The sequence below is a fragment of the Geospiza fortis genome, unplaced genomic scaffold (genome assembly GCF_000277835.1).
Source record: "Geospiza fortis unplaced genomic scaffold, GeoFor_1.0 scaffold195, whole genome shotgun sequence".
NCBI lineage: Eukaryota > Metazoa > Chordata > Aves > Passeriformes > Thraupidae > Geospiza > Geospiza fortis.
The window spans coordinates 4,280,124-4,352,212 of NW_005054324.1; positions in this window are offsets into that span (position 1 = coordinate 4,280,124).

Here is a 72,089-nt window from a genome sequence, read left to right on the forward strand (position 1 = left end):
TCAGTTTAGGCACAGCTAGAAATCCCACACCCTACAATGTCAAGAACCCTAAAGCAGCACAAGAGTAACAGTGATACAGACAAGTTTCACTTCTTTTTTTCCTTCTCCAAGTGCAGGAACAGTTCTAACTGTCACCCAGGGTTATAAAGGACCGCCAGGTGCCAACCATCTGTTTTACTTCCAGCACATTTTATTTATGAATTTTTTTCCTGCTAGCGATGTAATTTCCCCCATATTTCTTCTCCATTTGCATTGTGTACTGTAGGAGGCAATCATGAACATAAAATTTTAGTTAAATGATATTAAAAAAAACCTCAAAGTCAAGTTTTTTAAAAATGCACTATAAAACTTCTACATTTATTGCAGAGAGCAGTGACACATACATAATTTGTTCCTGAATAAGCTATTTTGTAAGATGCTGTTTTTTCAGTCACCTGAGCAGCATGTTAAATTGAATGCCTCTGTTCTTCCTTTAGGACAGGGTGTACACAGCAGCTGTCACAAGACTTTCGAGCAGATGATGGAACATATACAAGAATTGTGTATGGTGACCCCAAAATTTTCAAGTTTCTGAAACAGAACAGACTGTAGTTTTGACTCATGTCCCCAGCAGGCCTCTTCTGCCTCTGGCTGTGCCCCAGCCTCGTCAGCATCATGCACACTGTGATCCTGCAAGGGCCAGCACAGCAAACACGGCCTAACTCAGACCACAATGTCTTCACTTGCAAGCCTGTAAGGGAGTGGGGTCTGGGAGAAGGGCTGGCTTCTGGCTGTTTTCTGCACTGTGGTTTCCAGGCCAGTTCATGCCTTGGAGTCAGTGAGTGTCCATCTATACAGTACACCTGTGCAGCATTTGTTCCTATGGATTTCTCTTACACAAATGCCCTCAAAGAGCAGGACACATTTGTACATTTCCCTTCAAGGATCCCAGGGTACACTGACCAGAGCCTTAGAATATCTTCATTATATGTTTATGCTTGGGACCGAAGAAACAGACATACTGTTTTATGGGGAGTGCTTGTGAATCCAGTCTAGAGCCAGAGGTCAACACCACAGAGTGGTTAGTGGAGGACAAGGTATTGAAATCAAGTGAGTGTGAGGTGTCCTTACATCCTCCTTACCTCTGGAGAAGGATGGTTTTAAGATCTGTGGGGCAATGAATAAGAACATCATGTGACGTCAAATGTGTTATGATCAAATTTTATCCCTGGCAAGAGATGGTGTTGCGCTATGCAAATCAAATGATTCATGTCATCATGGACTACCCATCACTAGTAAATTAAAAGAACACAGGCTCTCAGAAGATACAGTCATCTAGAAGCCTCAGGGCATAGGGTAGGGTAAGCTACTTTTGTTTTCCTCCACTGCAGAAGAAATGAGAGATCTCTGAGGAGTCATACTCTGTTCCCTCAGCAGATACAAGGACTCCATGACAGACTGCAGACCGGATTCTGTTGTGTTTTCAGCTTTAAGCAGAAGCCTTTCCAGATTACTTGTAACACACTGACAATGGTGTTACCCTCAAAAGCAGCAAGCTCTGCCTTTTTCAGTTGGTCCCCTGCCAAGACAGGCATTTTCTCCTGCAACTCAGACAAGTGACCTGGCAGTTGTCGATTCTGGCTTTAACCCTTTTCAGGAGCTGCTGTTTATTTCCATTCTCTCTACACTTTGTTTCCTGGTAAAATGGGCATAATCCAAAGTGTCTTCTCAGTGCTAAAATCATCTTGACAGAAAGCATCATATCCCATTTCTTGAGGACACTGTCTTCATTGCAGCATCACATACAGGACCCCAGGAATAAAAGGGAATCTGGAACTGAGCTAGCAAGAAAAGCTGAAGAGGAAATGCAGTCCAAGTTTCATGGGCAATGTGAGGAAACATGAGTTTGTGGTGTGCTATCATCAGGGGTAGTCCCTTCACCATGCCCCAGTTCTGCAAAGAGCTGTGGCAGAGCCAAGCAGCAGACAGTGGCAGCCCTTGAGTGCTGCATGCTTGGACAGCATCCAAGCCCCTCATTTATCCCAACCTTTTCTCTATCTGTGTGGTTGCATTTTTCTGGCCCTGGAATACTGCCTTTCTTGCCTTTTCAGGTGTGGCTGCTGATTAGGTCTTCACCAGCTCCTGAGGAAGGGCAGAAAGCTGATGCTGCCATGGTGCTGTGGCAGCTGAGGGGGTTGGCCAGCACCCTCCTCAAGGCTCAGTGCTTCCTGAGCCTTGCAGGCCTGATGGCTTGGAAAAGAAGAAGGACAGGAGATGTGCAGCTCATGGCAGCCATCAGTGAGTCTCTGCTCTCTACTTGGAAAGGAGAGAGCAGGATAAGGAAGACTACTACCCTGCTGTGCAGTTTCTCCATGATCAGTTGGGTGCCAGACTCTTTGTGACATGATTAGGAAATCCTCCTTGCCGGCACCTGGAGGTGCACTCATTCTGATGAAGGATGGGGTCATTTGTTATGTCTGAGAAATTTTGAAGAAGCGCAGCTTTTAATAGAGTGGACAGGCAGTCCTGTGACCTCCCATGGAACAGACTTTGTCCAGCTGCTGCTGGGATGCACTGGTGGTCTTGGTCCCTCTGGAGGTGACTGTCAGCCAGCAGAAGCATTTGGATTCGCACTGAAATAAAACATTGAGAAGGGTTAGCCATCTCTGTATAGATTTTCCCAATATGTCTCCAGGGCCATGATGTGTGGACAAGGTGTGCGACTGTTTAATATTTTGGTTTGAGAGCGGCTGTGCTGGATGGATCTATTTTTCGTGGGCTTTTCATGTTCCCAGCACATCCTGTGATGGAGTCAAAGCTCCGCTGAGTTGAAGAAATAGGCAAGTGATTTCTCTGTAATCTTTGAACACCTAATCCTTGCTAATAGAGGCAATTTGTTCCTGGGACTTAAAGGTAGTCATTTAGAAAATGCTTTTGTTTCTTGTCTGAGTTGGACCATATTGCACCTAGTGCATATAATTTTGAAAAATGGTCCCCAAGGAGGGTAGCTTGTCTACCTTTGAGTTTCAAAAACTGAAGCACCATGATGCATCTATGTAGGCAGTAGTCTTTGTCAGGGTAAGTTATTTGCAGATAAGTACACTTGAAGTAAGTAGATTTGTTAAGCAGCATTGCCTGACTCTTTGCTTATTGTTATCTATAGATTTCAGGGAAAGTATTTTCACTCTAGTGGAGAACAAGTCAATATATTTCCCTAATCCATCCCTCAATGTAAAACCAGGCACGTGCACTGCTGGTATTTAAAGTTATTTGCCAATTAAAGGACAAAAAGTCCTAATTTGCAGCATGTCACTTGATTTGGAGGTAGCATGGTGCAGCCATATTGGACCAAGAACTGCATTGCAAAGATCCAAGAATAAAAGATCTCCCATGTTTTCAAACAGCCTGTTCCTTGAAATGTTGATAACATTACCTAAGCAAGGTTATCCTCCTTATATGCTATGGAGAAGTGCTCCTCTAGTCTGAAAAAGAGACTGGAGTAGATCCTAAAGCAGTCAAGATCATTTATGCAGCATCTTGTACCTTCCTTCATCTTTTTTTTCTTCCCAAAGTTTGTATCAGTAGCGTTTGAATAGAGTATTTTAAAACACCCAAATAGCTGTACTTTTTTCTTTATTTTTGGCAGGTGGGGTGAAGTCTAGTGGTGAGACAGTGTGTCGGCTTCCCCTTTCTGCTCACACAGAGACACAGAAACTCTATAGATAAGTAGGTCTCACAGAGTAAACTGCTGCTTCTGCATCCAGAAATGCAACTTTCTGGCTAAGAAAGAGGTGATCTGATGCCTCTATAATTCATAATACAGCATAGAAATGAATATATATATATAAGTATGTATGTATGTAGTAGTGCATAAAGTGATTGAATGTATATCAGACATAGACAAGGAGGATTTCTTGACATCTGTTGGACAATATGTAAGTGTATTCTTCAAAAAATAGCTAAAATGAGACTTTTAGGAAGACAGTCACTCCTTTTCAGTCCCTAGAAAGCAGTAAATTGTATTTTGAAGTCTTAGGCTTTAGTTTAATTTTAAACCTTTAATCTAAATCCGCACCCTAGGTCTTGATCCATTCACAACCCCAAATACACATGCAGCAAATTTGATGGGATATAAAAATGTACATCCATGTACTTTATATGAAATTGTACATGCAGATGGGTAGTTAGCTACCTGTCTAATTTATTAAGGTCAAAATTAACCAGATATTTGGAAGGAGAGGTCATCAGTCACCAGGAAGAAAAAGCCCTACAAGGCCTCTCTTCTGTAGAAATTAATGTAGATTATCTGTAAGCATTTTTGGTGTATTTGTGGTGCATGGAGGTCTTTAAGTGCTCCAGAAAGAATCTATCAAGATATTCCATGTTAATTTTGATATTTATAATACACCGTGCCACTTAATTCAGCTTTCAGATCAGATGAATTAAGAGCCTGTAATATAATTCCATATCTGACAGCCTTTGGCACGTGCCATCTTGGATCATTCCTCAGCATCCCAGAGTTCAGCTCCCAAACTATCACTCTGCCCATTTCTTGGTATGCAGCAGCTGGAAAATGCCCTGAGCACTCTGGGTCTGATTGTTAATCTAACAACTGCCACATTAAGACAACTTTCATGTTTCTACAACCTCAGCTTCCATGCTGAGTGAAGGAAACAATTTTTATCATGCACCTATTTATCAGATGATTTATCCCCTTGTGCTATACAGAAAACTCCACTGCTTTTCTTGAGGACCTCCTGAGGAGCAGAGAAATGGGTTGGTCAAAAGTAAGTTTCATTTGCCTTGAAAAATTGCATCATCTTTGAGAAAGATGAATTACTGTCACTGTAAAGCAAGTCTGCCATGAAATGAAATGGAAGAGAATATATGCTCTTCATACAAAATTCTCCAGAGGGCTGTCTTCTATTTCCAGCTTGAAACACTTGAGAGTTTGATTTTGTTAGTTTTGCTTGTGAGGAAGCCAGATATTCCAGGCAGTGAGCCTTTTAACTTTTTTGTCACCTCAGACCCTGTCTGTTTGGCTCTGCACAGTCTTCTCTGCACTCTGAGATTTTTTCTGTGTTTATGACCCAACCTGAACTGAAATGTTATTAGTTGTGAGTTTCAACCTTTTGGGTTAGCAGCTCTCTCTTTTGTAAATGCACTGATTGTCAAAAAAAAAAAAAAAAAAAAAAAATAGAACATAAAATATCTCTGTTCGAAGATACTCTTTTTGTTAATATAGTGATGACTTAATAAGCCAGAAGTGCTTTATGTTTTGCCCATGACCATCAGCAAATGCATATGACTTATTCTACATACTATTCCTATTGATGCTAATCTCCTTGGTCTGTTTGCTACGTGATCTAGAAAGTAAAGGTATTTTGTCTGTGAAAAGTTAAGTTAGCATATCGCACAGCATGGCTCAGGTTGGAAGGGACCACAGTGGATCATCTGGTCCAACCTCCCTGCTCAAGCAGGGTGATCCCAGAGCACATTGGATGAGATTGTGTTCGGACACTTTTTTAATATCTCCAGTGAGGGAGACTCCACAGCCTCTCTGGGTGACCTGTTCTGGTGTTTGGTCACCCACACACCTCATATTCAACTGGAACTTTCTATGCATCAGTTTCTGCCCATTGCCTCTTGCTCTGTTGCTCAGCACTACTGAGAAGAGCCTGGCTCCATTCTCTTGGCACCCTCCCTTCAGATATTTATAGTCATTTGATGAGGCCACCTCTCAGCTGTCTCTTCTAGAGGCTGAGCAGACCCAGCTCCCTCAGCCTTTCCTCTTAATAGACATGCCCTAGTCCCTTAATTATCTTTGTTGCTCTCTGCTGGACCCACTCCAGGGGCTCCATTTCTCTTGTCCTGAGAAGCCCAGGCTTGAACACTGTGGCCTCACCAGAGTTGAGTAAAGAGCCAGGGTCACCTCCCTTGGTGTCTGTCAATGCTTTTTCTAATGCACCCTGGGATTCCATGGGCCACCTTGGCTACAAGGACACATTGCTGTGGCATTGACAGCTTGTTGTGCAACAGAACCTCCAGATCCCTCTCTGCAGAGTTGCTTTCCAGCAGGTTGGTCCCCAGCCAGTTCTGGTAACCTGGGTTTATTCTTTCCCAGGTGCAGGACCCATTCAGGCTTGGAGGCAGAAGAGGAATCGGAAGGCATTTTGATCAGTGGAAGAATGAAATAATCTAACGTGTTCTTACCCTTCTTTAACTTCTCAAATTCTCTTCATTCTCATTTCTCCATTAACTAGGAAGTCCTAAAGCTGTTTTTCATGCATTTGACAAAACACTATTACATGCTTCATTTGCATCAATTACACAAAAATCAGAGCTGAATGGCCTGTAAGTGGGGGTAGAATGATACCTTTAGTGCTTTAAGAAAGCAAGATTTAATAAAGACTACTCAGAAAAATCTATCATACTAGCACCAACCATTGTCTCTGAAAATACTGTGCTTTCCTACATTTGGAAATGTAGGAATGCAGAAAGGGAATAGAACACCCTTATGACTTAGATTTTAAAGATATTGCTAAAGAGATTAGCAATTATTCCCATACAAATTTGCAATTTCATTGCTTGGAGTATTTCTTTGAAATCACATTATAGTAAGGTCACTGAAGCCCTTTTTTCCTTTATGTTTATATGATCATCTGGAAATATTTTATGAGTGGGTTTATAGGCTTCTATAAACAAAAACCAACAAGTTAAAAGAATTGAGAAACAAGGCAAGTTTTATTGAAGGGAGTGACTAATATTCACAAGAACCGTGTTTTTCTACTAATTTTCTGACTGTTGTGTATTAATTGATTTTCATTAAAAAGAAAGTCAAGCTGCCACACTGCCTTACCAAAGCAAAGTTCAAAGTTGTAGCTCAGTCTATGTTGAACTAAGCATAAAAGAGGAAAACACAAACAAAATAATGCTGCAGTAGTCAAACTGTTGGGAAACTGATTGCTAATTAAATCTGGCATAACTGTCAAAATAACTGTGCAATATATTTGAGAAATGAGACTCCAAAGTCACATGTAAGAAATCTGAGCATCAGAATTTCTCAATTTACTTGAGCTGTAAACTAATAAATCAATGTCTTTAAAATGAGGTGAAATATGGAGGAACAGCAAGAGATATTTTCACATTGCACAGAACAAAAGGTATTAATAATCTTTGTGGATATTTTTAATGACCTTTAATTGCTGCACTTTAAGTCTTAAACAGAGGATTTTAATGGGTACTGTAAAATTTTTGCCATCAGTTTTCAGTGCAATAAAATTTAATGCCTGATGCTGAGCTGGTATAAATTAGTGAAGTCAGTGGAGTCACAGATACACTGAGGCTCAAGTCCCTTATTTTACATCAAGGGCAGCCAATCTGCACTATCAAACAACCCAAAACATGCTGTGTGAAACCAGGAGTGGGAATGGCATCTTTTGGGGAGGAGAGTTGGAGGTCATCATTGCTGACTGAGGCTTGCTGGTCCAGGGGCTAATGAAAACTGACAGATTACTCCTCAGGAAAAAAAAAAATCCTCACAAAAATAACAACCATGCAAATTAATGTGATACACAAAAGGGGTGAAGATTTATGTGGCTGTTTCCCGCATCCCTTTCATCTGGCTTCCTATTTTTGTGATGCTCCCTAATGATGCTCATTTGTCTGCTTCACTTACTGCTGCCTCCCCTTCCTCCCATGCCACTCCATTGCTGCTGGAGTACATGGGGCTGCACCTTCCTGGCCTCTCAGCCGCTGAGGTGGTTTTGATGGCAATGGAGCTGTTGCAGCTGAGGAAGCTCCTTAGCCCATCTCTTCGTGCCACCTCTGCGCCAGAGTGATCTCCTCACAGCACGGGTGCTGGGATGGGCTGCAGCCCTGCACTGCAGCTGCAGCAGGGCACAGCCCTGGTGCTGTGTTAGTTAGCAATCTGAGAGTTGCTGAGCTAGGAGTGAGCTGGTTTATTGCCTCCTTGGTTAACCTCTGCCTGCCAGGCTTCACTGGCAGAAGCAGTGAGGCAGAGCTGGGCTGCTGAAGTGGCAGCCCAAGTCCATGCAGATCAGCAAGAAGATTCCTGCTACTTTCAATGAAAATAGTACACTGGCTTTAGATTACCCACAAGACTCAATTCTGCTGCGACTTTTACAAGGAGTTAGGAGATCCACTCGAGAAAAACACGAGTAAAGCTCTCATTTCTGTCCTGCCATATTGCACCTAAACCCAGCTGAGAAATAATGCAGTTACCTTTCTTTACTTCCATCTTCCTTCTTACAGTCCCTCCCTATTGTCTCTGCTCTGGTGCATCTGAAATTAAATTCTGGCTTCTTAGAACAAAGTCCCTGGCTTTCCATTTAAAGTGCAAGATATTAGACTTTTTGGAATGTTCTGATATGATAAATGTGTAATGGAAAATCTGTTTTCTGCACTTAGCTGGAGAGTAATTAATCCTAGGTCTTTTTCCTTCCTTCTGGGAATGGAACTATCATCTGCTTCCCAAGAGGGAGGCAGTTGGCAAGAGGCAAGCTTCTTGATGGAGTGAGATGTAGGGTGGATTTCTGTGAAGATATTGATATTGAGCAGGGTCTGTATATGAACAGAATGAAGGGAAAGGAAGGGAAATGGAGGAGAACTGAGGAAAACCACTTTGTTGCCTCCTTGTCCCTCAAAGCCAGGAGCAGCTCACCCTGAAGGTTGTTGTAAAGTAGTTGGTTCACTGTTGTATCTGCTCTCAGTCAAAAGTAGCAGAATATTTGTACAAGATACATGTGTAAGTACATACACGCACATGTACACATGCCTATATAGTATGATAGCTGATGCACTTTTTATTTAAATATATGGTATAATGTGTTAATGAGCTTTGGTCTGAAGTTTAAGCTTTTCCCAGCAAAATGTGAAGGGCTGGTTTGGTAAAAACCCATCAGCATTAAATAACTTACTAAATTCCTTTACTCAAGTATGGGAAACCTATTACAGATAAATGCTCGTTCACTTTCATTTCTGCTCATTTGTGGCTTTGTATTTTGCAAATGTGTCTTCTGCCTTGTCTTTAGCAAATAAGCATTTTTTTTTTTGCTTTCACATTAAGAGATATGAGATCATATTATGAAATAAAGCTATTTTTAAAGATTTCATCTTATGACATAAAGCTATTTTTAAAGTCACTTTCAGATGTCAAGGAATCCCTTTCCTGCTTACATTGTCATCTTTTGAAACAGGACATTGGGAAACCTAACAGCTCCTTGACTCCCTACAGCGTTGTTCTTGATTGGGAAGGGTTTAAGAGTGATGGACTGGTTTTATATTACCTGCACAGGTTGCTAATCTTGATTCAATCTCTTTTGCAACAAGTGATGATGCTTTTAACATACATTGGAGTTGATATAGCCAAGAACTCCTTTCTGTCTCTGGGAGAAATTTCTTTTCTTTGCCACCTGGAGACATTTGTGTCTTGCTGCGTTTATTAAATTGGCCTAGATATTGCTGAAATAGGTAGCTTTGGGGTGACAGGGAGATATGTATGTACTAAAAATATGGTTTTACCACTAGTTTAATTTAGCTGAAGTTACATGTAGAGACAGTGAATTAAAGAAAACTCTGTATATATTCTTTTGTAGTTGCAGAGAAATTAAGCACACTGCTAGTTTTATTGCTTGTTTTTCTTTTCTAATCTCTTTTACAAGCTGAATACTTAAGATATTATTGTATAATATTATATATTATAATGTAAAACTTAATTTGAGGAAATTCACCTCAGAAATGCACTATGCCAAAACCAGTAAGAAATGCAATGTGCTCCCCATTCTCCTTTCAATAGAGGAAACATAAAGTAAGGTATTTTGAGATATAGACATATTGGTGTCAGAATACAGTAGTTGCTCAAAGCAAACTTCATCCTGCTTTTGATAATGGACCCAAGCATTCAGGATGGATACTACAGCTATCTATCTGCAGGCTAGGAGGGTTAAGTGGCAGAAAGATATATTGGTATCCAGAATCATTCACATGTTCTGCTTGCCACCAGCTGATGTACCTTCATCATTCTCCCCTGAGAGTAATAGTGATATTTTCTATTGTCTTTGTGCGTGTGACAGACCCTGAGCTGAATTCAAGGGATTGCAACAAGATAAATCTATTTAAACCAACATAAATCACTGGTAAAATTTAGGGCTGCTTTCTTTATTTCCTTTTTCTTCTCCTGCAGGCTTTCCTGGAGCATGCTTGGACATGTGTTAGAGTGAATGCTGTGTTTGTTCTTGGTCAGAGCTGTAAGTTCGCTGAAATGCTGCCTCTTCACTGAAAAGAACAGCAACCATCATTCCATAGTTTGGGAGCTACTGAGAAGTATTGAACACTGTTTACTCCATAGAAAGTCTGTTCCTATCTTAACTGAACTGCATAAATGCAGGGAAAGAAGGGACTTACTTAGTTCTTCACTGCTCCTTGAAAACACTGGATTTTTTTTTTTTAATACGTAATCTTAGAATGGTGATTTTAGCTAATACCTTTATGAAATGAAGTTATGCCTTGCAACACGAACTAAGATCATGCAGTACCCAAAGAAAGGGAACAGCTTTCAATAGAGTGACTTTATGTGCAGTGTGACAAAGACACACAAGTCTGGTGTAGTATGTCACTGATTGTGAGACAGACTTCACAGAGTAAGTACCAGGCAGACCCTGCTGGCACTTCAGGTGCAACAGGATGAAAGACCCCACAGATTTGGGAAGGATCAGTATTGTCTCTGCTCGTGCCATTTCAGACAAAGCTGTAATTTAGGATATCTCTACCACATGTTGGGTAAATGCAAATAAAAATGAGGGGTATCTTTATTGCAATTTTGCAGACTACAATTGCTGACGTATTCAAGCTACAACCTTCCTTCTGCTTATCGTATCATGATCAAACTATGTAAGAAGCTGGACAAAGATTCTTTTTTCTTTTAAATTCCTTTTTTCTTTTAAATTCAGCTTTCTACCCCAGAGAGCTGCAAATTCTCTGAATAGACTACATTCAGGATCTTGGAGAACATGGGAGCAATACTCCTGGAGGGGTCTCCATCATCCCAGAGAGGTACTATATGTGCACAAGCTGGTTAGATGACATGCACATAAAATCCAGCCAGAGTCTTTGAACATATGGCACAGCAACAACTGTCTGCCTGCACAGATGGGGTGATTTATCTGTTCATGTGCAGCGCAGCTTCTGAGACACAGCACAGTCACTGTGGCCACGGAACATGTACGATGCTAGCTGGGCTGAGCAGCCGTTCCAGTACTGATTAATGCATCCTGTGACCATTCCAAGCAGGCTTTTGTCCTTATACTGCAAGATGACATCAGCACTCCGTTATCTGCCTGTATGAGGCTGAGTGAAATAGGCACCCTGAGCCAGGTTCACAGGTGTTAACAAGATAGAGGGAAAAACTAACTTGTATTCAGTCTTGAAAGTTACCTGGTTGTGAGAGCCTGGTCTCAGTGTCTCAGCAAGCTTTTTCCTAAGGATCTTGCTGGAGATATTCAGTCTCCATTAAGAGACTGCAGAATCACAAAATAGCAGAACATGCTGAGTTGAAAGGGCCCAACAAGGATCATCCAGTCCAGCTCCTGCTCAGCACAGCACCATCCCAAAATAGTCACACCATGTGCTGAGAGCATTGCCCAAACACTTGAGCTCTCTCAGGCTGGTGCTGTGACCACGGCCCTGGGGAGCCTGTTCAGTGCCCAAACACCCACTGGCTGAAGAACCTTTTTCTAACATCCAACCTAAACCTCCTTGACAGGATTTCAGGCCATTCCCTCAGGTCCTACCACTGATCACCACAGAGAAGAGATCAGTGCCTGCTCCTTCTCTTCCCCTCACGAGGAAGTTGTAGATTGCGATGAGATCCCAGCTGCGTTCAGAGTAATTTCTTGTGTTGCTTCAGTCAACAATTTTCTAGCTGCCTCTACTTGATGATTTTTCCTACAGGCCAAGACTTTTCTATCTCCTTATGCTTTTATGAGGGAAAGCGTCAAAAATACATTTTTAGGAATAATAATGGGAACCATATCATAATCATAGCATTATACCGTGATCAAATAACACTTGAAAATATTCTTTGCAATCCACAACCTGAAAGCTTAGAATCTTCCTACCTTTTCAGCTTTAACTGAAATTATTATGTTTTAACTAACTCTTGAATTTTTCAGTGGTTTCCTTAAGTTCATCAAAGCCTCATAAGGTTAAGTTCCACAAACTAACGATGTGTTGTGTGAGGGCCCTTAAAAACCCATAGGTCTCTCTCCCATCATGGGAGGCTTTTTCTCAAAAGCTACTGAATGGTTTAAAGGCCTGTACTGTTGAATGGGGCAGCAGATTTATCTCTAGTGGGAGAAATGAACAACTTTAGTTTTACTGTAAAGCTCCAGGCAGTATAGACAGCCAGGTAATATCCTGGCTCTGCTTAAATCACTGGCAAAGTGTCTGCTGACTTCAATAAAGCCAGGATTTCATCCACGACATCTTTAATAATCTGTGTCAAAATGAGATCAGTTCTTTGCTGAGAGTGGGAAGACATGAAATTGTTCTAAAATGGAAAATGGACATGTTGCCAGTAACTAAGAGACATCAGGGAGTTTGAGAAGCTTCCATCTGGGGAACGTCTTCAGTTAGTCTTCCATGTACATAAAAATATGTTTCCTGTCTTTCACAGCTAATTAACTAGGAAGCAGAAACAATTCTCCTGGTGGGTATATCCAGTACTCAGACTATGATATAAAATCAGCCAGGCTGTCATTGTCCAAAATACTGCTGGAATTTTGACTTTTATTAAAGTATCATCATGCCTCCTTTTTCTTTAATCTGTCCATCAGTCTGTAGCTGTTGAGCTAAGCTGCTCTTTACAATTAATTAATATGATTTAATATTTTATAGAACAATTAAGATTAGAAGATAGGACTTGAACCTTCCAGGTTTCAAAAAGCTTGAGCTCTAATACAGAAAATACCATATATACCACTGTTAATTTTGTCTGATTAATTGGCAATGCCAGTAACAACAGACATTATATTAAAGTTCTGTGAGTAAGTGACTTTTCTGCCTTCTTTGAGGAGTCAGCAACACTAAGTTAATGTTATAAAAAGGGAGAAATCTGATTTCAAAAATGTATACACCAAAGTTCCCAGGTTTTCCATTAATTATGTAAACTAATGCCATTACAGAACTACAAGGATAAATGAAGTTCTCTGGTCTTATTACAATAATAAAGTAGTTATTAAAGTTTTAAATGCATTTTTATATCATTAGATAAGTCAGGCAGGTTCTTTGGTAAGTTTTTTGCCATTCTGTAGACTTCTAAACATCCATCTATCAATTGATCAATTGATAGATGGATGTTTAGAAGTCTACAGAATGGCAAAAAACTTACCAAAGAACCTGCCTGACTTATCTAATGATATAAAAATGCATTTAAAACTTTAATAACTACTTTATTATTGTAATAAGACCAGAGAACTTCATTTATCCTTGTAGTTCTGTAATGGCATTAGTTTACATAATTAATGGAAAACCTGGGAACTTTGGTGTATACATTTTTGAAATCAGATTTCTCCCTTTTTATAACATTAACTTAGTGTTGCTGACTCCTCAAAGAAGGCAGAAAAGTCACTTACTCACAGAACTTTAATATAATGTCTGTTGTTACTGGCATTGCCAATTAATCAGACAAAATTAACAGTGGTATATATGGTATTTTCTGTATTAGAGCTCAAGCTTTTTGAAACCTGGAAGGTTCAAGTCCTATCTTCTAATCTTAATTGTTCTATAAAATATTAAATCATATTAATTAATTGTAAAGAGCAGCTTAGCTCAACAGCTACAGACTGATGGACAGATTAAAGAAAAAGGAGGCATGATGATACTTTAATAAAAGTCAAAATTCCAGCAGTATTTTGGACAATGACAGCCTGGCTGATTTTATATCATAGTCTGAGTACTGGATATACCCACCAGGAGAATTGTTTCTGCTTCCTAGTTAATTAGCTGTGAAAGACAGGAAACATATTTTTATGTACATGGAAGACTAACTGAAGACGTTCCCCAGATGGAAGCTTCTCAAACTCCCTGATGTCTCTTAGTTACTGGCAACATGTCCATTTTCCATTTTAGAACAATTTCATGTCTTCCCACTCTCAGCAAAGAACTGATCTCATTTTGACACAGATTATTAAAGATGTCGTGGATGAAATCCTGGCTTTATTGAAGTCAGCAGACACTTTGCCAGTGATTTAAGCAGAGCCAGGATATTACCTGGCTGTCTATACTGCCTGGAGCTTTACAGTAAAACTAAAGTTGTTCATTTCTCCCACTAGAGATAAATCTGCTGCCCCATTCAACAGTACAGGCCTTTAAACCATTCAGTAGCTTTTGAGAAAAAGCCTCCCATGATGGGAGAGAGACCTATGGGTTTTTAAGGGCCCTCACACAACACATCATTAGTTTGTGGAACTTAACCTTATGAGGCTTTGATGAACTTAAGGAAACCACTGAAAAATTCAAGAGTTAGTTAAAACATAATAATTTCAGTTAAAGCTGAAAAGGTAGGAAGATTCTAAGCTTTCAGGTTGTGGATTGCAAAGAATATTTTCAAGTGTTATTTGATCACGGTATAATGCTATGATTATGATATGGTTCCCATTATTATTCCTAAAAATGTATTTTTGACGCTTTCCCTCATAAAAGCATAAGGAGATAGAAAAGTCTTGGCCTGTAGGAAAAATCATCAAGTAGAGGCAGCTAGAAAATTGTTGACTGAAGCAACACAAGAAATTACTCTGAACGCAGCTGGGATCTCATCGCAATCTACAACTTCCTCGTGAGGGGAAGAGAAGGAGCAGGCACTGATCTCTTCTCTGTGGTGATCAGTGGTAGGACCTGAGGGAATGGCCTGAAATCCTGTCAAGGAGGTTTAGGTTGGATGTTAGAAAAAGGTTCTTCAGTAAAATTTGTGGAAAGGAACCACTCTGTTCAGGCTGTATTTGCTGCAATCTTTTCTGTGAGAAACATCACATATGCCACTTAGCAATTGCTAATAGGAACCAGAAGCTTAATTGGCAGCTCACCAGATGAACAAAGGATATGAAAAATACCGTTTCCCTGAGGATATGCCTAGATATCTAGGAACAAGCATGCATTCTGCAGCTGAGTTTTTGTAAATACTGGATTTGTTGCTGAGTCCAGCATTTTCATGTGGTCAGTAGCTCTGCAATGCAGGGCCTAAGCAGTGATGCATATCAAAGTTAAAGCACATAATCTTGCATTTTACTCTAGCACTAAGTTGCGCTGTGCCAGACTTCAAGGATGGAGAAAACTTAACCATACATAACCACTCTCATGTGCTCCTGGTGTTCTCAGTGTTCCCAGTTTTGCTTTTTTCTGCTTCTTTTTGTTTAAGAATATGTTCTGAGACAGAGAAGATGAAATTATTTAAGAAACAAAGCAATGTTACAAGGAATTGGCACTCCAGATAGATAACAAAAGACTAATAAAGGACTAGGAGTCAAGCATTATAAGTGTTAAGAACTGCTCTTCATTAAAATACATGCCAGTCTTAGGGGTTATGTTTCATCTCTCCTGACACTGACAACAACATGGGATCTCCCATCCCTTCTCTATGCATTTGGCTTTGGCTTTTATTAGTCTATGTTTTCAAAAGCATATGGAAATCTTTTCAAGCTCTGGATATATGGTGTATTTGAGTTTAAAAAAATTAACTTTTGTTATTATTGTTTTTTTGTCAAGAAACAAGTTCCAAAAAGCTGGTCAGCTGAATAAAATCTGAAAGGGTTTAGGAGAGAGCAACTCTTTTTAAGAAGAGGTGAGAACAGTAAACTCACTGTCTTGGAAAGAAAGGAACTGCTGACAGGTAGTCAGATTCCAAAAAGGGCCTTGTTTTTTCTTAATGCAGGAGTGCAATGCTGAGTCTAGACAACTTCCTCTCAGATTTAGTATAACATGAAACAGTTGGTGTGCCTAGATGTCTCCTGGAAAATATATACATATTGCTTGTGTCACCTTGTGCTAAGTACACCTACCAAAAGCTGCAGTTATTTTATTGCCAAAGTAAGCCCTGAAACCGTTATGCTACTAGTGGTTTCTTAGTATCTGTGACAAAACCCAGCCAGATTCCAGCTGGATCCATGTTTATGCTTTTCCTCCCTTCTCCCATACTCATGCATCTGTGGTGTGCTATTATTGCAGGGCAGTAGGGTTCAGAGACATGAGTTTGCAAGACTTGTTTTGATAATGTGCACTTCTGATCACACCAGGCACCAAGGTGACTATCTACAGCCATTGATATGTGGACTGACTTTGTCTCAGATATGTAAACAGAGGAAAAATCTCACTGAAGTATTTGTCCTTCAGAATTAATGACGCTCAGTGCTTGGCTCTACATTTTGGAGATAATTTAAAGCAGTCAGTAAAAGGAAATTATTGCATGAAAGAATATTAAAAAAAATGTTGAAAACAAGTTGTTTTTGGCACAGCTTAAAACAACCCCATCATACATGGCAGGTGGCTGTGTGTGCACAGTGTGGCAGTCAGTGATGGTACTGGCACAGAGCCTGTCCTCCTTTTGTTCAAATTTATTATTCAAAATTATCCTATGATTTAACAGGTGCCCATGATGTTAAAATGCAAGTAGGCCCACAACAGATGCCTGCATTGGTTTTTTTGTTGGCATAGATCTGCGTCTTCTTTTATTTGCCATGAAGATATTTCTAGTGGGCAATGAAGGGAGAATAGGCTTCCTACATCTGCTGTTGGATGCTTATAGATGGATGGTCTCTTGGAGCAGTTTTTGACATGGGGTGAGTATCATAAATTTATGGAATGTATAAATACTGGAAACAGTGAGGGTGGCTCTATGATCAGAGATCAGTCCTGCATTGTAACTCTGAGAAATAAGGGTCCATGAGGATCATTTTCAGAGAACAGAGGTGGGCTCAGACTTCCTTTATCTGCTTTAGCTGACAGAGCACCATCTCTTCCAGATGCTGTTTGCTGACAGATTGTATTTGCAACAAGATGTGTCATCTCAGTATTCTATTCATGAATACATTTAATTAAAATCCACTCATGCAGATGTAAAAAAAACTACCATTTAAGGATACAATGAAGAGGACATAGAGAGGACTTCTATTCCTGTAACTTTTTTGCCCTGTACTTTGGGCTTTTCAGTGCCTATCTGAATTTTCCAATATATTCTTAGATTACCTGTTTGACTAAAGTGGCTTTCAAATATAAATGCTCCAAAGTGAAATGCTTGCAGAGAAATCATTCAATAATCAAAGTCCTTAATTTCCCATCTCTCAGCTATCTGCAGTTTTTGAAATGCAGCCTCATGACTCTGACAAGTGCTGCAGGCTCAGTTGCCAAGATTGAAAATGGTGCACCTGCTACAAATATATTAGCCACAAAAGATTTAAAGATTTTAAATAACCACAGCCTCTCATAATAAAAACACCTCAAGACTCTTACCTACATTAGATCTAATCACAAGACAAAGAAATACTCCCATAGTGTTAAGCTACAAAACTAAGCACTCCAGAGTGGCTAATGTCAAGAGCACCCATACACCCCTGCTTGCTCAGGGATATCATGGTTCAGCCTTTGAATTACAGGATGATATCCTATTTTTAGAGGATCTGTTTGCATGCTGCACTGGGAGTCTGCACATTATCTGCAGATGGACAGCAGATTCGTGATGTATAGGAAAGATCCCCTCATATCCATCAGAATTTCAGCAAATTAGGAAGAAGCCTAAAACTGCAAAATATTTTAAGGACTCAGAATTAATGCACTGGTTATCACTCCAGCTAGCATCTCTCTTTAGTGGAGGGTGGCTTCTGTGGATGACTATAAAGAGAACACTTTTTTTAATTAATAGTAATACAGCTAAAGAGGTCTGATCTCTTAGTAAACAAAGATTTAACAAAAAAAACAAGCCACTTATATAATCCTGACTCATTTGAAAATGCCCAGATGTGCCAAGAAAGTCATTAGATTGTTGTATATATAACCACCTGTCTCTCAATATCTACTAGTGAGTGTGTGCAGGCACATGATGGGGAAAATGGTGCAGCCATTTAAGCTGCAAGGAAGAGAGGACATCTGACTTTCCTGATGCCACAGTTGCAAATTCAACAACAAAAAAAGAAGCCAAAAGAAGGTCAAAGAAGTTCTTGGAACCAAAATAAAAAAAACCACTTGGGATTCTGGAAGCAAAAAGAATAATGGCATTAAAGGAATGTAAAATTGTCCAGAATAATAGCTATTTGCTACCACTGCTGTTGAGTAAACACAACAGATTCTTCTGCCTGTGGCAGCTCTGCCATTAGCACAAGAGAATCATTCATACCACAGCACTGAAGAAAACAAACCGAGATCTGTAGTTAATTTGCAGTGGAATCCTGAGACAGCAGCCTCAAGATGATGAGGACAAAAGACCTTGACAATACCCTCCACAAGCTGCACCTCTAATAGGAGTGAAAACATTGTGTGTGTGATCAGAAACCCTGATCAGCCTGCAGGTCTGCAAGAAAGAAACCAAGGAACGGCCAACCAGAAGTAGAGGAGGTGCAGTATGTGTGTGCTGGGTGGGCTTACAGCACACCCAGGGTTAAGTGGGTAATGCACTCCTAGAATGGAGAAAAAATTGAGAGGGACAGGGTGTGACACAGAGGATGGAGGTAGAATAATCTGAAGAATCATCAGAGAAAATCAGATTGAAGGGGAACTAGAGATGTCCCACTAAATCCACCTGCTAGCCCAAGGCACGCAAAACTTTCATCCCATCATCATCCAGAAAAAGCAATGAAGTCCTTGTTATAGTGCGGGTGAGGTTGCTGAAATGCCCAGGAAATCCCAACTCCACTCAACCAAGTATGATCATTCTGCATTGCTGTGGTGGAGGCTAGTTGGCATTTTAAAATGTCAAACAGCCACTGCAGTCCCTCTCTTCATTAAGACCTTTCACTTTGTGAATTATCAATTCACCAGCAGCCCTGAGGTCAGACAAAAATAACTGCTCATCAGACAAATGCTCATCATTCCTAATGCAGGCAAGCCCACGAGTACACCCCCTCTGTGAATTACACCAGCTGATTCCTTCTGTCAGAGGACTTTGCAAATGGTCAGAGGCCAAACCATTCATCTCAGGTGAGCTCTCTACCAAGCCATAAAGCAGGCTGAAAGGGCAGAGCAGGAAACACAGCTTGTGTCACATCATTATCTGGTCAAATAAACCTAAACTCACCAAAGCTGGCACTTCTGACAACTGCTTGAATTCATGAAACTGGGAGATATCAGTGACATAACTGATGTCAATAGTGCTGGGGCTGTCTTATAGACCAGTTGCTAATCAGCAGTGGATATTCTGCATCTTTTCTGAGGTTAGTTGCTGCATCTACAGATACTTTGGCATATAAGGATATGCTGTGTAATAGAAACCACTACAAAATTCTAAGAGAAGCTGGGTTGTGAGATGGAAGATGATGAAAACTCAATCAGTGACACTCTCATCTCTCAATAAAAGTCCTTTTAATACTGGAGGTGAATAAAGGTTTGGTTTTTTTACCTGAGTAATGCTGTATGGAGATGAACTGTACTTTAATAAGTCAGGTGTTGATCACTTTTTTGCCAGCTATGAGCACATAATGGAAGTCAATAAATTAACCATTTCACTCTAAACAAAATCTAAGAATCACAATGAAAATTCAATTGCAGGAAAATTCCTTTGGCAGTAAATAAAATTTTATAACACCAGTAAATAACAGTTTAAGTGGCTCAGTTTAGCAGTGACAAAAGCTGTTTTCCATGCAGAGTAATTGTTCAAATTGGCCCCTTATACAAAAAAAAGCAGTTAAAATGAGTCAATTTATGTAAGCATTGACAAGAATTGTTTTCAACTGTAGGCATTCTGTTAAAGCTGTTTAAAATTAAGTAGATGGTTGCCAAATGATGCAATTACTTAGACATAATAAAAGGGGTTTAAAAACTATAAATGCATCTGCTAACAGTATTAAATCGAGGCAATTAGCCAACAGGAGTTTTAACCTTCACCTAGCCACCAAGAATCTATTTGGACATGAGAAGTGCTTTCATATATCTCACTGTACTTTATATTGATAATTAAGGAGGGGAATTACCTGGAGATAGATCAGCAACATGAGTTTTCAGAGGTGCTCCTATCTTCAGCCAGTGTTAAGCCATGCATTGTGGATGCTGTGTTCCCATTAGATTGGTGCTGCATGAACTGTGCTGATATTATTCACCTTTATGTTCCATGTATGCACCTTTTGTTATTTAGTTAATTAGACTTATATTTGAAAGTACCTGGAAGCAAACCAACCCCATTAACAGCGAGCAATCTTATTAAGTGAGACCCGTGAAATTCCTCATTCTCTCCATCTCTGGTGCACAGCTTGGTGCCACAGCCCAAGACCCTGCCTGTTCCAGTGCTGACATGGCAGATGCTGGGTTTGTCACTGCTCCTACAATCTGCCCAGAAAAGCTATCTGGTACAACAGACCTCAGTCAGGGTGGTGGACTCTTGCTGGCCTTACAGCACTCCCTTCAATCCATTCTGGTTGTGCTGCGTAGCATTGGGCCACTCACATACATCCAGAAACACATCAGTGCCGTTGACATTTGCACAAGGTTCTCTTATCCTCAATATTAGTCTAAGAGTGTGAGCCACAAAACTTTTAGGTAAGCCCTCAGAAGTTCAGATTTCAGTTTCTAAGTTTCCCAAGATACTGCAGTCCAGTCCTGCTCTATCAGGCACTCATCCAAAACCACTTAGGTCCCTTTGTTGAGGAGGATGTGAAGTCCACGTCTCCTGCATCGTATCTGCGAGATTGTCTCTTGAAACTCCAGGCACAAAATGTTTTTCTGACACAGATACTTTATTTTGGAGGGTCTTTGCGTCCTTACCACCTTACCTTCTGGAGAAAGAAAGTTGCAGTTGGAGTTTATCTAAACCATTTGTTTTAGCATTTCCTAATAGCTGTCTTGGGTAGCTCCTAAGATACACTGTTTAGTGTAATGAACTATTGTCAATCTTATTTGGAGATGCTTGACTTACTCACCCAATGCTCAGGCATTTCTGGGCAAGAAATTCCTGAGATTCAGGCACCTTGCAAGAGCCTTGTTTCAACATTGCACCTCCTAAGCCCATTTCCAGATAGTTATCTCATTCCCATCTGTTAGTGGGAGCAACAGTACTTGTCTGGGAGGAGTAGTGCCAGACAGATATCCTCAAAAAAGGATATCTGGTTGTCAGATGCTGTAGCAAAGGAAACCATATGGATGAAAGGAAGGAACAATTGGGTAGGATTTGTAATAATAGATTAACCTGAATCCTGACCAATTTTGTTCAGCCATACTCTCCCCTAGGGGGAACAAAAACCTCACAGAAGAGGTATAAATAATACATGGTCAAAACCCCACATTTGTCTGAGTTGCATTTCCCTGTGGGCCTTTTCTGAGCATAAAGTTTTGAGGTTCAAAGTTCTGATGCTCTGAGTGGGTTGTTACACTGAGGAGGAGAGGGGTACTGAGCACTCCACTTTGGAACCTGAGGAAAGTAGAACCTTCTGGGCTGAATGTTCTCAGCTGATACTGGAAGACTTTCACTCATGCTTTTTTATGTCCACCATTTTTGGGTCCATTCATTTTGCATCCTTCAGTTTGTCAAACTGTAACAAGGCAGAGAGATTCCCATATGAGTTAGAGAGTTGGGTAAGGATGTGGCTGTGTAGAAATCACTCTACAAAACATTACATTCCTACTGCACAAACTTATTGCAGCCTTCCAAATGACTGGTCAGAGCTGCAGTCTGGGGTGCAGGGGACATGTGTGACAGAGAGGAGAGTAAGAGGAGAGGCACTGACCATTGTTCTCAGCAAATTTGCACCCACCAAAGAAAAGACCAATAGTCAAAAAAACCTGGTTATCATGCACAAATGCATAAAAATTAAGGTTACTCAATGGCATTTCAGACATTGTATTTCAAAATGCTATGTATTAACTATAACGAAAATAATACACCTTGGGGAGGTAAAATGAGAATTGCAGAACATTATAAGTAAAATTTCGTGTTCGTTGCTAAAACTTTCTTCCCATATCTTTAAAATTTTGGGCTAGTATCTTCCTCAATGCTTTTGCTTAATAATTCCTCCTATAATGGCCAGACTCTAACAACTTGTCTAAAATAAAATTATTTAGGTCATCAGAGAGCAGCTATCAATACTTAACTGTCAGACTGGCAAGTTTCACATGGAGTAGAGTTCCATGAAGCTCTGTCCTGAGTCCATTCAATATTTTAATTAAAGTCCTGGAAGTGGTAATTGGAGTTTTCTATTAAATCTGCAGATCAGTTCAGGCTGGGAAGGTCCTCTACTTTTGAGTAGAGATCTAGAATTCCACATGATATCATTAAATTCAGAATATGTTCTTGAAAAATAGGAGGCTGCTAAACAGGAAGAAGTGGAAAATATTATTTGTGCATAGGAATAATGGATAGCACAAAATCAAGACAGGAAAAGAATTAGATATCTCTTAGGAAAACGATTTTTAGTAAGATACATGAATAAGAAGCAGGGTAGACACTATTTAACATTTCTTTCATTATAGCCAGTAGTAAATAACACCTCTAAGGAAATACCACATCCATGTGGGGTATTGCATGTCAAGACAAACATGGACAAGGGAGATCAAATTTTAGAGCCAAACATCAGAAAAATGAAGAAAACAGAATTTGTGGGCAAAGAATGAAGGAGGTAGATTAATATGGAGCAGTGACTAGTCAGGAGACATAGCTATAATCTCAAATACTCAAAAAGATTTTTGCAGAAGGGAAGCAAATAAACCATCCTCATACATATTGCAGATGGAATAATGTTGTCATTACATTGCAAGGGTTCCATATTGTTGTCTCCTTATTGCAAGAGTTTCACACCTCCTTGGTGTTTCTTGCAGGCATCTCCTCCAAGCACCAACTCTTCCTTCTTCTTGCAGCAGCCAACTGACTCCAGTTCCCCTTAACCAACCAACCCACTCTTTTATAGCACTCTTCTTCCCATTGGTTACAGCTGTGGCCTGTTAAAGTCAGGCCTGCTCCTAGTCTTTAGTAATTAGCCCAGCTGCAACTCCTTAGGGGTAAGATTACTTCCTATACTACCTTTATTTTCTTATATTCTATCCCCCTACAGAATAATACCAGAGAAACTTGAACTGGACCAAATAAAATTTGGGACTGACACTCAACAAAATCTTCTAATAGGCAGGAGAGTTAAGAAGTCAATACAATGTGTAAGGAGGTTGTGAAATCACTGTTTTTTGAGGGTTTTAAATAACAGATTAAACCAATGTCTACGAGGAACAAGAAACTCTGAAACCTGCCATTGAGCATGACACAGGGAAAATTAAATGATGACCCAAGGTCCCTTCCAGTGTTTTTTTTTTGTAATTTTTCACCCAAGAGCATCGTCAGCAAAATACTCAGTAAGAAATCTTTCAGCCTCAGATGGCACTGCCCAAATTTTGACTGTTTGGGTTCTGCTCATACTGACTGACTTCTTCCATTTTCAGAAGAAACTAAAATTTACAAATAACTTAATTACTTTGCTGCATTAATTCTGTTGATCAGTTGTTACTGTCTGATTCAGCATAAGACGTACATGATTCTGCAGGAGAAATACATTTGGAATTCATAGACTTTCAACTTACCAGCGTATGTTCTCGTCACTGAACAGCAGGCAATAAAACGTCTTACTATTGGCCTCTGCTTTTTAATACTTTTCCACTTTCACCTCTTGTAGTATCAGAGTTCAATGTATTTCTTGGGAAGGTTATTCCAGAGCCTGTTCCTCTGTTGCTCAGCAAGCTGAGCCACGAGGATTCAATAAAATAATGTTTGCCTATTCCTTCTCTTCTGGAAAGAAGCAACTTGCTGCCTTCCTGGTCTTCTCTTATATGCATTTATTTCATAGTACTCTCTCAGTCTGAGTAGATCACTCTATAAGGCATGACATGTTGCCCTGTGTGTAATGAGCTTCTTGTGGCTTGACAGTACAAATGATTGTCAGTGTAAATTTAAACAAATCAGCTTACCTAAAATATTTTCTAGATTTTTTTTCATGTTGACTGCTCATAGCTGGACTCTCAGTTTTCTGTGGCATCATTGTGCCAGTAATAGAGGGTCCACACTGGTCAGAGTGTTTCTTCTGAGACCTTAGCTGTACCTTTCTATGCTTCTTTTTTTTTTGGAATATACTGCATTATGGCCTGTAGTATGTTTTATTCATGGTTTTTGTGTTGGTTTATTTCTTTGTTTGTTTGGGTTTTTTCAGTAAATTTTTTAGGCACTGAAGTTTTAAGAATCTTAGTAGGGAATTTCTGACTAATGAAGTTGTTTTTTCTGCCTAATGTAAGAAATCAAAAGCTATTGGTGTACAGTAGAACACAGAACTCAAAACTTGATGTCTGCATGATTTTATGCTGTCTGAGCTGCTAAGAGTTTTTGTTATTTCATTTTGCTGAGCCTGACTGTATCATACTTTCAGAGTTTTTTTTTTTAAATTACATTCCTTTCTATATTGTAAGCTCCACAGTGGAACAGTTGTCTTCTGTTTTGTGCTATGCCTTGCTCTCTGGCATCATGCTCTATTCCAAGCCTTGAGAACTTACTGTACTACAGATAATGAATGAGAGCAGATCATGGTAGTTGCAATGTAACAAATAACCATTAAAATAACAATAACTTCTTCTTGAGTTTTTAGTTTTCTCGTACTGTGGAAGAAAATCACTTTTAAATGAGAGGTTTGAAGGAAGAAGAATGATATTCTACTACTGGCATTTTCATTCATACTATTCACTGGTCTGAAAAGATTCAAAAGGTAGCAGTGGCCAAGAAGACTAACACTCCCTAAATATGTCAAAAACGATATTTTTCCTAAGAAGTAGCTGAGACTGCAGTTTTCCAATAATATGTGGTGCTGCCCTAAGTTTGTGGCTTTTTGTGGGGTCCATGTGGTCCTTTATGCATAAATATCACTGTGAATAGAGTCTATTCTGTGCAAATGGCTGAGAATCCCTCAAATGTTTCAGTGTTATTTTTCTGCTAGTGATTAAAATCTTGGACTTGTGCCTGTCATTCATTATTCATTATTCAATATGAAAAAAAATTGGTTACAGGCAGAAAACAAAAACAATACCAACAGGCTTGGTTAGCATAATGTATAATTAAAATAAATAATTTCAGTCAACAAATTCAAAATCCAGTCCCTTAGTAATGCTTCCAAATAAGCCATAGGTATTGAGAAGAGATTGCATTGCAAATTTTAAGGTGAAAAAAAAAAGAAGAGTGAAGTCAAATCCATCAGTCATTAGAAAGAATTAATCATTTGGTTGTCCTTTAGCCCCTGGTTTTAAGTGTTTGAATTGCTGAAGCTATTTCTGTCTTTAGGAACAGATTCATTGGCTGGGAATGTTATATTTCCTTTTCAAACATCCATATGAGTTTACATTAGTGAATATTGAGTTACTCATTAACTGCCCAATAATTGTAGTTCTGACTGTTTTTGCAGAGATACTTAAACTTGCCTTTTTCAACTCTTGGATATTGTAGGCAGAGCATGACAATGCCAATGTGCAAGAACTTTGCTTAAGAGGAGAGAAGGAATAAGAATTCAGTGCCTCTGCTAACTTTGACCTTTTAGGAAAGATATTACCTAGAACTGAAATTTCCATGGACAGATTTCAATGAATAAAACCAAATGCTAAAGGACCATACATTAACTTCGTATCTTTACTTGAAATTTCAATATTAGAATTCAAAACAAAAGTAATCTGGGATGCTCTACTGCTTTAAGACATAGAACTATCACTGAGAGAATGCCTTTGTATATTGACCTACTTTTATACCCTGTTACATAGATGCATCCCTTACTTTTGGCATACTAATGTCTTAAGCAAAATGCAGCTGTAGACATGATCTGAACAAGTTTGATAAAAATGGACTGACAGCTAGCTTCTCTGAACCTCTCCTGAATGCATTTAAAAATTAAAAAAAAAGATTAAAAAACCAGCTTTTCTGAGGTGCATCAAATGTTTTTGGGAATTTTGATGACCTCAATTATGTGTAGCAGATCACAAATAAACATTCAGAGTACATCACATAAAAGCCAGGCTGTTACAGTGAAGGCCAAAACTTTCATGGTTAACTGGAAAAGATCTGAATAGTAATTATATTAACAGGGCAACACTCTCTGCTCCTCAGTTCAGATTAACAGAGAAGAAAATTGAATTATAAGCTTTCTTACGTCACAAGCAGAGTATTGTGAAGATTTTTTTCTATATTTGTTTCTATTCAAAATTTTTACATTGTTAAAAACCAATAGTTTCTCCCTTAGCCTAAAACCCACATGCAAAAAAGAGCAAGGTAACCAGATGGCAACCCTAGTCAGCAAAAACACCTTGTCAGTTGAATTTATAATTCAATTATTTATTTGTTTATTTGAGATTTATGAGGTGTGTTGTGACTTAACTCCCCAGCTAGACTGACAATGTACAAAATCACTGGTGCATCTCAGGGAAGAAATGCTGTCTTTCTGAGTAGTCTCTGCCCTGTCTCAGACAGCCACTGTCATGTCTGAGCCAATGAAAGGATTCACTGGCCCTAAAGTAGCCATCTAGCACTTAGACTTGCATATCTGAATTTTTTATCCTTAAATATTTTTACATTCAGTGTAGAGAAATATTAACCTCCAGAAAGTAATTTTATCCAACTCTCATAAGGAAGACAGGACACAACAATCACCTCCTGAAGCTCTTTCACTCTATTTACTACACAGAGCAAGGCTTCAATACACAACTGCTAAAGGACTTTGTATAGTATGCATGAATCCCACACAAGTTGTTTTTGATTAATTACTAAACTTAAAATTAGAGACGTCAACTCTGCAGGAGATGTACTTGTGGGAGATTTCTTGGCAGACTGTCAATGTGTATGTGCAGTGGGTCACTAAGTTTTGCTCTGGGTCATATTGCTGAGTGTTTTATTCTAAGTTATGCCTCTCTGAAGATAATTACTCAAGAAGTAAAATGCCAGGCAATTTGCATAAGGAGAGAAAGCTATGATATGATAGCAGCATTTTTAGACATCAATCATAAAAGTGGCTTAGAAGGCAACATCTTCATGTTCCTTCAGCTTCTATGTTAGTCAACTAGTACCTTTCCACATTCATGTACAAACATGCATATGAAAATATAAATGTCTCTTATGAGTCTTTCTAGTTCTGCCACCTTCCTCTAAGCAGCCTTCTTCAATTGCAGTATTCAAGAGAAATCTTTATTTTTTAATTCACACAAACAAAACTACAGACTACCTGTTTGGAGGTACCAAAAGAAGTCTAGAGGGCCACATGAAAGGAAGAAAGTGAGAAACAGGAGGGGTTGTGTCGTTAAAGCACTGGATTGCATTTTGGCCCTGAGATTAAAGGAAAAATCTGGAAAAATGACAGGGAGATATCAAGGTTTCAGCTCATGGCTTTATAATATTTTTTAAGGAATCCAACTGTGACACATGTTGGTGTCAAGATGTTTAATACAGGAATTCTTAAAAAGGAGTATTCCAACTCTTTCCTTCATTTTTATAAACAAAATTATTTGCTTCATTCAATCCTAGCAGACTCAGCTTCTTTGAATTCAATTTTTTGCAAGAACTTAGCAGTCCAAGAAAGGTTGGTCAGTCTTTCTTCAGAACATCTGTATTAAGTTGTTACCTATTTCAGCTTTTCAAGAGTTAAATCCTCAGAACTTGGGGCCTGATCCTGTGTATTTCATTGTCCAGTGGCAACTGTGAACCAAATAAATGTTATGTATGTGACTTACCAAAATGTTAAAGCTGCAGCAAGCACATCCAAGCAGGGAGAATTGCAGGGTCACAGCTTTATTCATTAAATGGGTCCCAGAAGACATTTTCTGTGACTGTGTTAGGCACCTGTTGTGCTCAGGTTCCTGAATATAACACAGCACAGCCCTGTGAATAGAGAAGCTAAATCTCTTGTGCTTTTGGTCTCCCTTGGATGTTTACCCTCTGTAAGGTAATTGGAGCAAGCACCACCTAATCAGAACAGCAACAGTTTGCACTCATTTGCAGCAGCTCCTTCGTCTGCAGGGATGGAAGATGATGGGGGATCCAAATAGGAGCTGAAAAGACTATTTAGGAAGAAGCAAGACAACACTGGAAAATTCATGCTAATGTTACTGTGGCAAGTTTCAGGAGCCTTCATATTGCTTATAAAGGTGCCCATGGAGAGTTTTAAAGGGTTTATTTAGAACATTTTTTTTTAAATTAACACATAAAAAAGATAGGACAAGCAGCATCAGGATAGTGTTTAAAGTAGCTAAGGTGATATTTTTCTTATGTTAGTTAATTGAAATATGATTACCAAGCAGAAATGGCTTCAGGAATTGACCAGCCAAAATATACCCACTTGTTCAGGCACAAAGACTTAATTTTAAATATATATTGTGACAATTTTGTTCTTGTTGGATGAATTTTTTTAACCCACTAGAAGATTTGTCTGCTTTCAGATGGATTCTCCTTCAGCTTAATGGCTCTATTTACAATATTCAAATTTCTCTAAATGTGCACTCTGGTTAACAGGGATTTTTTTCTCCATGTTTGTAATTTAGCATGACTATTCTCTTACAGTATTTCAAATTTTAAGCAAATATATGGCTTAATAAACTTAGTGACTTCTTGACCATGGCTAGAATAAGAGACTTTCGGAGCATGCCCTCTGAATTTGGCTTGACAGTTATTATGCTGAAGGGCATTACTTGTCAGTATGTCCTTTCACATACCCAAACAAAAACATATTCTACTTTGTAATACTCCTAATATCAGCAGTACTGTCTTAGGTAATGATTGAAAGTCAGGTCCAATATTAACACACAGCTGTAGAGCACAAATACCTGTCAGGATTTAATGAATATGTTATGGCTCTGAATCTTTTACCCTGACTTTGTGATTCTTCTCATGACTCGCAGTATCTCTTGAAGGACAGAAAGTGATAGGATTTTTTTGCTGTAATACTTAAGGTGCTATTTATTTTGATGTTATTTTACTGCAGAGAGGAATTTGATGTTCGCAGTAAGTGTGGCAATCAAAGACAAGCTAATAGCTCCTGGGACCATGTTGAGTTGCTACCTTTTGACACTAGGGGGAAGTGTATGTAAAGGCACTAAGGATCGTGCAGCCTACACTTCGATAATTTGTTAGATAAACAGCATTTTTAAAAAAGGTTGAAGATTTGGGAACATAAATGTTGAAAGGCAAAACAATACAATGTATCAGGCAGTGGTGTAGGATTGAGACAACCTGAATCCTGTGACCAGCCTTTGGTGATTTCTGGCCAGGCACTTTACCTCCCTTTTACCTGTTTGCACAGCCAGTTCTTTTGGGGCAGCAAGTCGAGCCAGTTCTAGCATTCACGGAGAGCATCATGCACTCCCATAGTGAGAGCATACAAGTGTCTCAAGAATAAGGAACCATTTGACAACAAGAAAGAAGAGAAACCTTTATGGCTTATTGGATGCCATTCCTGTAGCTGTCAGCCTTTGGCCTCTTCCATGCACAGATACTGTGTGCAGCCACCAGTCAGTCTAGAGCCTTCCCAGCACCATTAAACACTTTGGGTATTTTCCATCTCCACTTTGCTATAGGGGCCTACAACAAACCTTTGCAGCAGAGGGGAAAGACTGTGAACTGAGTGTTGTAAGTTTGCTCCATGTTGTTTATGCTGGATTAGGTGTGCTGTCTCCATTAAAAATAAAGCCTCAGCAGATTTGCAGATTCACAGAATATTTTGAGATGGAAGGGACCCACAAGAATAATCAAGTCCAGCTCTTAAGTAGATGGCTCAGACAGGGACTGAATGCACAACCTTGGTGTTATTAGCACCACGTTCTGTAGAAGTATTAATCTACTTTGCAGGGAAAACTCTACCCCATAAGTGCTATTCTTCATTTCTCTTGGCAGACCACGAGGTAGAAGTCTCCATATAAGAAAATAATCCCTTGGTGATGTTATGCTGACCCACGTGAATCCTGATCCAATGCCCACTTCAGCTAGAGGAGAGTCTCATGACTTCACTGAGCTTTAAAAGTGTACATCGGTATACATAATCATACTGCTTGAGTGTCAGGTAAAGCCGGGGAATGAAAGGAAATCAGAAGAGACTTAGAGAAATTGCATTCAGGGTAAAGTTTAACTTAGAATTATTTTCTAACTCCAGTCATCTGTGTGATCATCTGTCTCATACCAGCATCTCAGCAGAGGAATTGTTCCTTTTGAAAATTTCACATGGGAATACTGTGAGCCAATGGGCAGGTATGGCTTTTGGGATACACAATTAAACAGCGGTACTGCAGAAGAAGTTCTTACAGTTTGTAATAAATAATAAAATAAATTAGTTATATGGAATCACTTAAAAAAATTAAAGAACCTGCCTTTGTGTTGTATTTGCAGATAGCAATGTATAATGTGAGGAAAGTAGCTATCTGTCACAGCTAAATTGTAACAAAGTTATATCTTCACACACATTGAAAATATTGAAATGGGTGACCAGGTTATTCTAACAAAACACAAATTAGAGTCTATAATAAATCATCAACCCATTGAAAACACTGATGTCTTTGTCTTGGTTTTCCTTACATCTGTACAGCTTTGGTAACTGCTTCTTCTTCAGATATCATGCAATTTCTATCCTTTCTCAGACTATTTACAAAATGCTCAGGAATTTATAGAATCCCACAACACCTTACTTCAGTTATATGCTACAGATGGCTTCTTCAATTCCTCACTTTTTCAAATCCTTGCATACTATGTTTCTTCCCCCTGATGTGCTTGTACTGGACTTCACTTATGCCTGACCAATTTTTTTATCCCTTTGTAATTTTTAAAAAAGATCCTATTTTTTAAGTTATAATCCCATTAATTAATACCTTCTATGTGATTTTTTTTTTCATTTAATGGAGAAAATAAAGTGAATAATTCAATTCTAATTGAATGGAAAAAAGATTTTTTTTTTACTTGCAAAAAACCTAAAAAAATACAGTAATCTACTAATTCATGCTGGATGAGATACTCTGTTCAGTCAGCTCTCCCGCTCAATGTTTTGTTTCCAGGTACTTCTCACATCGGCAATAGGGACAAAGCCAGATTTATCATTACTGAGGGAGCATAAGTATTTTATTCAGCTACTGTCAAACTGGTTTTGCTCAACTATTGATTTAGCTGCCTACTGGTTGGAATACTTGTTTCCAATGAGTAAGCTGAATTTCAACTCTTTACTTGAAGCAACTGAAAAGTTCATCTTCTAGAACCCAATAGATACAAACTGCTTGATACCTCAAATATCTCATCTGCTCATTTTATTCAGTGAAGAAAAGTCACCCAAATCTCATAAGAATACTTACTGTATGATGTTAATAAAATAGCATGATTAAAAAATCTGGGGGTTTATTAAGACATTTTCTGATTAGCAGATAAGAGAGTGAAGCACGATGTTAGATTCACAGAATCATTGGATTTGGGTTATGGTAGTAAAGCTATAATCTAAGTGGCAGAAGAAACCTTTATGAGGAACCTTCATCATCATGTTAAAGAAGCAAGAAAGGGTGATGGCATTCTGCTGGATTTGGTTTGCCAGGAGAGGAATGACCAATATTTCCACCATCTGTAGTAGAAAGGCAAAGCAGGTCTCATAACCTTCTCAGAAAAAAACCCACATCATCTAAGGGACACTTTTTTCCACAGCATCCAAGAGCTGAATGTGCATGGGACTGAAGAGTTTCGGGAAGTTTGGATGAGCACTTCAAACCCAGAAGTTCTTGAAACCTCCTTGTTCCTTGATTTTTTTGTTCCATTTAACCTGAAACCAATGTGCATTCACACATGCCTTTGCTGTATTCAGACCCGAATTTTAATGTATTCTGTGCAATTTTGATTAATTGGCTTCACTTTATGTGAGATTCATGATTTCCATAGGAAAAAAATGGACATTGCTCGATAAGACCACTGTGATTTGTTTTCCTACCCCTTAAGTTTTCTTCTTTTCATCCGTCAGCCTATCTGTATAATTCCACCCTCTCCCCCCTCCACCCCCAAGTACCCACCCTCTGAGAAGAAAGCAAAGGATAGGGGAAGAAAAATGCAGTATGGAGCATTTCAGATCTATAGATTATGCGTCAGAAATCATTAAGGCACAAGTGATTGAATTGACATTCTTAACCCCACTGGCATAAGACTACCTCATTTTACATGATAGCAGAGCCAGGGGCTATAATCCAAGGGCAACTGAAGTTTACAGTTCCCAGTTGTCTTGTCAAGCTGAATGAAAGCAGCTCAAAAGCTTCTTCTCTCATAAATTCTTTTTAGTTCTATTGAAGTCCATTTAGACTCTTTTCTCCCTTTTTTGTCCCTCAAAGAGAGGTCTTTCTCTCAGTTTTTGTTGGCCTGCAGGTCTCCCTTGGCATTGCAAGGTGAATAGCTGTGGTGAACACCAGGATTTTTATTTATTTGAATATGAAAGCTAAGTGGGTGATAATTTCAGCTAACCAAAGGAGAGAGGAAATTGAATATCATATTAATGGAGAGAGTTTTCACTTCTGTAGCGTGTACATTTGATTTTTGCACTTTTTTAAAGGATTATTACTTTTTCATTCATTGTAGTTTAGTCAGAAAGTGTGAAGTGCTGCCATTTCCTGCTCTGTGAGTTCTAGAAGATTTTAGCTGTCAGAAGATATTTCGCTTCCAGGAGTTATGACAACCATAAAGATATTTGTTTCAAATAACTAGTCAAGAGGCCTAGAATGAAAAATGCAAAGGAGTTGAAACATGATCATCCATTTATAACCAAACATGCATGCAGCTGCACACCCAAAGTGAAAAGATGGGTAACCTGCTAAAAAAGAGGCACCTCTTCAGCTCTGTTTTGGCCAGAGGTGTCAGCACAGTGTGAAGCAAACCATTAACAACTTCTTTTCTCTTCCTCTAGCCCAGATGTACCACAGGCACTCTTCCACTTTCCTGAAGTTTGTCTCTAAGTGTTTCTGCGAGGCAGATTTTACAGGCTGAAGTTCTTTTCTCCTACACTTTATATATTTCTCTCATCCTTTAACGCATACTGAAAAGCATGGCAATGCCAGGGCAAAGGGAGGCCAGCTAAGAGTTAAAATGGTGCTGAAGATTATTTTGCTTAAAAAAAGGTGGGTTTTTTTGTGTTTTTTTTTTTTTCCTCTAAAAAACATATGAAGGTTTTTGCAACCATATACACTTTCCCTAGTACTGAGTTTGACTCCCCTCTCTCTCTGGAATGTTGCTGTCATGGCATGGGATCCTCCCTGTCTAGTGGTGTCTCCTGAGGGATACAGGGAATGACTGCTCTCACCCTGAGTATCCCGTGCCTCAGAGGTGTGTACTGGAGACACGTGGACACAATTTTCCTCAGCCTGACCAAAGGCATCCTTTCCTTGGGGAGACTTCAAGCATTGTGTCTTTCAAGTGCTACCATCATCCCCTTTGATCTTTTCCAGTTATCTTTGTAAGAGAGCCCTTCAAATGGGATGCTAGGCAGATGAAGGTCTAGTATTTCCATTTGAATTACTTGTACTCTTAGTGAGATTGGTAGTTTGCAAATCTAAGCAAAAGGGCCTGTTCTGTTGTGTAACTCATTGGAGAAGAGAGATCCTTTTCACAGAATCACAGAATCATTTAAGTTGGAAATTATCTTTAAGATAATCAAGTCCAACCATAAACCCAACAATCTTAGCTCCACCACAAAATCATGTTCCTAAGCACCATGTCAACAAGGCAGATTGGCTAATTTTTTCTCCATTAACTAGGCAAGAATTTGGGCAGTTACATGAGGAGGGTTGGAAAACAGCTTCTTTGCTTCCCCTCATCCAGACTAACTCAAAGCCGTATTGAAAGTCAAGACTTGAACGACTCAAATAGAATCCCATCCCTAATTTTCTCTTTCTGACTTAAAGATCTGAAACAGAAATGGCACTGCAGACAATAGGGCATCCTCTGCTGGCTCCCACCCTGTCAGAGGGTGCCAGCTGGTGCTGAGTTCAGTGTACCCACTGGGTTACAGAAGTATAGAGAGAGATGGATGTGCTGTATGAACTGTGCCATGGTTTCATGGAATAGAGTATATTCCTGGAACACAGAGAAAATACTACATTATGGAATCAGTCCAGTTATTTGTTGTTCTAGTGTCAAGGAAAGCTCTTTAATACACGAAGATGTAAGAAATTTATTTTGGCTGGACTTCTATTAAAAAAATCAATTCCAAAAACAAAACCAAAACAACAAAAAAAAAAAGGAAAAACCAATTCCTGTTTTCTTTTACTACTTGGTATTCAGTTGCAGTCTTATTCAGCACAGCTGGCAGCATTTTCTTCCAGCCAGAATACATGACAGCCTATGGCTGAGCACTCAGATTTCAATGCACAGCTTTCGATACAGCCCTGTTTAAGTCATAAGAAAGCTCCTGGGAAACACATCCAGGTTTTGTATCAGAGGAACATCTGTAGATAATCCCTTCAAGTAAAAACTTGGGTTTTAGCTATTTTAGCAAGCAAATAAATGATATGAACAGTCTTCTGGATGCGATGGATTGGTGACACAGCTGATTCAGCTGTAGGACATAAGCTAGCTACACTTCAGATTTTTCAAGAAGAAAATCTCTCAGAGACAAAGCAAAAATTGATTGTGTGAAGCACATAGTACCGACAGAAGTTTATTTTTGTCATCATTTCTGTCCTTTAGGCATGTTGTTCCACTCTTTTTTTTCCTGGTCTCCTGTAGTGATTGGTAGCAATACTGAATTCTGGTAAGTGTTTATGTCTATCTATAAGTTGAATTATTTTAAGAGATTAATTCCTTACCTACTAATTATGGGTGCAAGTAGACAAAATGTTTGCATCATCCACATTTTTCACTGTGTAGTAGCATGCTTGATCAGAAATTATTCTAGGGTACAACAGCTGATGGAGGACAGACTGGCATATTGCTTTAAATGTTGAAATAACTTAAGAAAACTAAAAGTAGTAAATTTAAAACGTAAATCCTTCAGATGACATTTCTCCACTCTGCTGTTTGGAATGCAATAATCAGTTGAGATTCCTTTATGTCAAAGCTCTGACATATCATTCTAGCATAAGTGCTGCAACTGACCAAACAAAAATTTGCATTAGGAAATATTCCATCAGCCAAGCTATTCTATATTCTTGTGCTGTGCTTAGACCAGGTCTGAACTTTGCCATTGTTTTTCCATAAAACTGATTGGGGTTTTATCTGTAGAGCAGATCAGCAACTTCCTTACATTTGATTGGAATCATTCTTTCTCTATCATCTTCCTTATTTACCAAAGTAGAATTAATTAGATAAAAATCAGAGAAATTAGATTTAACCCCTCCCCAAGTCTCTGTTCAGCTTTGTGTTTAGTCTTGAGTGCATTTTGGTTGATGAGAGTACATTTACTCAGAGCAAGGCAAGATTTTCAGGGTCAACTTTCTGCAGAAATGGTGTCTGGGAAAGTGGTGTGGGGTTTGTGCATAAGCAGGGAAATCATCACCTGAGGCTGAGCTGAGCAGAGAGCCTCTGGTGGCAGTCAGTGGTTAACTCAATCCACCTCCTCTCTCACGTGTTGAAGAACAAACTTGCCAGGATGGCCTGTGGGTAGTGGAATGGGGGAGAGTATAAGAGCAAAAAAGAGCAAGGTAAAATTTTGGATGGATGGAGCAAAAGGGTAAAAGTCCTGGAGGTAAAGTAAAATCAAAGTAAGTGATATTGCTAGCTTTAAGACCACAGGCAAAAGGAGCCTTGATGAGTAGAAGATGAGAGGAAGGTCAGAAATATTAATCATGGTGACAGCTTGGATTATATTTTCAGATTATGTGCCTGCACTTTCTCACCGGCTAATTTCTTTCTACACTGTCTTTTCTCTTTCCTCCTCTCTTACTGTCAAATAAGCTCAACTGCAAGAGCTTGAAATGAAAACCAGTGAGATGAAACTGGAAAAACTGTGATGTTACAGCCAGTAAAAGGACAAATGAAAAAGTGTATGCTAGTGCAGTATATAAAGTATCTGCTAAAAAGTTGCCCATTAATACAGAAAGATCAGCACCTGCAGAATAGTTTTCTGCATATTGATCTTGATTCCTCATAATTGTTTTTTGTCTTCTGCTGCTCACAAGACAGGAACATCAGTAACTGCATTTTTTTACTATGGAAGGATTTTTAAGTAATCATTCCTTGGAAAGGCAAATAGTACCAACAAGGAATGAATCTTAGTGATTCCAGGACTAACTTTTGTAACACTTCAGAACTCTACAAAACTTTTAATAGGATTTTGCATTGTCCTGCTTTTCTAAGCATTCTCTATGATAAAATGAATCCAGAAATGTGTTGATGAGACTCCTAAGCCAAAGTGGCCTTTGATCTATTTTTCCCTTTCAGCAGATTTTATATTTTGATTTGATAAAAATAAAGGTGCCAGACATATAAAATTGGCAATAGAGATTTCCCAGTGTAGAAAAATTAAACATCTTTGCGTTCATTCTATACTTTATTCATTCATTACTGGAGAGAAAGAATTAGTTATGGTCTTTGGAATTGTTTAAATTATTGTTATCCATAAAATCAAATGTTTTGTGCTGCATATCATTTAAAGGAAGCCATGCCAGGAATTAGTGAAATATTTTCAGTAATACATATGAATGTAAAAATGGCCAGATCATGAAGCCTGAAGAGCAGCAAAATTTCTAAACCATAATTCTGATTAGAAATAGGCTTCATAAATTCAAATGCCACATGGAGTTCAGCTCAACTAGTATTAGTTATTTAAAGGTCTAAGCAAATCAGCTAGATCCTCTTTATGATCACAGCCCAGAGAAAGTGTCCAGGTGGAAAGACTTTCACTGCTACTCTCCCTCATTAGCTACAGTGGGAACAGGGAAACTTGCTTAGATTAAATGAATTGGTTGGTAGGTCTAAATGCTACATGATCTTACAAAAAATGAACATGTCAAATAACTACCAGCAGTCATCTTAGACAGAAGATTTGGATATGTTGTTTCCAGGCAGTGAGATAGTACTGCAAAGGGAGTTAGTTGTATGATCTTTTGATCCTGGTTTAGCTGAGGATTACAAAAGAAGGGAATTTAGGCAAGAGTGGTCACACTGGATTCAGTCAGGCTCTTATGAAAGTGGTTGCAGAATAGGGGGATTAAAGAATAAGTGGCTACAAGGGTATGGTGTGGGGAAAGAGGTGGGTTCTCTTGGGCTCTGATTTCATTTACAGCAGAGTGACTCGAAGTAGAACTGAAAAAAAAAGCAGACTTTCAGTTTACATTTGCTTTGCAGCCATACAGCACATATCACTTTTTCAGAGAGATTTATGATGACTTCAAGCCTTCCCATCCTTTTCCTGTTGACATCCTCAGCTCTAGATGACTAATTGGTAAAGAGGATAAGCTTTTCAGAATCTACAACTGAAAAAACATTTATCTCTACCTCTCCCTGCCCAGATAGGTCACAGTGAGCAACATCCTTTTGATGTTAGATCATCTGGTTGCAAAAATCAACTATGCAAGAAGCCATCCAGCCAGTGAACCTGCTTGCTCAAAACAAAGCTTTGAACAAGCAAATATAGAGCTATTGCCAAATGTTATTCCTTAAACTGATATTGGGTAATGCACTGCATTTAGGTACTCTTCTTGCTTATGTAAGGCAAACCAAAGTAAACCCCAAAATGAAATATAGGTATTTTTACCAGTAGAGGAAAATATCAAGCTAGTCAATTTTCCTTTACCCAAAAAGAAAATTAGGTAAATAGGCACTAAATAGAAATTTGCACAGTTATAGCTTCAGGCAACATAGATTGATTGTCCTCTCAGTAATTAAAATCACCTAATAAGTTTTCAGTCACCACCAAAGCAATTATTCAGACTTCAGTAAGTGCACATTAAAGGCTTGATAAAGTTTTTAGGTGACAATTGAATCCAGTGCTAAGGATCTTACACCCTAAAATGAATCCAATTAAAGATCACTGAACATTTATTTTCTCTTCACCAGCTGAATAAAGTAATCAATGAAAATTCATTTAGTTCAAACAAATTTTCTTTTTTTGGTTTGTTTTGTCTATGCCAAATTAGAAAACAAGTGAGAAATAGTCATATGTTTACTGAAGCATTACATTGGACATAACAGAATATTTGATTTTCAGGCACTTAAATGACAAGTAATAAAATGAGGAGCTAGAATTAATGATATTTTAGCCATTGATTTCTTCTATCCAATTTCTAAGGGCTAGCAAAATCCTCAGCAAGACCAATGCTCATGTTCATTTCTCAGTTATACTTGAGCAGATTTGAACCAGTATATCTAGGAAGCTTCCCTAAATACATACCATGCTAGTATAAATAGCATCATTCTACTCTGACATGTCCTTCCTCTGTCTTGTTGGTCATATGTTGTTTCATATTAATATTGAAAGACTCACTGGAGCAGGGGCTGGAATGAAAATCTCCAACATCCTATGAGAGTGCTCAGCAGATCAAGCTAGGTAGTGAAATAATTCACTCCTTCACATGATGGTTCACTGAATTTTAAATAGTTTACACCAAGCATAGCAGCACTAACAGACTGCTAGTACTTTATTTGTGCGTGGCAGATGTGAGTTCAGATCCCTTCAGGCAGAAAGGTTTGATCCCTGGTCTCTCAAGCAATGAACAAGTGCTAGTGGATGAGCTACTGGATGAAAAAGAATGGTAATAACACCATTCCCTCAAATGTTTACAAATATTTGGAGAAACTGGACAAAGTTAATGAGCAATTTCTATTGAAAGAAGCCATTTTTTCAGTGCAAAATTAGCTACATAAAAATGAAAAGCAAACATGAAACAGTTGCATACAGGATCTCAATTTTTTTCTCTGCCAAAAATGTTTGGTTTCAGGGCTATATCTTGATAAATGATTCACATGACTGCATATGAGTCTTCCTTTATCCATCATCAAAGATCACTTCCCCAGTGCTGTGCAGCATCAGTACTATGTATCAGCAATTTTTCCTGTATGACTCCAGACCAGCAATGAAAATATTGAATGATGCAGAACCAATTACTGTCCTGTGCAGAACTCCTGAAATATATACTTGGACAAAAAGCCCTTAGCACAGCATCCTGTAGATTCCTGTGCCTAAATGCTATCTAAAATCTTTTGGTGACCTGAAAGCTGCCTTCTAGGTGCATGTTTTTGTGTAAGACAAGCCTTTCTCAGCAGGACCTGATCAGCAGGGCTTTTGAGACATCTAAACATAGAGGAAAAATGATGGAATAGACTCAGCTATGTTAGAAAAGTGGTTGCTGCATTTCACTTCTGAATCTTGTGGATGAAGCAGTAGGGGACAAGCTGTGCTGTTGTTAACCATGGCATGTCAGTTTTTCTCCTCCATCTCCATTATTGTCACTTTGGCTTCATTTATCATAATATTACATGGAGAATGGGGGAAATGAAGATCTAAAACTCCATCTACTTGTTATTGTAAGGAGTTAGTTCTATTGTTGTTGATCTGCCAAAGGGCAGAAGTGAGACAGCAGAGACCATTTAAATTCCTTGTTCTAGTACACATGTAGTGCCTCTCTAATAATAACTTGAATTAATTTTTCATAGAGGGATTTCTCTGGTGCTGGGCAGAGGAAGGCTTTGCCCATCCAAAGTCTGATATGTCTGCATGGTGTCAGTGAATATCCAAAAATCCTATACAAGAGACATCATTGTACCTATGTTGCAGACACAATTAAATTTCCCTGTGGTTTTTTGTTTGTTTGTTTGGGGTTTTTTTGTGGGTGGTTTTTTGTTTGTTTGTTTTGTTTTGTTTTGTTTTTTTCACTCATTTCCCCTTCAGGCATGCACTGTCAAATCCCAGAGACTCAGAAGATCTGTGAGAATGTATCCAAACTGACAGGAGATATGGCTTTGCCCTCCGGGATCTCTAGCTTTTCACACATTGCAATGTAAATTATGTGTAAACGAGAGAGTTTTTCAATTTTAAATTAATTTATGGTAGGCCCAGTGGGAACTCTCAGTGGGTTCTGAGGTGTGATAGAAAGCAAGTTATCTGGTTATTTTGGGAGTTTTGCTATTTGATGAAGAAGCAGAAAAGCCAGCTTCTAAGACAGAAATTACCCTGGAAAAAGGAAAAACTCATTTCCACTGACTTTCTGAATCATATTCTGAATACACTGAATAACAGTGATGGAATGAGCAATGTCTTGGGTGGCTGTCCAAAGTACAGTGGTACATGTTCCATATGTTTTTACTAAAGTTATCATGAGAACTTTTTATTTTTGATACTTTTACAGAACTCTAGCTACTAACAATCAAAGAAAAAGAAACCTGTTAACAGCAGAGAGTTACTGCCATGGGCAGTAAATTTTTGCAATGTATTTCCTCCAACTGTAGAAAATGGAAATTTTTGTTGTTTAAGGAATAAGAGTCAATATAAGAAATGGAAAAGGAAAACGTATTTCTGCTGATTTTAACCACCTTTGACATGCACACCTTCACTGATTATATCCTGGGGGATGTATGCCCTTCCTTCACACTTTTCAGTCTCAGAACTGGCAGGTGAGAGATTCTGGATGTTACTGCCTCTTTTTTAATCTGGATTGCATCCTGTTTCTCTTATTGTGTGCATCTACTTGATCCACAGGACAGCAGAAGGGAAAGCTACCACCCTCCTCTCATGGCCCCCGTGCTGACTTGCTGCAGATGTCGTCCATCTGTCCGTCCCACCAGTACAGCAGACGGGGAGGCTGCATCCCAAAGTGCCCTCAGGTGGGCAAGACTGCTGCCCTCAGCAGGGAGCTGCATACAGAAAGAAAATATGTGGTGTGGTGGGCTCCAGTCCCCAAAATTGGTCCCCAAAGGACTTTGCACCAAAAGGGTTGTCTAAAGTAAAGATGTATTAAAGGTTCAGATTGGTGTCTCAAATGAAAACAAGAGGAGGTAAGGGACACGTGGATCACACACCACTGCAGACCAGTGCAATAGAGGCTCAAAATTTCCATGTAACAAAACCAAGAAAAAGTGGTTTTCACTTCTGGAGATGTCACATATTACAAAAACCAGCCAGTCCATGGTGCTAATACTTGCTGCTAGTTTTAAAAGATGGGAACAGATGGATTAATGCAATGCTTTCAAAAACAAACACACTATTTCTAATGTAAGACCTGAGAAGTATGTTGCCCAGTTAAATAGCTTCCTAACTCTATTCCCTAACAACCACAATGTTACAATGTTAAAAGGAAAAAGAAAAAAGAGAAAAAAAAGAGAAATAAAATCACAAAAATCAGACACTCACAGACTCATACAAATCATTGTTTCATGCGAGGTAAATCCTGTCTGTTCTGAACAATAAAATCCCATTTTCAATTGAATTATAGTATTTTACAAATGCCATAAATGTGAATATGCTGAAAGTAGAGAAGTTTCAAGTACTGTTGTATACTTCAATGATAAACAATTGTGGCAAACCTGCCAAGGCCCAGCACTTCAGAGTAGTTAGATAACAGTGAGCAAAGCCAAAGCAATAAAGCCAAATGTTCCATACTGATACTTCAAGCTTTATATGCATTTATGACAATACACACAGAGCAGCACCTCATCCATAGTAATGAATTTAGACAAAGAAACTGTTGGGGAGCCTACACTAGATGCAAGTGATGCTCTAAAAACAATCATAAAAACAAGGACTTAACCAAATCCTATCTGTCCAACGATTCAGAAAAGATGACAACTTTTATGGGTTTACTAAATTAATAGGCCATTCTGATTTTTTCATTGTTGTTTTATTGTAATTTTCTTTCTTTCTCTCCCTTGCTATCAGCAGGGCAGTCAGGCCTGCAAGGCAAAGCATTCTTTACAAGGAATTGAGCTGGGCTCTGAAAACCATGTAAATCTGCATACTTGTTTCTTCCACAGGATGAGAAAATAGCTGGGTTTGGAAGGAGCTTCTAGAAATCATCTAGTCCAACCACTGATGAGGGCTCCTACTTCACTTACCTTGAGAGAGCTCATAATTTTCCTTTCTTTCAGAGAGCTGGGATTTCTTCCCTCTGATTATTTTTACCGAGGAGAAAATAACTTCTTTGTTTTAGGGGGTTTGGGGGGGAATACTTTTTTTTTTTTGTAATAGGTTTTCTCTTCCTATGTCTCAGTGGGGTGAAGTCTCTGAAGTCATGCCTTAGTGGCAATACCAGGGCATAGCACAACATCATCTTCCACACAAACCTGTCCAAATCTCAGGTGGTAATAGCCAGGGGAGTGAAAGCAATGTTGCTTGAGACAAATAGCTGAAAGCATTCAGCTGAGTTCAGCTGTTCAAATGTGGGCAGGCTGTGCTCTTTGGAACCCACTAATGGAGTTGTGTCATCTTTAACATACCATGATTTAAGTGGACAGGTAAAATTTGGGTGTCACACTTACCTAGGTTTGATGAACCCTGCTGGTAATGCACATATTTGTTTTTCAGGAGAAAATAACAGGTTTGATGAATTAGCTGAAGGCAGACTTGAGGCAGTGTACTCTGTAAAGGATTTTGGATCAGCCTACAGGCATTCCCAAACACTTTCTTCAACAAAGTCTATTTTAAAAGGTCCTACAGGGATTGCTATGGAAGCTAAATAATATGAGAAAGCCCAGTTACAGCACAGGCAGACCATTCATTGTCAGTGCTATTACAGCCTGGTTGCTAATTATCTATTTTCTGGACATACTATGGGGCACAATAGGGCACATAGGTCTTCTAGTTCTTAGTCTACACCCACTCTGTCTCTTGCCCATCCCATAATGTTCAGCAAGCTGGGACTCAGTTTCTCTCACCTGTCAAATGGCAGTAGCTATATTTGCCCTCTTGCCTGGTGGGTGTTATGAACATTAACAGGTATCTGTGCAGTGCTCCAGCATACAAACTGCCAGGAGTTGTTATTGTTCCTCATTTTGAATACCCCATGTACAGTATACTGGTTCTAGCTAACAGGCACATTTTCATCTTTATTTGTCATGTTATTTTCTCTCTTCCAGATGTTCTGAAGTTTCAATCATGCAGCAATATGGAAAACCTTATGTGTTACTGGCTGTTCAATAAACCTGAAGGTGTTTGTTTGGTAGTCAAAGCAATGCAAGGGATCTTCATACTGTAGCTAGAATTGTCTTTATTTGTTTCCTAATGAGTTCGGGAACTCTTATTAAATTCTTATTAAGACTTTACATGAAGAACAAAATGTTCGAATGTTTCTCCATTGTAATTCTAAATCAAGGACATTTTAATGTACAAAATGAAACTAATAATTTCTGTGGAGAAATACTGGAAAATGACTGCTCTTAATACCATTTTTGGTCATCTTCCCTAAGAAAATAGAGAAAAAGAAAAAGGCATTAACCATGAAGATCATGTCACACAGAGAAGCATCTTTCAGTGAGACATGACCAGTCTAAGAATAGATTTAAGGAGGTTAATTTAGAAAGGCACAATGGAACAAGGAAATAAAAATATTAGCCTAAAAGGTTTTGATTTCCATTTGACTGGCCATAAGCTATTGCACCTTTATAGTAATGGTTATGATTAGAAAAAAAAAGAAAAAACCCCAGATTTTGCCTTTTTTTTGGTTATGTGAATAATCATCTCTAGCATGTTGCTCAGCTGCTTAGTTTAACCTTTTTGCAAGGGCAAGTTCTGGATTCTGCACCTTGGACAGGGAAACCATTGTTGTATATATACACTGGAGAATGAGAGGCTGGAGAGCAGCACTGTGGAAAGGCACCTGGGGCCCTGGTCAATGGCCAGTTGAACATGAGCCAGCAGTGCCCTGGCAGCCAGGAGGGCCAGTCCTGTCCTGGGGGGCATCAGGCACAGCATCGCCAGCTGGGCAAGGGAGGGGATTGTCCTGCTCTGCTCTGAGCTGGGGCAGCCTCACCTCCAGTGCTGGGGGCTGGTTTGGGTGCCAAAATATAAAAAAGATATTGAACAGTTGGAGAACATCCAGAAAAGGACTCTGAGGATTCCCCTTGAGGGGAAGCTGTGTGAGGAGTGGCTGTGGTCACTTGGCCTGTTCAGCCTGGAGGAGACTGAGAGGAGACCTCATTGTTGTCTTCAACATCCTCACAAAGGGAAAAGGAGAGGCAGGCACTGATCTCTTCTCTCTTGAAACCAGTGACAGGACCCAAGGAAATGGCCTGAAGTTGTGTCAGGGAGGTTCAGGCTGGATATCAAAAAAGTTTTTTTCACCCAGAGGGTGTTTGGGCACTGGAACAGCTCCCCAGTCACAGCACCAGCCTGACAGAGCTCAAAAAGTGTTTGGATGATGCTTTCAGGCAGATGGTGTGGTTCTTGGGGTATGTTGTGCTGGGCCAGGAGTTGGACTGAATTGTCCTGGAGGGTCCCTTCCAGCTCAATATATTCTACGAATCTATAAACCTTTAGTACCTAGAACACAAGAGATATTAAAGCAACTCCTAGATTTGCATTGTTGGTTGTGCTAGGTTGAGTTCTCTGTTTGTCAAGGAACACCCTTGGAAGAGTCCTTGCCATTGAATCATCCTTTCTTCACCCTCACAATCTTTGGCTTATGTAATATTTAATTTACTCACTTACTTTGTAAAAGAGCTGTCTTGAAAACCTATATCAAAGTCAGTATCACTAATTAAAAAATTCAGAAGCATTGGCCTTTTGTTCTGTGTCCCCAAATCTCTTTTGGATCCTCTGTCCCCACAAGGTAGTAAAAATAGACATTCAGAAGCAAATATTAACAACAGAAGATCGTTGTTCTCTTCTATTTTGTATATTAATCTCTTCTTGTAGGATTTGGTGCTGTTTCTGCTGCAGCAAACAAGCAGGATTGGTCCCCTAAAGACATCATCTACTTTTTCTTCCTTTATTTACTTTTGTGATCCAAGTACAATTTTGGAGATGGAACTCCTGTAGAAAACAAATATTAGGTTTAAGATAAATTTATTCTCTATCCAGTACATGTAAATCTAAACTGTTGAGAATAAGTAAATTGTAAACAATCTATGTCCTTGGTAATGGACATAAAATTCTATTTATCAGTCTCTGTGGTGCCAAAATGAGGTGTAATGCCAAAAAGGGTGTAAATATTACCATTTGTACTGCCATTAAAATGGAAATTAGGGAATCAATCATGGTTTGTTTTACAGTGCATAATTTAGGTAAAGCTTGTGGTACTGTCTGATGCTGCAGATTCAGATTTGACAGCCCAAAGATGATAACACATAATGTTTTTATTGAATACTGCTAGGCCATGATGCTGTATGTGGAATTTACAAGGCATATTTTAAAGTGCAATGAAATGTAGATGTGCTCAAGATAGTAACTAATCTCTTATTTCAGCATTAAATAGCAGTCCTGGCCATTTGGGATAATTATTCTTATAGTTCCCCCTTCATAATATCTCAGAACTCTGTAGTAGTTGATTAAGCAGCTCGACAACTGTCTGTTTCACGTGGTAAATTCTCTTCCTCATCCTCTCATGCATGCAGCAAAGGCACTGATTTTTCACAGTTTTTTTTCAAATATACTTCCAACTGCCAGCCAAAACCCAGCTGAGGAATGTGTCTTGCCTTTGGAGGACATGAACATGGGATGTTCTGCTGATCAAGAATCTGAGAATGGAATAAATGGCAAACTACAAGATTTTATAACTCCAGTTGTTATACACCTGATATCTAATAGACTTGGTCATGGATAATGTTCTTATTAAAGCAAAAATACTTGGGCAAACAGCTAAGAGAGGTATGAAACTTTAACTGTATTTCTTTGCCAAATCATCATGTTCATTGCTATTATGGAGTCTTTTGTTTACCATTTTTCTTCGATATTGTTGATATTTGGAAAATTATGCTACTAAGCCAAGACACTTTTGCTTTCCTCAGACTTTCATGTAGATATAATTTAGCACCTGCTGCATAATTCCATGTTATCTCCTACAGTAAAACAGGGAAGATGTTGAAACAATTAAAGAGAAACCAAGTTACATTTTCTTCTCTGTTAGAAACCTTCTGATTTCTGTAAATGTGTTAGTGGGAACACTCGGGACATAACCCTCACTTCTGACTTGCTCTTATCCCTTTGCTGAATTTTTTTGTAATGCTTATTTAGTTGACTCATGTATTTATAGAAGGTAATAAATTGCCCTCTCAGGCTTCAATTTGCCATGCCGACTTTGATTATTCTTGCAATGTATAGAAGCTCAGCCTTATATTTTTCCTCCTTATCTCTTGCTGTTTGACCTCATATTTTCTTTGCAGGGTCGGGTTGGATGGGGCATTGCGCAACCTGGTCTAGTAGGAGATGTTCTTGCCCATGGCAGGGGGGTGGAACTAGATGATCTTTCAAGTCCTTTTCAAACCAGGTCACTCCTTGATTCTATGATTGTTTAATATAGATGATCAGACAAGTTCTCTGTATTCTTGGAAAATGTTTAGTAATGCCTTGTACAATGAGACAGGTATCAGCAGTTTTACTGTTCTGTTAGAAACAACTCTTTTAAAACATCATGGAGTCACTTTTACATTACTCTGGTTGCATCCCATGTGTTACTGAGTTAACCTTGAGTTCAAAATCAGCTTATCTTTCTCTGCTGTTTCAACATGAACAGCTCCTAACTAAATGTGGTTTTTCCTATGTGTTCAGAACTGATATTGCTAATTAGTTTTATATTTTTTCATTACTTTATATTTTATACTCCTTTAATTATGTCTTCCTCTATACATGTCTTCAACCTTCCCTGTCTTGATGATACCTTCAGTGTTGTGCCAGGGATGGATCTCATGATCATGTAGTGTTTTGTAGTTACTAATGTAAACTTTGACTCCTGATAAACTGTACTGGTTACTTCTTTTCTGTCAAATACCCCTCCCTTACATTCTACTCACTTTCATTCGCTGTTTATGCCATTCCCTTCTCTGACTTGACAAGATCCTGAGTCACCTACATCTTTAAAATCAGTTAGGTAAGACCTGCTTGTTGCAAACGTCCCCAGATTTTAAATTAAAAAAATCAGCTTTAATTGTAATATGAATAATTAACTCCCAAAACAGAGAAAATACAATTTTCACAGGCAAGGGACGTTGGTAAAAAAGTGTTACCTGAAATTTACCTGGTGCTCACTTGGCCCTTGTGGAAAGCTCTTTCCTTTTGTGGTTACCCTCAGTTAGCTCAATGACTTCTGAGTTGCAGGAAATTGCCCAGTTGTCTCTGGCTGGCTGGAAACTCCTTCTGAACCCTCTGACACGTCCCTATCCTCTCCTGTTACAGGACCATTTGAGATTCTTAGCCTGAGCTCCAGCTCCCAGCCCTGCCTATTTTCTCTCTCTTTCCTTGGCCTGTCACTCACAGCAGCCTCTCAACGCTGCTGACCTTCAGGCAAATCTATTTTCCTCCAAGAGAAGTGACAAGCCTCTGCTCTTCCCAGGTGTTATACCTTGCTTACTCACTCTTTTAATAGACTACACCATAAAACAAGAACAAGCAATTAAAGCTAATCACATACTGTGATACTTTGAATGTATTCCTTATGGATCCTTGATTAATGTCTAAATTTTCCAGCTGAACTAATGTTTACGTATTCACAGGAGAACATTAAACACTTACTAAAATCCAGATAAATGAGATTCCTAAGTTTGGCCAAAGACCATCAAAGAAGGCTTCCAAGTCAATCTCTTAAGAAGTCTCCTTAGCAAGATATGTTGGATTTCATCTCAGCTACCTCTAAGTTTTCTAGTCATTCCTTCCTTCAAAGTTTGTTCTCTAACTTGCTAGGCTGGAGTTTGGACTGAAATTGCTCACATGACTTTCCCAAATATAGATACCTCATTTGTTACCTTCAGTTATGCAGAAGGATTTGCTAAAATACTTGCTGTGGAATTTACAAACTCAGTACCAATTCTGAGCAAATTATCTCACTACCTGCCCTATGTTCATTATACTTTTTCTCCTTTGCATTAGTGACAATTTCTAGTTTTAAATATGCATTTTCATTATTTAGTTTCATTTTGCATTAGTTTTCATCAGTCTTGGAAGCTAGCCAAAGTACATTTAGCTCTGGATTACACCAACATTATATTGTGCTTTACCTTTTTAGTATTCTTGTGTCCCTCTTCTAAAATTATTTATTTATACGGCTGGAAAAATTCTCTCCTTGCCCTCCTTCAGGAGGCTGAATTCAGCTGGATTATTTTTGATTATTACCATAGCAAACTTTGCCTGGCTTGGCATCCAATATTTTGATGTCTGTGCTCTTTCTTTGATTCTGTTCTTATTTTTAATATCCTTCTTATTCTCAGATATTTTTTCCTTAATATTCCAATGGATCAGGCAGATCTTTGTTCAGCATTTTCATTCATTGAGAAATACACGCTCTGGATCATCATGTTAGGTCCTTTGATACGAAGAAAGACCACTTTCAAGGGCTTTTGTGTGCCTTCATCTGTTTGATTTTACTATGAAGTTTCTTTAACTTGTGAACGCTTGGTTATTCAAAAAATTTAGCTGCAGACCTATGTTTTTATTTTTTGATTTTACTTGAACAGAAATAGCACTTTACTGCACAATCCAAGATTGTTTTATACAACAAACTTCTGAAATGTCTAATTTCTTAATAAAATCAAGTCTAAATAGCATCCTTTTTCTTATTTCAGTGACCAAAATGAAGACACCTTGTATCACACCCAAGAAAATATTTTCCAAACTGTTTCTACCAACCTTTTCTCTGGAATATTTCTGGGTAATAATTTTCTCTCTAATAACATTAAAGATTTCCTATCCATACGCCAAACACACCACGAGATTCTCTGCCAGACTGCTGGCATCAGTCCAGGGGAAGCTGTTTTACTGTCTTTGTTTCATTTCCTTGTAAAATATATGCCTTAGGAGATAAATGTAAAATAATTTTATTCCCACTTCGGGAATTTTGCCTGAGTGGAATTTACCAAAGCACTATGCAGAGCTTTGACTAACTCTGGCGAGTGGAATTTACCATTTAGTTTTGGGACACTATGCAGAGCTTTGACTAACTCTGGGATCTGCATCTCAGGGCAAAATGATTAATTTTATGTGTATCTTAAGTATTTCATGTCTGAAATAGGCTGCTACATGCAGAGCAGAGAATGCATCCTGTATCTCATGAGTAATGGTGGTGAATACCTCTTCTCTCTCATGTTACTGGAGCAATAAGCCAACTTGAGAGTCAATGCCCTGATGATGCTCATGACATTGATAAGACTGGGTTGGGAAGATCCTAAAATTTTAATAGGATTTTGTGTAAAGAATATAGGGAGAGATCTTCTTTTAATTTTAATAAACCAAAACCAGTTCTGTAAGTGACTATTTAATGAGTGTGAAGACCAGAACAGGTTTTGGAGTGAGGGGGAGAGAAAACAAATGTAAATAACATTGAACTTTATATTGCTGATTGCCTGGTGTTAAGCTGTAACAGCATGTGATGTAATATTTGTCTTTCATCTAATTAAAGACTAATCAAAACAAAAAACCATCCTCTTAGTCATCCAATCCCACCCATTTTGCACCCAATTAATCTCCTTTGGAGTGGAGTTTTGCCTTTTTTTTCCTTATGGTCAAGCTTACCAGAATTTTAAGCTGCTCTAAGTTCACTCTACTACCACAGGGCTGATCTCTGTCCACACCTGCTAAAACCCAACCAACACTGTCATCTCTTCCCTTACGGCCCCATTAGTGCCATTCTGGGAGAACCTTACCCAACTGAAATACCATTTGCTCAGTAAGTTGTGATTAATTTTCAAGTCCTGACTGAGAAAACACTTTCATACCAGAGCCAGCAACTCCCAGCTGGCACCTGGGAAAGGTGTAGATTGGCTTAATGTGATATTGCAAATGACTTTGCAGAAAATTATTACACCCCTGCTAGGGTCCTCTGCCTAGCTATTAGGTTCAATGTAATATGCTATAAATATGTGTAAATACAGTGCATGTTAAGGTTATGTTTGCTTAACTCTGATTATGTTGCTTTAAAGGGAGATTCTTTATCATCCAAATTTGTGAGCATACATAGTCTGCATACTATAACATCTAAGATGTATGAAGATATTTCTAGGAGTTAGTTAACAAACAAACAAACAAACAAATGAAAAACACCAAAAAAAAACCCACAACCAAAACCAAAACGAAACCAAACCAATAACCCAAAAATCCGTAACCAAAAAAACCCCACCCACAATTTAACTGTTTAGAAGAGACCCTCTGGGTTTTTCTGGTCTTCATGCATCTTATGCCACCTTAGTGTATGTTCATAAGACAAAACAATCTGAGGTGTACAATCATCACTTTCTGGTAAAATCTGTGTTTTGCAAGTTGCATACCCCGTGCACCAGGAATGAAACCAAATAAAAATATATGGACAGTACTAGGTAAGACTTTCTTTGAACTTCATTGCCAAAGAAGGAGACTACAGTCAGAAGTTTGTTTTCTGGCTCTTTTAGAGAGCATTACAAATTTAGGTTTCTGGTACTGTGTGGATTCTCTGCTTGTATTTTCTACCTCTGTCAAGGTCTGGATTGAAGGCACTTGAGATGGTAGTTCATGTTTGGACTCAGGTGTTCATTATTTCTTACCAGTGAAACAGCCTCACAACCATGAGTTCTGCAGTCTTTCAGTAGCATGGCACAAAATGTCTAACTATCTCTTGTTACAAGGTTTTTTAAGACTAAACTATCCAATTGAGAAATGACACCTAGATTATTTTCCCTTTTAACCCAATAACTGATCCCTTGAAGCCTGAAATGTGGGCTTTTCTGTCCAATTACAAAATACCACCCAAACCCAAGAAGGAAGAAGGTGAAGAACAAGCTGCCTCTGCCCTAAAACCTCCATCTTGCTATATATATATTACTATATTCTAAAACCCCAAACTTTAAGTTTTCCACCCTGTGATATTACACACTTCTAATCAATTTTGGAAGTCTTCTCCACAGCCTCAAAGAGGTCAAATGCAGTGCTCTCTTGCAAGTCCGTGCCTTTCAGCACAGAAAGTTCTAAATTCTCAGCATCCAGGATTCTAACAGTACTGCTATTGGCTGCTCCTTTCCTTGAACTCTTCATATCTTTTCATATCAGTTGTTTTCTCTGTCTGTTAGATGCTAGGAAGAAGAATGTCTCCAGAGACAGGGACAGTTTTCCTTCTTGACTATTTCTGTTTGGAAGTTTTCCTATGGCAAAGAAAAGAAGAGATTTACGAGCCAGGCTTTTAGTTTACTCCTTGACATAGTTCTGCTAGCTTGAAGTACAGCTGTAATCTGCTGGGGGTGTTTGCCCTCTGTTTCAAAGTCCATTTTGAAGGGAGAGCTCTTGCAGTATCTAAAGGAGGTCACACCCTGTGCTTAGAATAAATGAGGGCACCTATGTGCAAGGACTTTCCTACAATGCAAGGTTCTTCTCTGACCAGCAGTCATGCTTGAATGACTTCCTGCATATCCTTTAAGTGACCTGGTGAAGCATTTTCACTCCTCAAGAAGATTTACAAGTTCTCTGTCAAGCAGCACAGTTACCATTGATGCAGCATGGAGAGCTGTGCTAAAAATGTACAGCCAGTTGTTACTGTGGGATTTGTGCAGTAAAGGTGTGTGCCCACTATAACACGGTGCAGATGGCACTCAGGAACTGTTGTTTCATAAACAGCCACCACAGTCAGAAAATGAACTTTTTCTTCTTGCTCTCTGCATTTCTTCAGGTGAGTGTAGTTAGCACAAATAATTTCTTTTTGACTGGAATATTGAATGGATAGGTCAGAGATATTTGATTTAGAGAAGTATACCTGTGAGTAAATGCCATTTTCATGAATGCCTTGGGGCAGTGCAGAACAGAAATGAAGCTGAGTGGAGATGCCCTGGCTTGAGTAGGAGGGCCCCAGTGCTGTGACAACTGGGGCAGATCTGAAAAGACAGTCTAGTTTTGAGTAATTTTCAATTTACTTTGGATATAAGGAATTTAGTGTTTTAAATATCTCTCCCTGGGAGATCTTTTACATGCACATAAATACCTCCTTGTTGTTTTGGAACTGCTGCATCTTGAAATGCAGGGAGGGATATGCCTTCCTGCTACTGAAAAAAATCAACAGACTTTATTATAGGAATCAGAGGTATTTCATACTTAATTACTGTCAAGAATGTCCCCAGATCAATAAAGATGTCTTTTTTTAGAACAATCTATTTTTTTCACCTGAATGAATAAGTCAGAAGTCTGTGTTGTCTTATTGCTATCCTGGCTGATCCAGTTATATTATAAGACCTAAGTGTGTGGGAATGTTCATGCCTTGGGCATTTGTCATTTTGAGAGTAGTTTCTGTTTGGTGGGGCTGGAGGTTCCCTCTGTCTGACCCTGCAAGCAACAAGGGGATGTGGAAAGAAATGAACTAAAGATTTACTGTTACTCTAGCAAGTCAAAACTCCAGTGAAAAATAATGCAGAAGGGGTAGCTGGAGTTGCCTGATAACTCATACAGATTCATGGGGAAACCAAAGCCAATGAATTTAATCTCTTGGTTTGTAGGTGGTGAGGAGCAGAGCCAGGACAGCATGCAATAGCATGTACTGTAGCAAGAGAAGGAGGAAGAGAAAGAATATTAATTTGGTAGCTGTTTTTATTTCTGGAAATAGGCTGTTTAGTTTTTGGTAGGTTTTTTGTTCTGCTTTTTGGTTTTTTGGTTTTTTTTTTTACTGAGTAGTTGCATCTTATGAGTGTCCAGACAGACTGTGAGGATAAGTTATGTTATTATGTACCATCTGCCAGATGCAAATGCAAAAATTTAGTTTGGATGGATTAAAATAATTTTATAAGCCATGTTGCCATGTTGCCAGCTCTTCCTCTGTGTAGCTCTGTATTTGTCTGTGTTTTTGGAAGCAGTTGTCAATTTCAGACGTGCACATTCGCACACACACGCACACCCTGATACACACACAGACACGCAAACACTGCAGATGTAAAAGCTGATTCTTTTGAAAAAGAGGAGAGAAGAAAGTGCTACCAGTTTTAAATTTGCTGCATTGCCCCTTCTTTCCAGGATGAAGGTCAGGTGAAAGATATACTCCAGGCACAAGGGAAGGTGCAAAACGCCAGGCTGCCAAGATTCAAATGTGTGGTGTCATCCTGAGTGTATATATAGATGCTCAGAAAAGGCATATCCCCCAAGTCTTCTCTGCTAAATTTCAAGAATTCAACTCCAATCCATCACTTTCATTGCACCCAGAAGCACAAAGTAGTTGACCCTAGGGGTGAGATTTATGTCAAAGACTCTAGGAGACCTGAAGTGGATTAACAATTTAAAGAGAGAAAGACAGAGAGGTGAGTTGTGTGAGCAAAGCCTGACTGTCTTATTGACCTTTGTTGCATCGACAAGGAGCAATCCCATAATTTTTGTACATAGGAAAGAGGAATGTTGTAAAGCATCTAAGCAGGTAGTCCAGAAAAGGCCATAGATGTTGTGGGTCCAACCTTAGAGTAGACGGAGAGATCTTGAGGCTGATCCACATGTACCTCCCTGCAATTCCTTCAAAAATTGGAGTGGAGTAAGCCATGGAGGGAAGTCAGGGAAGAACATTTGGATTTTGCCTTCTCAGCCTGAAGCAGGTGCTTGGCTGCACAGATGTGCCTATAACGACACACTGGTAATTCTCAGAGGTGAACACTGCTAAAGCCAAAGTGTGTCTCAGTCATGATAGGCTCCATTTAGACATACAGGAAGGAGTAGTTTGAAGACAGCAACTCACCCATGATGATTTTGTACATCTGCTTTAGACACAAAATTACCATGTGAGGCACTTGCTTTTTTTGTCTTTGAATATAATTCTGGATGGTGGTCTTGAGAACTGAGACTAGAGATGCTTGGAAAAAAGCAGAACCAATTTTGCTGTGCTGCATTTCAATGACAAGTGACTCTAGGGATGGAACAGAACATTTTGCCACAAAGGTATCCTTGTAATCTAAGCACTTGTGACTTAAAAAATGGAGATTCTTCAAATAAAATGTATTTTCAATTTTAAGGAAGATTTTATTCTAAATTAAAATATTCCTCACTAAAATTAAATAACGTGTTGATGGAAACATAAAGGCGATTTTCTATGTTTGTCTTCCAGGAAATGAATCTACTTTCCAAACTTCCCATCATGGGATAGATTTTATTCTTATCTACACCCACCCAGATCTGTTGGTTCATGACTACAGGGACAGCTGCAGATACAGTTTAGCCCTCAGATTTAGAGTTAAGTCAGAGTCTGTTTCAAAGACATGGTCAAAATCTCCCTTCAATTACCTTCACACAAGTCTCCCCCTTTACAGAATAAATGATTTTTGCTGCTTTGTGGGTTTTACCAAGCCCTGAGCACTATCAGGCTGTAGGTTTTAGGCTTTGAAATAGGTTACAGGATAAGAAATCATAAATATTCATTCTTTAGTAGCAGCCTCTGAACAGCTTCCTCACTGCTGCTGGCTGGGGCCTGCTCATAATCACATGCTGTCAGGCTCCCTGCCCTTTGCCCTTCTCACTCAATCAGGACAGGAAATAAGGCAAAATAATGAAGCAGGGACTTTTAAATATTGATTTTTGTGTATGGGTAACACCATGCAGTATTGCTTTCAGGAAAAATAGCTCTGAAAGAGGCATTTTCAACAGAACAAATGTCACAGGTAAACTATGGAAAAGCTGTTGCTTGTTGTGGGTTCCTAGACTAAGGGATGTGCTGAAACGCACCCTGGCATGCTGTTGGGAAACACAGAATATACAATTGCTCAATACTAATAACTTTCCTCAGGAAGCATTTAAAGATTATTTGCTGATAGACTGCAGCAATTAATCTCTAGCCATGCTGTATTCAAACATGGATAGAATGGTCTGAAGGACAAGGGAACGGTATTTGAATGTACAGAGAAGATTTTCATTGATCTTCTAATCTCTTGGGGATATTTAGCATACATAAGCTCAGAGAAAGTTGCTTTTGAAAGGGAATAGGAAATTATTGGCTGTAATGAAAGGCTTTTAAAAGTGCTTTGCTGAAGCTACCTCTTCTCCTGTTTGGTTAGGGATCAACTGTCCACCGGTTGTGCTCAAAAGGAGGGTTGCAAAGCACATATCACATTTACAAGACATGGAAACAGCCCTGTGAAGCACTGCATAGTAAAAGCAAGACTCACCACAGCAGTCCTTTCTGTTGTTTGCAGCATTTCTGGTTGCTGGGGGCTGGACTCTTTAAGGCATTTTGCTTTAGAAATTATCATTATTGAGTTGCTGTGGAGCTACAGAAAGAAAAGGGAAAAAGTAGAAGCTAATGACAAACTCAGAAATACCTAAAGTTTCTTTGAAATCAGAGAACTCAGGGGCATTTCCCCTTGCACTTTGAAATGTTACTTTTGCTGTGTCACAGGCAGAAAGGGAAGCCCAGAGGGCTTTTCAGTACAGAACTAGATGGAACTGCCTTCAAAAGAGAGAAGTGCATAAAGCTACTTCTTCCTGCTCTTGACATGCTGTGAGCTACAGGCAGATTGTCTTTTTCAGCTTTTGTAAATTCAGACTGACCTTCAAATCTTTTACTTTTATTTTGAATTTTGAAAATATCTCCTAACACTGTTCTCCAACACACTGCATATGTTATTATAATCCTGACAAGTCACATTTAGTTCAAGTGTAAGAGCACCCTCTGCCTCTGTCTCTCTGTGTTTGTTTTTTATTTCCCAGGATTTTTGTAATTTAAAACTGTATCAAAATATACCCAAAGAGTTCCCACATTCAGGAGTACTCTTGACTGCCATGGTTCAGACCTAATAGCAAAACAAATTTCTTCTGCACTCAGTTTTTATCACTTGAAGTTTCACACTTTCCTTTGCAGTCTCCAAACTCAACTCACACACCAGCATACTCTATGGCTACATGCCTCATGCCAGTGAAATGTATGAAGTGTCCATTTCAAAGTTACCACTTTCTAAAAACCCATACTGAGTCACGATGACTGCTGCTCTGAATAAATCAACACTTAAATAAATAGTAAAGCAGTAACAGAGAATCCACATGGCTGTTAAAGAAAGCACTGAGTAACGCCTTTGCTGCAGAGATTAAAACACAGTTACAACAATTTGTGAAACCCCGCAATTGTAAGAATAGTCTTTATGAGAGCAGTCTCCTTGGATTCAGGGTGATGATTCACATGAGGAGGAGTTTGCAGAACAAGGCAGCTGCTGGAGTTGTTGCTAGATACAAAATTCCTAAGCATTCTGCATGCAAAAATCCCATTGCAGAGGCGCTGTAAACCAAGTATAGAAACTAGGAAATAGAAATACATATTCAATTAAGAATGTGACAGGATGTTGCTCCTTTAGGTTGTCTTTTGCTTGGTATGCTAACAGAATACATGAGCTTTCTGAAGCTGTTAGCAGGTTTTTGTTTACAATCCTCACTCCTCAGGTATAAATGTGTGAACCCCAAATGACAAATTTGGTTTGCTATATTAGCAGCTATATGGCCTCACAGAATTGCCTAGTTGCTTAACTTGGCAATTGTACAAAAAAAGTAGGAGGAAGTACTGGTAGATTGAGTAGTATCTCAGTCTGCAGTGCTTTGCTGTAAAGTCCTTCCTCTGAAGAAAAGAGATGTTCCCTGTATTTTTCATCTTTATTTTAAAATAAATTTACAATGTATGCATGCTAATGAGGCCCTTCTTTTTGTGATTTCCAGCCTGTCATCAAAAGCAAATGCCAGCAATGAGACTATGCTCCGAAAAAGTTTCAAAAGTGAATGCTTTCATTTGGTCTCAGTTTCCAACAGGCTTAGCATGACTTGTCTTCACCACCTGTTGGCTGAACTCACAGAATTTTATCTTCTAACATATGAGACAGTTTGGCTGGGTACTATCCCAAGTTCCTGTGGAGTCCTGAATGCTACTACAGGCATTGACACTTCCTCTAGAGCACACCCACATAATTTGCCCTGCACTGATTGTATCAGGGCTGCATTTTCTCTAATTATCTTGTCTTGTGTCTTTCTTTCTGTCTGTAGCCTCAGGGAATTGCATGGTTTCAGAGTAATACATTGCAGAATTTCTCATTTCACTACATCTAGGATGACCTTTCTTCTCTAAACCTAAAACTAAACTAAAACCACTACTACTGCTACTACTACTACTAACAACAACAATAATATAAAGCTGTGATGATATTATTTGTAAATGATAGGTTATTTATGACTATTACTTAATTGAGTGAAGGACTAACATCCTAACAATCCTTCAGAATAGTTTTTGAGAAGGGAACAAAACAGTAATATGTGTCCAAAACTGTATTTCTGTTTCTAAAAAAATAAAATATGAAAGTAGTTGCTCTCAATGCTGAGATGAATTAACAAAAAAGATCACACAGCAGAATGAGAAATCAATGAACTGCTCTAAATTTTAAGAAATGCTTATTTTACATACACTTAAGGTTTGTCAGGTCACTGTACTATGTGCAGTAAAATAAGTTAATGATACTCTGCTTTTGCACAAAGCTTATTTCAGAGGATTTGGGTTTTAAAAATCTTAATCTAGACTGATTAAAGGTGGGCATTGAACTTCAAAGTCAGTCTATAGGAATATTTGGTTGTAAAATGCGTAATTCATTCTTTGAAGATTTTAGGTTTACATGGATCATTGTAGAAAGTAAGGAAATAAATTTTCTTTCTCCTTTAAATTATTGTTCTACTAATATGAATATGATGGGGAAAATTAAAAAAAAAATCAGAAAGAGACCATGTAGATCAAGTCTCTGCATTATTGTTATCATTAAAGATGAGGCAGTGCTGTAAAGAAACTCCACATTGCTAAATTGCACACATGGTGATAGAATAAATGGGTCTCTATTTAGCAAAAATTATCAGAAAAAGTCATAGTTAAGTGATTTTCACATGTGCATCCAGTCTTCTCTACTGAATTCTTAATTCTCTTTTTGCTGTGTGAATTTGTAGCAAATCAATACTGATTTAACAAAGAGGACCTGAATTTTTCTTTAGTGAAACTTCTGGTTTCACTATGTAGTTAGTGTCTATACCTATGAGTGCAGTTAGTCAATACCTCTTATGCAGGGAAGTCTTAGAGACGAGAAAGAAGAAAATTCTGGATACTTTTAAAATAAATTTCTTGGTTACCTTTTTTTTATACTGGTGATCATGGTGATCCCTATGTTGAAGGGAAATCAAGGTTGCTCAGCATGAAAAATGGACATGGCAAACAGAGGTGCAAGCCAGTTTTTTTTCCTTTTTTTGCATGAAGACACTGTGTGTTACTGAATGTGAAGCAATTATATGAGATATCTCAGTTATTTTATTTCATGATGCCTTTTTGGCTCCACATTTTTATCTTGTAGACAAGTCCTCATTGATTAATATAAATATTTTCTAAAGCAGGTCCATAGCTAGCTCATAAACTGCAGATTGGAGTATGATTATTAACACTATATTTAAATAAACACTTATGTCAGTGTTTACATTTTGTTTATTGTGTTTACCACCAGTTAATGAGGGAAATGCATCCCCTGTTCTTGGTAGAGGTCACTGAATTACAGGCAATACTGGATTCTTACAAACTTGGAAACCACAGACACAAATAAACTCAGTCTTTCTAAATGGTAACTGCAGTGGTTATCATTCACTCCAGTTTACCTCAGACATAATTTGGGGTCTATATGTTGTTTCAGTTCCACTTCTCCATTTGAAGACAACAGAGAAGGTAACAGAGAAGGTTTTCAAAATGTGCATAGGGAATGTTGTGCCAGGTTTAGTTTGGATATTAGAAAAAAGTTCTTCACTCAATGAGTAGCTGGGCACTGGAACAGGCTCCCCAGGGCAGTGGTCACAGCACCAGCCTGACAGAGCTCAAGAGGTGTTTGGACAATGCTCTCAGACTCAGGGCGTGACTGCTGGGGCTGTCCAGTGCAGGGCCAGGAGCTGGACTGGATGATCAATGTGGAGCCCTTCCAACTGAGCGTTTTCTAAGATTCTGGGATTCTGGGATCACTTTCTTTCCAAGCGCAGTTTTTGTTTTCCTGAGTTTCAGCATTGAAACTTTATTATGAGGACCAGAGAGTTTAATTATTCAGTTCCAAACTACCAAACTTTCACCTCAAACTCTATCACTGATGCCATTCTAGGAAGACATTAGTTTCTGTCTTTAAATGGTTCAGATCATTTTGAAAGGTGCAAAAGTCCATCCAAATATTTATGCTGTGGTTGGGTAGCAAGCGTTGGATTTGTCCTGAAGGAAATCTCATGTTCCATGGGCTCTAGCTAGTCCTGCTTCTGGTGGATATTTCCTGTGAAAAGTGCACACAGGTGATAGGATGTTCAGAAGGAGAGAAAGACGTCTTGCCCTATTTGTGTTGAATTTATTCCTGAGACTTCCGGCCGCAAATAGTGACATGTAAGAGCAGAAAGGCTTAGAATAGAACACTGCTTAAAGACGACAGTCCTCAAGGGTAGGAGAGGGGAAATGAACTACATTTGGCAAGTGTCCATCCCTTAGTAAATGCGTTGCAGAGAGGCACTTACAGCAGGCGTGTCAAGGAGTGCAGAGCAAAGAAAGAGCTAGAGTGATGGTGGGTATTTATCACTGGCTTTTGGGAAAAAAGGCTTCTGTGAAATCTCCACAGTCCTTGACATCTTTATTATGGTTTCAAAGAAGTTATTAAGCTAAACAGATTATAGGTTTTTGAAGATATTTTTCTTCCCTTATATGCTATCAAATCTTGTTCTATTTCTTTGTTTTAGATGAGCTTTTACTCTGCCAAGCTGTTGAAGGAGTCCCCTCAGTCCTCCCTTCTCCAAGCCCAGATATTCTTAATGATGTTTAACATCTTTACATCAGGAGGCTATTCATGAACCTAATAGCAGCAGGCTTCACTTTCTTTAATTTTCAATATGTCTCAGATTCCCTTTCAAGACATCACACTATTTCAGAATTATCTCTCTTGTTGTTTTTCTGTTATAAAAGAAACAAAGAGTTAGAAGTGGACTCAGAATAACTCTATTACTTAAGTAAATGCAAATTGTAAAACTTGCATTTAAATTCTGCTTTCCTGACAGCTTTTCTGTCTTCTAAAATACAAGAGACAATGGGGTCAATAGAGTACTCATAAATATCTAAATGCTTACTACTTGCAGTGATTTGCAAAACCTTCAGCTAGAAAATTCTCTCAGCTGTCGTTTGGTACTCTTCCCATATCACTGTTCAATTACAAGCTTCATTCTGAATGAAGGCCTACCTACCACTACTCTGATTTTTCACATTAATAGCAAGCTCAAGTTCAGAGTGGAAAAAGCACTGATTGTCTTTGAGCACCCAAGGTTGGAGTGAGGATGAGGCAACCTTGGAGTAGGAACAGTTATGGGAATGATCAGATGATGATAATGAGCAGCAAGGAGCTGTAACTGAGGACTATAAAAAGACAAAGGAGTTAGCTAGCCTAGAGGAAGAGACCAAAAGCAGGAACATGGCTAATGTGGTGTGGGGAGATGACATGACACACACCCTCCACGCTTCTGAAAAAGAATGTTCTATGGAGAAAAGAAAATAAAATCTTCCAAAAAAAAATCTGTAAAAAATTGTCTGCATTCCATTCCACTCTAGAATCTTCTCACTTTGTTCAAAATAGACCGTACAGACACTTGCTGTATTTAGTTCTTGATATATTGTGTCATTCCTGTATTATTCACTCCATATAATTCTCAAAATGAATGTCTATTTGTGTCAGAACTTCTGAGGTCTTATATGACCTTTTCCTTCAGCTGCTTCTCTTCCCAAGCCATGGCAAATAAGCCCATCTGGAAGACAACATTTTTGGAAGGGCAGTTGTTTAAGCAACAGGAGAGCTGGACCTGGTGAGTATGGTCTTGTGGTTCCTGCTCCCAAATGAGAATTAGAAAATGCTGTGTTGACTATTATTTACTGTGCAAAACTAAGTCCCAGACAAACAAAAGGCAATACAGCCTCATGCTGGGTAACTGTGGAACAACCTTCCAGTTGATGTGGATAAAGCAATTAGAAAAATTCATGGAGAGAAAATGCACATTGGGAACAATTACAATGGTAACATTTTGGCTCAGAAATTTCCTAAGTTGTAAATCACCAAAAGGGGGGAAAGGCTCTGAAAAGAAGTTACTTTATTTGTATTGTGTTCCTGAATTCCTCTCCAGGCATCAACTAGTGCCACTGGGGAGCTGAGGTAGGTTGATGAGCTATATGGTACAGCTCTTTTCATGTACTGGTGTGCATAAGAGTGCTGTCTTGCCTTTGGGTGAAGTCACAGCTTCTGTCGAATTGGGAACTCTGTGGGAAATGTCAGTAATCCTGACATTTTGAGAGAAACATCACTTCCCAAGTCACATGTCCCAGTGGGAGTTAGAAACTATATTTCCTACAAATATTTTCTTTCTGATTTTTGCCCTTCAGCAATAACCCTTGAAATATTTCCATCCTTTCCCTGTGAAAGAATATTTTGTATTCTTCATTTTCATTGCTTCTGCGTTGCTTCAGATCAACTCCACAGCAAGCAGATAATTTTATTGTGCTAAGACAACTGGTGGCCCAGCCAGTCTTGTACACTGTCTCTCACTGCTCTTTGTCGCAGAAGAATTTGAAAGGATCCCATCAGTAGGCAGAGACAGAAGTACGTACTGTGGAGAAGCATCTACCTAGGTTCTCCTCTTTGTTATAAATAAGGCCATCCTTGAAAGAGGAGAATTTAAGCCCCCTTCAAAATATTTAGATGTACTTTATAACTTTGTATTGTAAGCTGTGCATCTTTGTTAACTGTATATTCAGACCAGCTTTCAGATTTTACTAAGAGCTTAACTTTCTGTTGTTTTCACTTCTCTCCTTGCCTCTTTTAATCTTTTCTGGAATGTTTACTTCCTTTGAACAGCAATATCTATCTCTTTTTCCTTCTTATTTGCTTTACCCTGCCTAAGAAAGTGCTTGCCTGAGACAGCTGATATTAGAAGTGGTGCTCAAAGGAAAGTCTTCCAAATGAGGAAGTATAGCATTAATTTAACCCCAAAATGTCCCCAAGTAAAGAACCATAGGTTCAGTTGAAAACAGGCAATATTATTCAAGCAAAAGACACTTTCCAGCATCTGTGGAATTATAATTTAAAACAAAAGCAAATTTATTTAATGCTTATATTAAAAGTTCTACATTATTTAGGTATTTTGTCTGTTGAACAAAAATACATTTAAATTTGTTATAAAATGGTTTTAAGAATAAATAGCTTTCCTTTCATACTGCATTTTTTCTCTTTAATAGTTAAACTGAGATCAGTGTTCTGAGCAGAGTCTCTGTCAGATACATTTTTGAATATTGACATCATTCCATACAATGTGTAACTCACATTAGAATTCATAAGTATTAGCCATGCAAATGCTCATTGCAGGAGACAGATTGATACTGTTTCTATTTTTCTTTCCTGAAAAAAACCCAAAACACTAGAAGGAAAGTAACAAGAAAAGCTTATTCATTGGTCAGTGCCACTACATTTCACAGTATAAATGCTAGAGGGGTATACTGGAGAGGTAATAAATTTATTCGTAGTGCTGAAGCTTTTTAGAAAGCATCAAAAGGGTGGAAAATGAGGACAGAGATTGATTTGTTCAGAAAAATGATCAAAGTTAAATCTTATTAACTTAACACCCTCACTAAAAATGCACTCAAGAAACAGAAAGAGACAGAATTATATGGACATGGGATTCTCTCCTTAAGATGATAAAAAGAAAGGAAGATGAGACAATGTTCAGAATGAACCCAAAAATCCCCAATCTATTGATAAGTTTATATGGAATCAAAGTATGTGTCCAGGAGGACAGAAAAATGCCTTATCTCCAAGAGAGAACTCATTCATTCATGTATCAATGCCATCAACCTTCCTGAACATAGAAACCATTTAAATATGCATATGAATAATATAATCTTCCAGTTGGGTGCTTATGTTTTAAAATCAAAATCTGCATTAGAGTGTGTGTTGACTGTGACATATAAATCGTTTTACTCCATGCAGCACAATCATCGACTCTTCTAAATATAGCAAATATAGATTTTATTATGTAATGGAATAACATTTCCTAGCTGGGTGCTTAAGCCTTAAAACTGAAATCTGCATTTTCATGTTTGAAGGCTGACAGCTGCACAGGCTCCAGGAACTCAGGCTCATACCCTTGATACTGAGGCTTTGCACTAAATACTGGTGCTGACAAGCTTTGGTGTTTATGCACTATCTCTCATGCTGTCAGTTCAGTGGCAGAGCAGCAGTCTCAGGCTGCTGCAAAACTTCTTTAAAGCCACTACAGATTTCTGGCATGCAGGTGAGGGGGTGGTAGGAAAGTGCTGCATGTGTGGGTGTATCTATAGCTGTATCTGTGTCTATATATGTGGAGTATGTAGTGGAAAATTTTGCAAGGACCATGCTGAACAGCTGATGTGAACTGTTTGTGAGCTTCTTCCATAGAACCGATGCAGCTCAAATTTGGACAGGAAAAGAGCTTTATGTATCAACACATAATTCTGTCTGCCATTTGCAGCTGAAATAAGCATGGTTCCAAGGGTAGGGAGTACCAGCCTGTATTTTCTGTTCTAGTGGTTCAGAATTTGAAAATGCAAGGGGAAATTATTTCTTGCTTGCTTGAAAGGTTTAGGAGGCCCTGTAAGAAGATGGGGGTGAAATGCAGTACTCCCTGGCACATTCTGGTTTGAATCTGTTGTTTATTATTTTGGCTGGCAGCCTGCTGAGAGGGAAACAAAGAGACTTGCATTAGGTTTCTCCTATGTTCATTAATTTACCTTGGTCATAAAGACTCATTCCCAGACCTCTGCTCTCCTTTATCACCATCCAAGAGCACTAAAAGATCAGTCAGTTTTCTTGTTACTTCCACCTTTTCCTTCTCTTTTCTTCCAACTTCATCCTACTCAACCAGGCACTGTAAAATTGGAGGACTTGAAAAAAGAAGCTAATTTCTCCCCATTCTTTCCTCCATAAAGCAATAGGGCAAGTCAGCAGCCCTACTGGAAAGCTCATGCCAGATTCTATTGCCTGGATTTGCAGCATATATTCATTTCCTCCAGCCAATAGGAACCAATCCAAGCAGGACAGTTGGGCAGAAACCATAGTAACCAAGGGGGTTTTGGGCTCCTTTATGTCCACTCGAATACAACTCCATTTAAAAGACATTGGCCTTGAAGCTGTGAATCCTGTCTCTGCCAGGCTGAAGGGCAGTGTTCAGATTGTCTCCCAGGGAGCCCCCAGAATGCAAAGAGGGAACTTTTGAACTGTGAACATCCACCTTCACCAGCAGTTTGTCTCTTGCTCTTTGGCATGAACAGAAAAAGTGGAAACATCTTAAAATCATGGAAAGTGATGTTCAGGCTACTAAGATAAGGTTTCTTTACTTATTTCTGTCACATTTTTCTCACATTTCCAATGCTACATTTTGGCCCTTATTCAGGTTTTGGTGGATTGAAAGACATATAGCTAATGGACCATGAAATTTTTGCAGGTGTAATTAAAAAGATATAACATCAGTAAAAGTAGATTCATGCAATGACATTTGATACTGATGTCTGTCAACCAGCAAAATAGAAAATCTTCCTGTTTCCTTAACATCTTATCTTTTTCCTTGTAGCCTGGAATAATCAAGTCCAAACTTACAGATATCATCATTACTTCTACAGCTGGATAATAAGAGTTTATTTAGCAAATACACCCCGCTCCTTTGCGTATATGTGAACTCTCCATAACACATATGTCTATAAATGTGCTCCTGTTTGTAGTTGGAAGGCAAGTGCCATATGCAAACCCCTTAAAGCTTTATCAGTTAATCACAGGCTCCTCCTTGCCTTGTGGTTTTCCTCTGATCATCCTGAGTTTGAATAGTAACACACCATCATTTGTCCTGCTAGTCTGAATGGCTGATGATTATATAAAGAACATTTCTCAGACTATCAGTTTTATTTAACACTCTTTGCTGTGTTAACAATGAATTTTTAGAGGGCTGTTACTTATACCTGCAGTGATGTCTGTAAGTCTGAGTATAAAGAGAATGGAAAGAAATTTCCAAGAGAGAAAGCAGTTTTGCTTCTATTTCCCATTCATCTTTCTTTTCACTAATGATTTTATGCAAAAATTTTTATGCTTTGGGTTTTTTTCTCTGAAGTTTCATATTCATTATTGTATCTTCCAACTTCCTTATAGATATGTCATTCATTCTACCACTCTCCTGAGCAGCACATATTCCCAGGTACTAGGTCAGCACTTCTAATTGGAAAACCTTTGCAAATCATTATTTATACGCGTCTGCTGGACCTTGTTCCATTGTACAAACAACCTTGGAGACTGACAATATGTTCATGAAAAGTTACAGAGCAAATCCGAAGAATTAATTTCAGAGTCTTTTTGACTCCTCTTTGTGGTGTTCATCCTCTAGCCTGTATTGATACTGGGGATTGTCCCAATCCACATGCAGCACCTTGAACTTGGCCTTATGGAACCTCATGAGATTCACATGGGCTCCCTTCTTGAAATTTAATTTTTTTTTATTATTACATTTTTATGTTTAACAATTTTATATCTATATTAAATTGTAGTGTGGGTAGGTCTTTCTGCCCAATGAAATGACAGGTACCTAACATGGTACCAGACTGATGCTGGTGCCAGAACCACATTGGGAGCCACTCTGGGACTACTTCCGTTTCAGTGGAGAACACACAGAGCTCATCATTGGCCCAAGTTTATTTTATCTTTCCTTTCAGCACAGATTTTCCCCCAGATGATGAAAAATAACATGGAAAGGTAATAAGATTCTGATCAATATCTCAGTGCAATACCTCAAAAGTCTCATCCTAGTGAGGAAATATCTCAAAATGAAACATCCTAATAAAACCCTTTATAATCCTGCAAAAATAACAAGTACAAAATCCTGACAAAAGCATTTTTTTGTTGAAACACTGAAACTGAGAGCAGGTATTTCTGAACATCAGTTAATAACTTTTCAAATATGTCATTACATTTTCCCTAGAAATTGCACAGTACCTTTGGATCCATTCCAGTCCTTTCTTTGACCTACAGGGTAGGCAGTACTAGGCAGGTTTTATAGCACAGTAGTGGAAGAAATATCTGCTGATATTGGTTTTTTGAATGCCACAAGGAGTCAGACAGGAAGACTCTTGGAAATTAAGTCTTCAGATTTGCTCTGCAATTTTTTGTGCATATATTGTCTCTTTCCAAGATTGTTTGTACAATGGGATAAAGTCCAGCAGATGCATATAAATAATGATGTGCAAAGATTTTTCCAATTAAAAGTGTTCATCTCGTAACACTGAATGTTCTTACTGACCTGAGATCAGAGTAGAGCAAAGGAATTCAGCAAAAGCAGGGATGGATGCAGCCACAATCCAAAGTGGAGAGCTAAAATCCCAGATAGCTACTGCTTGTGCGAGGAAGGAGGAGGCTGGAGTTCTGGAGTGGGGCTTTGATGATCCTAGTAGGTTGCTTCCAACTCAGAATGTTCTGTGACTCTGTGAGAACAACTTGGGGATGCTGGTGTATAAAAACTTGGATGTGAGGTGGCAATGTGTGCTCACTGCCCAAAAAATGAAATGTATCCTGGGCTGTATCAAAAGAAACATGATCAGCAAGTTGAGAGAGGTTGTTCTCCCCCTCTACACTGCCCTGTGAGTGCAGAGCCCACCTAGCGTGGGCTGCTGTGTGCAGCTTTGGAGTCCCCAGCACAGGATGGACATGCATCTGCTTGAGAGGGTCCAGAAGGGGCCACAAGTGTGGTCAGAGGGCTGGAGCACCTCTCCCATGAAAACAGGCTGACAGTTGGGATTATTCAGTCTGGACAATAAAAGGCTCTGGGGACACCTTATTGTGGACTTTCGATGTTTAAACAGAGCTTTAAAAAGGTGGGAACAAATATTTTAGTGGGTCTTATGGATGCAGGAACAGCAAAAGTAGTTTAAAAATAGAGTAGATTCAAACAAGAAATTATAAAGAAGTTTTTTTACAATGATGGCAGTGAAACACTAGGCACAGGTTGCCACAGAGAGGATAGATATCCTATCCCTGAAAATGTTCTAGGCCAGGCTGGACTGGGTCCTGAGCAACGTAAAGTAGTTGAAGATAGATCTGCCCATGACAGGGAGGTTGTTCTAGGGTATATTTGAAGGTCCTTTGCAACACAAATCTTTCTATGATTCTTTGATTTAAAAAGCATTATGGGGGACTCAAGACAGGACAAACTCAAGGAGAAAAACTGTTGTTTTCATCACTGTCCCATACTGTTTTTCACTTTGAAATTGCACTATCTATTGCTTCATTTTTTTTTGTAAATGGTACAACTATCTCAGTAGTTCCAACTAAATATTTATTTTTTAAAATTCCTCACAAATTTAACAAAAGTTTCAGCACTAAGCACATCAGTGGATTACTCCTGCAAGTTTAATACCAACTGCTGTATACTTTCCGTTTGATGTTCTGAAAACAACATGATTTATCATCTTTACTGGTTTATTACTTTAGAAGATCTACATTTTTCATTAATCAGTGTTTGAGCAAGACACTAATCATGAAAACATCTGAGACTAATATAAGAAAAATGGAAATAAGCACCTCTGTGATAAAGACCTGAAAAGGTCTTGGGATGCAAATAAAACAAACATAAGAAAAATCTGCATAATCTCCTGCAAGCATTACAGAGGCAGAGAATTCCAATTTTCTCACATATTCTGACATGATGAGTATTAAAACTGTTCAAGACACTACAGTATAGCTGGGTATTTACAGAACAAGGATCTGCAGCTTATAAATAATTTTTATTTTATATCAGTGTTTGTCAAAAAATCAAATTAAAACATCATTACCTTTATTAGGAGGTAGAAGAAATTTTAATTAAAGGGAAAATTTGCTATGTATATTAGAGAAAACCTGTTGATAACTTGCCAACTAAACTATAAAAATTGAACCAGGACTATATTCTGGGCACAGGCAGTAAAAATCTTTTAAAGCAATCACTGGACAGTGTTAGCCAACATGAGAGAAGACACCCCCTTAAACCTGTCCTCATTTGTCACTACTCTAGTGAACAGTTTGAAGCTCAGATTCCTTTATTTACATTTATACTCTCAGTATTTTAATTAGTATTGCAACCACAGAGACAGATACTTCCTGAAGCTATTCAGATACAAGGGGTCTGATGCAGGGGTATCTGTCACTCACCATGGGCTACAGTTCATCTCTAACTCCTGGTCTCACTGGTATAGTGGCCTCCTCAGCTGTTTATTACTCTCTGAGTCTGATACTGGAAAACTCTGCATGCTAAAATTGCGTGTAAGCATATTAAGCAAGATACTGAGTAATGAGTTTCTAATTTATGTTGCTTGGATGTTAGAATGCTACAGCATGTCTAATTACATTTTTATCAGCTTTAGCTAAGTTACGAGGTTAACAGGTAGCCCCAGGTGATCAGTTAATACAACCAACTATATTGTGTGTAAATAAAGGAGCACAAAGCAATGTGTTTGTTGTCAAAAAAGTGCTTCAAATATTAAATGGCCTCTGGTGACAAAAGGCAAAAGGGTGTCTGCCTGGATAGACTTTCAGAGTCTAGTTTCTAAAGGAGCACAAAGCAATATGTTTGTTGTCAAAAAAGTGCTTCAAATATTAAATGGCCTCTGGTGACAAAAGGCAAAAGGGTGTCTGCCTGGATAGACTTTCAGAGTCTAGTTTTTGAGTTTTGACAATTTCTTCTGAAAAAATTTACTCTCTTCACAAGCCTATTTTTTCATTCCTAGTCCTGGTGTTCTTCCAGGACAGCCTTCTTTCCTGGATATCAAAATGTTTCCTTAATTTCACAGTATTGAGTGTGGCTTTGATTATGCCCCTACTTTGTTCTTCAGTGTCACTCATTTTCTCACTTCTATGCTTAGCTCATAAGCTCACCTACAATCCAGACCCTATACTGTGAAGATGTTTGCTACTCCAGCTCTTCAGCACGTCGTGTCCCACCTTTGGTTCCTCCCCAGCTCCAGCCTGGCCAGGACCGTGGGTGCACACCACCGATGTGCTCCAGTTAAAATACTTTTCCATACCAAATATATTGAATGCCATATTACTGACTTTACGCTGAAAGATCTTGGGAGTTACCACATTGAGTCTAGCAGCTGCCAGAGCTGCTGTGCCTCAGAGATTCCCAAATTCTGTCTTCAGCTGAAATCATTACCAGATTGTAACAATTTGCATTGAAGTTTAATGTATCAGTGAGAATGAAACTTTGATGTGCAAAAAGACATTTTGATTTGCCTAGACATGACAAGAGACTAATGCTAGAGAAACCAAATACAGTTAAGCACCTGTTGTTGAAATTCAATACAAAAGTACCTTTCAATCACATTTTGAGCAACACCAATAAACTTGCCTTTATGGTTAAAAAGAAAATAGCCTCCCATTATTAGGTTTTGAAAGTAATTATTAGACTCTGTTCCAAATAACTTAATTCTATTTTAAAATGATAAGCCCCTCCAGCAATATGTTTTTGTTCAGGAAAGCTTGAATTGCAGTCTGGGATTTGAAAAGTGGTGGGTAGAGGAGCACCATTTAGAGTAATGGAAAACTAAAATAATCTCTCCTTGACTAAAGAAACTATTAGTGTAGCTTCAGAAATTGAGCCATGCAACTAAGATAGTAAGGGTACAAATAACAATCTCCTCAGGATTTTCTGAAAGTGTATGTTATGTAGGGGATTCTACAATTAGCTTTCTCCGGACATCCATCTGGATCTTTATCCAGGCTCACAGAACTTCAGGTTGATAAAATTGCTTGTACACTAATGATTCAGCCCTAATCTGCAATCTCAGCATGCACTGTAAGTGAAGAATAGCTGGGTTTGTGCTGTGGCTGGAAGAAGTCCAAAGAAAACTGCAGTTCCTCGGGAGCCGATGGCTGGCACTCGGTACTGAGTGTCTCTGGTGAACAAATAATACCCCAGCAAGGTGGAGCATAAAGCCCCACTGCTGGAGACACCCTCTTCTGAAAAAATACTGAGCTCTGTAACCCAGAGTGCAATTCTCCTAACAGTCCTGGCAGCAGCAAAGTGTCCAGCTGCACATTCCAGCTGCCTAACTCTCACTCTTTCACCTCTCATTTTCTCCAAAAGGCTGCTGCTCATGTGACTTGCTGATTTGTTTGAGGATAAAACTTACTGCTGATTTAGTTATCTGCTATATTATTAAGTGATGATTTATGAGAGGTTTTAATGTAAAAACCAGTGAATTGCTCCTAACAAAACCCAATCCTTCCAAAGAAGCAGTGAGAAGTGTGTGAGTATGTCCAAAGCAGGTGTAGTGCTGTGGGGAAGGGCAGTTGAGCTGAGCTGAACCACCCAGGGACTGCTGGCTGGGACTGGTCGGGCGAAGAACCATAACAGGAATGATGAGTGGAAGGGAAAAGCATGAAGGTGGTTGTACAGGAATGGGTTGAAAGGATGGCAGAAGAGGATGCTGCTAGGAACAGGCTGGGAGGAGCCTGAGGTCATTAGGGAACATGGTCTCCAAGAGCCTGGCAAGGGACCTGTAGTTACACAAACTCACAGAATCACAGAATCACAGAATTGTTAGGATTGGAAGAGAATTCTGGAGATTCTCTAGTCCAATCCCCTAGACAAGGCAGGGTCACCTAGAACAGGTTACATGAGCATTTTTACAGGTGGATTTTGGATGTCTCCTCACAGGGAGACTCCAATACCTTCCTGGACAGCCTGTTCCAGTGTTCTGCTATCCTTCATGTGAAGAACTCCTTCCTCATGTTGAAATGAAACTTCCTGTGTTTTAGTTTATGGCCATTGCTTCTCATTCTGCCACTGGGAACGACAGGATGAGTCTGGCACCATCCTCTTGGCACCTGCCTTTGAGGTATTTGTGTGCATTGATGAAATCCCCTCTCAGTATTCTTCCCTAGCCTAAACAAGCCCTGCTCCCACAAGTCTTTCCTCACAAGAGAGATGCTCCAGTCCCCAGATCACCTTTGTGGCCTCTGCAGGACCTGCTCTGGTAGTTCCTTGTCTGTCCTGTATGAGAAGCCCAGAACTGGACCCAGCCCTCCAGGTGTGGCCTCACTGGGGCTGAGTAGAGGGGCAGGATCACCTCCAGCCTGCTGGCCACACTCTTCCCAATGCGCTCCAGGGTATCACTGGCCCTCCTGGCTGCAGGGGCATGCTGCTGGCACACTGTCAGCTGGTGATCCACCAAGGCTCCCCAGGCCCTGTCAGCAGAGCTGCTCTCTATCATGTCAGCCCCAGCCTGTGCTGGAACTTGGGGTCATTCCTCTCCTTGCACTTGCCCTTGTTGTACCTCATGAAGTTTCTCTCTACCTAATTCTCCAGTTTGTGGACTACGCCAGATTTTTGAACATTTTTTCCTTCCTGTTGTAGATTTGGTGAGATTTGATTTTGATTTGGTTTCTTGATGAGGTTTTTGTTTTGTTTTGTTTTGTTTTTTTGCTTTGTTGGTTTATTTTTCCTAGCTTTTAAAAGAAAACCAGGAGCACACAAATACACCTAAAACCACAAAAAATTTATTAAGTCACTATAAAAATTCATCAAAATTAAGCACTCAGAATTTAGGAAATGCATTTGGGGGTATTTGTACAATGATCCCAAGGTGCATAAGATTAGGTGCAATAAGATTAAAGAGGATTGATAGTTTTCCAGGATATAATTAACAATTTAACTTCATGAACTGCTCATTTTTTAAAGACTGAAATGGGTTGCAGAGCTCTATCAGACAATGGGATTAGGTTAAGCTGCAGACAGGAATGTTTCCTGCCCTTTACATTGATGGGCTCATAGGATCCTGGAATCAAACACCTGAAGCTGGCCAGCGGTGCA